Raw genomic sequence first — 72,089 nt, forward strand, 5'->3', positions numbered from 1 at the left:
TATGACAAATCACCATTCAATTTAATTGTATTTGATATATTCATAATATAATCTTAATGATTTAGTTTAAAAAATATGAAAATATGACACTTGTCATAATTTTATTGGGTAGGAACATTTGTAGGCATAAAAAGTAGGAATCAATTTAATTTCTCTATTTATATAGGATTTTTGTTGTCACCGTTTTCTTAAAACATAAATGAAATAGAAGAACTGGCATTCGTATTTGATAGACGAAAAATTAAGCTTCAAGATCATCAACAAGTACAATACTCGATCTATCTCACCATAAAAATAAAACACACAAAAAGACTCGGAAAACATTAATTTAACTCCACCATTTCAACATTATCGCCTCAAGTCCTGGCACCACGTCCTTCCTTGGCACCTCCATGAACTTGAACCTCTGGTCCAATTTCATGAGCCTTGTCCTGTATGGTCTGGCCCACCTCCTTCGTCTTCTGTCCTGTGTACTCCACCATGTCTTGAACCCGCCTCTTCGCATAGTCGATCTGCTCCGGCACTGTCGACCCCGTCACCTGCCTCAGACTGTTCACCAGAAAAGACAAAGAGCTCAGCCCCGTCAACCCAAACGTCCCGGATGTCAGAAATCCGGCTACCGCCAGCCCGATGGTGAGGACTGCCGGAACAATAATCGGGCTGAAGATGATGAAAATTGGGGTGGCGATAGCTAGACCGATCATAGTACCCACAAAGGTGATTCCTGCGAGGCCAAGTAGGATTCCACCCACCGGAAGGAGGGCCATGACGGCGAAGATTTTGCTCTTTGATGGACCTTCTTGATCAGTGAAAAACGACGATTTGTTGCCGCCGTGTTCGTATCGTGGGTGTTGGATGGTGTGGACTTGGACCTGGTGGGGATGACGATCGTTAGTAGCCATGGCCAACAAATCTAACAACCAAGAATCTAGATAGATCTAGAGAGAGAGAAGAATGTCGATGCGAGAGATGATGAGAGGTGGAGACGGTGGTGTTAATAAAGATGGATGGGTGGATTCATGGTGATGACACGTATGTGATGAGATGGAAGTAATAAGCCTGCATGAAGCACAAGTTTCAATTGCTTTTTGGATTCTTGAGGAGAAGAGCATATCCCCATGTGCCTTAATTTTCAAAAAATTTCCCACTTCCTATTTTTTTTCAATTAAGGGTTGCGTTCGTATTGTTACGGGTCAGAAAAGACGTAGGCCCCGTTTGATATATGTCTGACCGAGTCAAGTCAGACGTTTTTGGCTGACTCGGTCAGCTGAACTTGTTTGATAAACATATATGAGATGTCTGACTCGGTAAGATAGAGCTGAGTGGGAAAGACTCTGGATATCTGCTGACTAAAAAAGGAATAGATAATTTCCAAAAGAGCCCTTGCCCTAATACGTTCCATATTTCAGCGCCTCATCCCGTTTTTCTCTCTTTCAAGCGATCGACGAAGCTGTGCTCCCCATCGATCGACGATTTGCGCCTCTACAACTCTACAGATTTTCGCTTTTGCTGCTTCTTCTCATCAAGTATGATTCTCTCTTCTCAATTGCGTTTTTTTCTGCTTGAAGTTCCTATTTTTGCTGTTCAATTTGTTCTCTCTCTTCTCAATTGCGTTTTTTTTTTCTGCTTGAAGTTCCCATTTTGCTGTTCAATTCGACTATTTTTCTGCTCAAGTTCCGATTTTATTCCCGTTCAAGTTCCAATTTTGTTGTTGTTCAAGTTCCGATTTTTTGATGTTGAAGTTCCGATGCTCAAGAAAACGTAGAACCTCCTGCAAATAGTTTTGATATTGCCTTATTGTATCCAATTTGCTTTAATTGGTAATTAGAATATGAAGAATATATGACCTGTTTGCCTTTGAATGGATTGGAAAACGAATATATATATATATATATATATATAATTTTAATTTTTTTTATTAATATTACATTTATAAATAATTTTAATTTTTTTTTATTAATAGTATATTTAATAAAAAGATTTTTGAGCATCGGAGAAAAATGGTCATTTTGCATCATTCAGCAAATTCAGTCATATATACAATCAAACAACATAGTTTCTTACTCGGTCAAAATTTATTACTCAGACAGGTCTTTCTCAGTCAGCACTTTCTCATTCAGGAACTATCAAACGGGACCGTAGTTTTTTTTCCTAGTTTAGTTTATATTTGTTTGTGGGTACAATAAGACGATATATATTATTGGGGTGTTTGGATAAAAATATTTTTAGCTTATTGCTTATTATGGTGGGAATAAACAGTTTTTTAAAAAGTGTTTGGATTTTCTTATTGTGATGAGAATAAACAATAAGCAATAAATATTTTTAAGTATTTGGCAAACAAAACAGAGTATATGAGTAAAATGACCAAAAAATGCTTCCTCTTATATGTTAACATATTTATCTTATTAAAACAACTTTTTTTAAATAATAATAATAATAATTTTCTTATTCATAAGAGCTAAAAAACAATTATCATGCTACTACATATTTTTTTATTAAAACAATTAATTTTTTAAATAATAATAATAATAATTTTCTTATTCACAAGAACTAAAAAAAACAATTATCATGCTACTACATATTTTTCTTATTAAAACAAAACATTTTTTTTTAATAATAATAATAATTTTCTTATTCATAAGAACTAAAAAAAAAACAATTATCATGCTACTACATATTTTTCTTATAAAAACAAAACAACTTTTTTAAATAATAATAATAATAATATATTAGACCACAAATTTCATTCCAAAACCATATTATCCAAAATATTACACAAAATAGTTTCATGCTACTACATTAAACCATAAAATGAAAATACTACAGGGTTTCAAAACAAATCATACGCCATTACGTGCACAAGTGTTTGACCTTGTGAAAATCTGTCCTGCAATCATATCGCGTACTGCACTATATACATATCCTCAGTTCTACGTTGTGTACTTGATACCTCGTCATGTGGCTCAATACCATTATTGGATCCTTCATCATTGTGCGAAATATAAGATTCTTCTTGCGCTATTTGAAATGTTGCATCACCACTACCGCTCAATCTAATGTAATTGTGAATCGCCATTGAAGCTAGCACAATTTTAACTTGGGTCTCGAAGTCGAAATTTACATGCATATCTCTTAGTAACACCCGTCGAGCCATCCAGACTCCAAAAGTTCGTTCAATTGTATTGCGAAGTGACGAATGATAATAGTTAATTTTTTCTTTGAAGCCTTTTGGTTCCCGCAAGGCAAAAGTCTGTCAACGTCGAAAATCAGGAATATGATAATGGATGTTTGAACCTTTATAGGAAGCAATATAACCTTTTGTATTAGGATATCCAACGTCTACAAGGTAATACTTACCTATACAAGTACAAATAAAGCATATGATTGTTATTCATTTATACTGTTTGAAAATATAAAACTTCTGTTAATAAGTAATGATACTAACCATCGGTTGGAAGTGGAAACTTTACTTCACATCTCCTTCGCACTTCATTGAAAATTCTCGTATCATGTGCAGTTCCCTCCCATCCAGCCCACGCAAAGGTAAAGCACATGTTGAAATCACATGTTGCCATAATATTTTGAGCAACGCAATTCTTTCGCCCAATAAATTTGATTTGTTCATGTTGTGGAACAGAAGCCTTCACGTGTGTTCCATCGATGACACCAATGCAATCCTACAATTTCAAAAAATATAATAAGTTACCAATTATTTTTACAATTACACAAATTATTTTTCTTTCAAACTTTCTTTTCTTGTCACGTCTGGGAGTTAATTTCTTTCCCCTCCTATTCATACTAGAACTATCCATTGTGATAAAAGGATCAACATCATCAAATAAGCGGACTTTGTCGGTATCGTCTTTTCTATTCGTAATATCCACAAACTGTACATCATTCAGAGTGCTATTGTCTCCAAATTCGCAAGGTACCTTAGCCTTGTCTCCAATAGCTACAATATCCCGAAATAAAGCCTCATAATATGTCTGATATACATCCAAATTCTTATCCTTAAACTTAACAAACTCTTTATCTTCCTATATGTACAAATTGAGAATGTCATGAAAAACACAATACAAATAATATATTATTAGACAAAAATTTTAATTATTACCTTTAATTTATCATCCCACCATTCCTTTGATGCTGAGATTGTATTTTTCACGGGATCAATTGAAATTCCCATTTCTAGTCTTGTTAAACGGTCGTAATATTTGAACTCTTTCCGCATAATGTCTCATTTGTTTTTCATTTGATTTTTGTCCAATTCTTTACCCGTTCGTTCCAAAAGCCTCTTACATATTTTTTGGCACATGGGCGGTTTGAAATAAGTACTCGCTCTATTCCCGTTTTTTAGCTCGGTCATACATTCCTCAAGAAAAATCTTGAATGTATGAGGATCCCAATTAAACCTATTTGTAACTTTCACTTTGGTTGTATCAAAATCCATATCATGAACATTGACAGTGTCCATTACCTATATTAAATCATGATAAGGAATGAAGAAACTGTTTAAATTTCAACCTACCGTTGAGTCAATATAAGCAGCGGAATTTATGAATACAAATAACAATCAATACCATCAATAATAACACATAACAACAACAATAATCGATGAAGAAAATCAAGAATAATCACAGGGGCATGTTATGATCAACCATCACAGGTTAATGATAGTTTCTGGAGCAAAAAAACACACACACACACACAAACATGTTACATCACCGATAAAAAAAACAATCGTGTAGCAGGTAACGGTTGAAGAAGAGAAAAAAAAAAGAGGAAACAAAAACATAGATGTGCAACAAAGGATTTATGACAGTTTCTAGAGCAAAAAAAAAAGCAATCAAAGGTTGCAGGGAAAGAACAAAAACACAATTGTGTGTTTGCATCACCAATAAAAAAAGGCATACCTGATTGTAGGGGGCAATAGCAGCAGAAAAAAAAAAAGCAAACAACATACTCATTGCAGGGGGCGATAGTAGCAGAAAAAAGAAGAAGAAGCAAATAGCATGCCTGATTGACGATGGCTTCCAGGGACGATGGCCAAGGGAGAAAAGGAATAGCGATCGGCAGCAAGGTGAAGCAAACTATCGGATTTTGAAGGGTTTATGGGTTTTATGTATAGTTTATTGAAGAGTAGTTAGGTAATTTTGAAATCAATAAAAATAAGCAATAAGCAATAAACATTGCTCGCATAGCTTATTAAAATCAGCTTATTTTGCTTATTCCTACCACAATAAACTGATTTTGAAGCATCCTATCCAAACATTTAAATTAGCTTATTGTGGTGAGAATAAGCAATAAGCTAACTAGCAGTCATTTTTTCCCTATCCAAACACCCCATATATATATATATATATATATATATATATATATATATATATATATATATATTTACTATCTTATAAAAGAAATCTAACTATTTCTAAAAATAGATTGATTATAATAATAATATTTTTTAAGACGTCCAAATGATGAAGCTGATAGTACAAGTAACCATTAATAAAATAATATTAAATTTTAACCACATTTTAAATTCAAATATTTATCATCAAATCTCCTTATATTTCTCAGCAATTTGATATGGTTCCCTCAAATCCCGGATTCATTCAAATTTTGAACTCTTTTAGATATCCTTAAATTTAGCATATTGATTCAAATATCCCTCCAATCGCATATACATCTTTGTTCCCTCCTCTGCTATAAAGCCCACCGTCCAGGAACAAAAAATGACTTAATCTCCCAAATAACACCATAGTTTGATTATTTTGTCTTCGATATGTACTTTCTTTTGTAACATAACATTTTTGTAGATGAAACATATCACCGAAAGAATTTACACGCCCTGCCGCTTTGCGCGGGTACACTGCTAGTATATATATATATATATATATATATATATATATATATATATATATTATACTTTATAAACATATTTGGTCAAATGCTGAATTTTAAATCATACAAACTTTATTGCAATATTTACAATATTTTATGCATTACCAAATCATAAATCTTAGTTTGGTCAACATCCTTTTCAAGTCAATATAAGAATGACTATTTATCCCTACTAGCAAGTTGTTTTGACCTGACTCTTTCCTTATCTCGACATTTCCCTATATCTCGCAGTTTCTGTTCACAGATGTTGGATATATATCGTCACCATTTGCCTTGTTCATCATGACCAACGTTTTAAGTTTTGAATCCATCTTTCAGTCTTCAACCGCCACTGCACCATATCCCTTCTATTCGATTTATAGTTCCCGTATCCACATTAGAAAACCCTTATTCTACACCATTTGCCTCATTAACCGACCTCCTCCGCCGGTATCTTCTGCAATCCCTACCTCAGAGTGGTGCTTCCTTCTCCTCTCAACTCCACCACCATTGCACCACCAATAAACCATCGATCATCTAAAAACCTATAGACCACCATCTCCAACACCACTCAACCCTCTTTGAAAACCCTAGACTCGACATTTACTGTCGTCTCCTCTAACCAGCTCCTACTTTCTCCCCCCTAAACACCCTAACCCTAATCTCAGCCACCATCAATAAAGACTGTTGTTATTCTTCTTCACCACCACATATGTCGTTCTTATATTCACAAACAAATGTCACATTGAGTTGTCACAATTTTGGATTTGGAACTATGCCATCATGGCGATGCCCTCAAGGTAAGCTTTTACACGAGCTTTCTATCACACTTATTCTCGCTCACTTGCTCTATTCACTCGTCAACCTAACATTAACTATCCTAGCCACAGATGATGATTTTACTTCATATCTAGATATGAAATTCAGATATAGTTTTGTACGTTTGGAGTTGTTGAATTAAGCACTTAATGGAAGTTTTGCATGGCAGCTGCGTACGTTGGGCGTACGTGCTAAGTATGTTGGGCGTACTCAACTGAGTTGACTTTCATTGACCGTTGACTTTTGACCTAGTTTGATCTTAGGGGCATTGTGAATTTTTGTTATGAAGCCTAAGGAATGGGTCTCTCCCTTGTGTCCTACTTGACTTACGACTTCCAACAACGTTAGGTTCATTTATAGCCGCTAACAGTGGCGGACGCAGACTATTTTAGTAGGGGTGTCCCTCATACTTCAAGCGGGTGCACCTAATAGAAAAATAATAAAAAAAAAAGATTTTTTTTTACTCTACGAGCCGGAAATTGAGCAGTGACACGGGACCCCCAATTCTCCACATAGGTCCGCCACTGGCCGCTAATAATGGGATGTGGACGATACATCGTGAAGTAAGAATTAAAAACACCACTATTGAACATCTCCATACCTGGATTAAGTGTTGTAGAGAAAACAAAAGGAAATAAAAACACAACAAGAAAACTTGGAGATAGCGTTTCACATGGGTCAACCTCCACATATCCCATAACGTACGATTACTAGTGTAACATCCTCAAAATGAACTTATAGCCATTTTGGAAAAAAATGAATCTTGGGGTCTAACCGATAAATACTGAAAGTTTGTCGTCCAAAAGTTACAAAGACCACCAAAACTTTTGACCCTTTTTTAACGTGTCTCCGAGTTTTCTTCACCTTGTAATCTCGTCTTCCCTGTTCTTCATAATCTATCGACATTACCTGAATCTCAACAAATTTGGATACTGCGCCAACCAATTTTTAAATCTAAACTCCCTTCCAGACAGAAAACACCTACAGACGATTGACCACCGTCATCTCCTCCCCATCGTTCCCGTCGTTCTTCTTACGTCGTTGCTCACTAACTCCGTCTCTGGTTGGATTTTGTTCGTAAGCTTTCGGCTTTTCACTGGGAGATCATTCAGGTACCATAAACCTTAAATTTACAATTCCTAAATCTGAAAAAACCTATCATAACAAAGAACCCCCAAATGTTTAAAACCCTAGAGAAAGAATTTTTTTTATTAAGTCTTGTAAATTGGACCACTAAGTCATATATAGCGAGATCAATGTTGACCTAGTTAGCCATTGTAAAGAAGTTTATAGTGCTAATTGCACCAATCTGAAAGTAATTTGGAGCTTAAAGCTAGACAATCTACTTGTAATCCACCGGGTATGTTATATCCTATGTTTATCCGACTCAATCCTTCTCATGTCTCTCATTATTAATTAAAGATTCCTTTGTCCGAGAGAATAGCTCAGTTTATAAGCACCTGAAAGAACTCACAGTTCACATTGTACTTTTAACCTATGCTAAAATCTGTGAACCAATGTGTGGATAGATGCTTAATAACGTTTGGCTTTGATCAAACACTCATAAAGCTCATGCTTATGACTCTTGATGTGTATGTTTACATTCTTGCCAGCCACCAGGATAGAAGGATGTGGTAGGGTTGCAATAAGTTAATCTACCATGGCAGGACTAGAGGAATTGAAAAAGAAACTGGTACCACTATTCGATGCAGAAAAGGGCTTCTCTTCAGGATCAACCATGGATCCTTCTGATTCATACATGGTAATATAACAATTAGAGGTAAAATTCTAAATCAGATCACATCAACTTAACCGATTTTGTATTTTCTTCCATGAAGCTATCAGATGGTGGAACTGTCAACCTACTCAGTCGATCTTATGGAGTATACAACATTAATGAACTTGGATTACAAAAGTGCACATCAAGAGTAACAAACGATGTAGATGAAAGAGAAAGGACTTATAGATGTGCTTCACATGAAATGAGAATATTTGGAGCCATAGGCAGTGGTGCAAGCAGTGTAGTTCAAAGAGCTATTCATATCCCAACTCACAGAATCATTGCATTAAAGAAGATCAACATTTTTGAAAAGGTCTGTATTTCTGTAACTCTGTATTTGTATTTCATCACATGTAGTATGGAAATTCAATTCCATCACTACACTCACCTCCAACATTCTTTTTTCATATCAGGAGAAAAGACAACAGCTTCTTACTGAGATAAGAACATTATGTGAAGCACCATGTTATCAAGGTCTTGTGGAATTTTATGGAGCTTTTTACACTCCTGACTCTGGGCAAATAAGCATTGCTCTAGAGTACATGGATGGAGGTTCATTAGCTGATGTTATAAAAAGACAAAGATGTATACCAGAAGCTGTTCTTTCTCTAATGGTTCAAAAACTTTTGCAGGTAAATATTCTTACTTGTTATCCTAAGATTCATACCTCTTGTTATTAATATATTTATTATTCTTCAGGGACTAAGCTATCTGCATGGAGTTAGATACTTAGTCCACAGAGACATAAAGCCTGCAAATTTGCTTGTGAATCTCAAGGGAGAACCAAAAATTACAGACTTTGGGATAAGTGCTGGCTTAGAGAATTCCATGGCAATGGTAAGTGTTTTTTTTTTTTTTTTAACCTCATTTTGTATCAAATACAACATGAAGCTAACGAATATTAATAAATGTGGTTGTAATATTCCTAGATCCTTTTTTCAGTGTGCTACATTTGTGGGAACTGTGACCTACATGTCACCTGAAAGAATCAGAAATGAAAGTTATTCATATCCAGCTGATATCTGGAGCCTTGGTCTTGCTCTTTTTGAATGTGGCACTGGTGAATTTCCTTATACAGCAAATGAAGGACCTGTTAATCTTATGTTACAGGTAATTTTGTCAACTGCAGTATATTGGTTCTTTCTTTTATTCTTGCTCATATATTTATATATATGTATAAATTTTTATTTCCCACATCTTAATAGATCCTGGAAGATCCATCTCCATCACCCCCAAAAGACATTTTTTCTCCAGAGTTCTGCTCATTTATTGAGGCTTGTCTACAGAAAGATGCTGATGCAAGACCAACTGCAGAGCAAGTAAGAAAAAAGAGCCATTTATTAAATAAGCATAATTATTCAAAGACCTTATACATTTATACTTTTATGCAGCTTCTTTCACATCCATTTATCACAAAATACGAGAATGCCAAAGTCGACTTAGCAGCATTTGTTCGTAGCATTTTTGATCCAACACAAAGAATGAAAGATTTAGCAGATGTAAAATGACAATCTTACCCCTACTTTATGTTTTTACTAGATTTTGGATTATATTGATGTTTGAATTTTGTTTCATCAGATGCTAGCAGTACATTACTATTTGCTTTTTGATGGGTCAGATGAACTCTGGCAATCTGCAAAGAGCTTCTACAACGAATCATCAACTTTCAGGTTCATCTGATTTGAGACTTGTATTATTTTGTCTAATAATTTATAATAAATATATTATGTTGATTTTCTATTTTCAGTTTCTCGGGGAAAGAATCTACTGGGCCTGATGATATTTTTAAAACCTTATCAAATATTCGGAGTACATTAGCTGGTGAATGGCCTTCTGAAAAGCTCGTGCATGTTGTTGAAAAGCTACAGTGTAGGGCCCACGGTGAAGATGGAGTTGCAATTCGTGTTTCGGGATCATTTATTGTTGGAAACCAGTTTCTTATATGTGGAGATGGCATACAAGCAGAAGATGTGCCAGATTTTAAAGATTTGAATATCGACATACCTAGTAAAAGAATGGGAACTTTTCAAGAACAGTTTATTATGGAACCTGGAAATATCATTGGTCGATACTCCGTTGCCAAACAAGAGCTTTACATCATCCAATAAAAAAAAAAAAGGTCTTTTTCTGTTATAGTAGGAGTTGGAGTGGTTGAATGACTTGAATCTATATGTATGTACAAAGTGTTTATGATTTATTTGTTCCATACTAGGTAGGAGTAACTCTGTTTTTGTGTAATGTTAATTGTAGTAAGTTAGTATCAATATGGGAAATGTACCAATATACTTATGTTTCTTTATCTATAACAAATTAACAACGTACTTATATATATATTTTTTTGCTGATAATGGCAAGATGCAACTCCTAATAGGAACATATTTACATTTGTTTACACATAAATAGCGTGGTTATATTATAATTAATTCCTTGCCCATGATGGTGACATATTTATGTTTTTTAGCAATGATTGCAATATGTGATAAATATTAGATATTATGGGTATAACATGTCAGTATGTTGTTAATTAAGGCTATAAAATGTAAGTATTCTGCTAATGTTGTTGTGAGGCGGTCTACTTTTGGATATACTTAACGTGGTATATAATGTATTTAGATATAAACAAAATTAGAGTTACCAGATTTTGAAGATAAATATTATTAGTACACATCCAAAAAGATCGGATAGAAGTATAAATGCATAATCTAAAAACATATGTTGATTTTTATCTAAATCTCACATTTAAATACACACATGGTAGATAATCATATTGAACAAAATCAATGTTATCGTATGTTTTATAACAGATATATCTGAAAGGATCAGATAGAAACATAATTTAAAATATATTTTGATTTTTATTTCAGTTCCAGATAAAAACGATTAGATATCATGGATTAAAATAAACGTAGAGTTTTTCGTTGCAAACTAAGTATTGATTGTTGAAATTAACAAAAAAAAAAAAAACACACACTATTCTTTTAAGTGAATGATTTTATCATATTGTAAATTGAAATGAAACTATATATCTAATAATTAAAGTCTTTTATTTTAACATATTTTGCATTTTGTATTTAATAATAGAGGTCGGAAATGAATAAACTAAACTATTAGAATGAGATAAGAGAAATCATTTGTTCTATCGAATGAAATAAAACAAAATCAATCATTTCTTGATTGTCTCTATTTTGTTGGTTTTCATTATGTGGACACTTGGTTTTTATTTTACGTGAATTCTCCTGTGATACAAACATTTTTAAAAAAAATTAATCAGATAAAAAACATATTTTTCGAAACTTGATTTATTTTATTTGGTTTTGTTTACAGATAATGTTTTTTACAAGAAACTTGTTTCTGTTTTTATTTACAAATTTAATTGAATGCGGGTGTTTATTAATATTATATCAAACAATATACTTGAATGATAAATTATATAACACGATCAGTAACGATGATATACAAATATTTAATATGTAAATTTAGATTATCATGCTGTCAACTTATCTTTTATATTTTTATCTCAACAAACAAAATAACCTTATTTGCGTTTTTTAAATTTTAAAAATAAAAGGCATTAATCTCATGATTCATAATGACATAATCTGTAATGAAAAAATTGCAGAGAAATCGTTAAAAAATTGGGCCAACAAGCAGAAATTCTGGGAATCTTTTGGGCCCCCGGTCTGCCACCATCTGACTCGGTAATCATGCCTTAACCCACCGTCAGTTCACGCACCACTACCGGTGCAACACCAAGTAAATACCAACTCCGCAGAAGGGTAATACTGGAAATTTCAAAAGCGCGGGAAAGAGAGCCGTTGTAAAAATAATGGCGCCAAAATTCCCAAAATTTAACTCGATTTTTCTCCGTATTTATCACATTTTATTGTTTGCCGCCTCCATTCAAAGCTCCATTATTCAAGCCCCTCTTTCTCATTCCTCTATATTCTCTATTTCATTTGATTTTTCGCTCGTTTTTTTTTTCTTCTTCACATCCTCTGATCAACGAACCTGCTTTTGATCGTAGAAAGCTCCGTTTTCCGACTTCAAGTTATGGGTTTCTCGAAAAAGCATCAAGTAGATGGAGATATAATGGAAGGAAAGACATGGGTGATTTCTGGAATCACCATGTGTGCTCCCTTGAGATCTGTATCGACTAATAAAGAGAATGGAGAGACTGATGAAGGCTCAAACTCGGGTTCAACGACTCCGACATCAAAGGAATCGAGGTTGCCGGAGAAGTTACGATGTCCGCCACCACTAGCACCAAAGAAGCGTCGGCCGGTATCCAAGTGCCAGAAGAATGGTGATATTCAGTTTTTCACTTCACCGGAGTTGGATTCCTTTTTCGAAAATTTTGCAAATGCTGAGAGAGCCAAATACAAATTCCGTTCGTAATTTCTAGGTTTGCTATGAATATTTTTATTTTCTGTTTTGATTTCAATAGTTTGGGACAGATTTGGTTCATAACCATGTACAGATTATATGTATATGAGCATTAATAAAGTTGGAATTTCATATGAGATTGATTATCTTTGTTAATTTGGTTTTGATGATCAATGTTTTCGCCTTTTCTCTTCCTGAAATAAATTCAACAATTTCTGTTTGAGTTATTTAGAAAGAATTACATCGTTCATTTTAGAATTCATCTCAACATTTGGCTCTCATGGGGATTCGGTTCAGGTTCAGATATGTGTTTTGAAAATTTTTATCTAGTTATTATTGTTTGAAATCGTAATAGTTTGTTTTTAGTTTTTGGATATTTTTTTTTTTTGAATTTAAAATAAATTAATAAACTTTAGAGCATAAAGATAAAAGCACTAGTACTAATAATTAAAAGGTGAATTGTATTGATTTTTTCTCTTTTAGTCTAACCTAATCTTTGTTTGGGACGAATGACTATTATTGTTAAATACAAGAATTTTCCCTAGCTTCATATATTTTTAATTCTAATGCAATATGCATTCTTTAATTTCTTTGGAAATATATCAAAATCAGTTTCTTATAAGCTAAGTAGAATTAAAAAAACACTCAAAAAATAATTATCACATAATCATTATTTAAACAAGTTAACAAACATTCAAACACCATAAATTTTAAATAGCAAGTAGAGATCCTAGATCACAATTAACGTTATTAAGATAAGGCCGATAATTGCTTAGAAGAGAATCTTACATATTTTAGATAACCCTGTATACTTCTACACTATCTTTTCAAGTTTTTTGAGAAAAGGGAAAAAGGCAAACAAAGGAAAATAATGAAAATGATTATTTTATCCGTGTGATCCAGTTGAGAAAAAAAGTAACAATCTTTTATGTTTTTGAAATGGAATTAAATATAGGAAAACTGATAATTCTTTAGCTTTGCCCTTTTATGTGTGTATATATTAGAGGGTGTTTGATTTAGCTTTTCAAAGCCAAAAGTACTTTTTGGAAAAGAAAAAAAAGCAAAAGATGTTTGGCAAACTAGTTTTAGAAGCTACTTTTGAAGTTTTTACATAAGAAAAATGAACTTTTTGGAAAAGTCAGGAAATCCTGACTTTTTGTAACTTTTCCAAAAAGAACTTTTGGGTTTGAAAAGCTAAGTCAAACACCCTCTTAGTATGAATGTAAAAATCATACACAAATATATTAAACCTTTCATAGTTTCATGACAATCTCAAATAACATTCATTCAAGCAAAACCACTTCATCCACATGGCCGGATACTTAGGTTATACAAAGTACAAACACTGCTAAAATTGTTTGACGACATAGATAAGTAATATTTTTAGACACTAACTCTATGCAAATCACTTTGCGAATTATCAATAATTTTTTTTTTCTAAAACCATTTCTCACGAATTTAGCAAAGAATGTCATGTCACCTAACTTAAAAAACCTTAGACTCGACTTAACATAAGCATTTCTTTAACAGGTTTTTGGCACTATAACACAATCACGTTTGACGAATTTACACATCTAATCACTTAAGTATTTTTTGTGCTCAATTAGTCTTTAAAGTAAGAAATTACCTTCTAAACAAAGAAACGAGTGATATTTTAACCGGTTTAAAGGTAAATGTTAACTTGGTTTGATCTATATCGCCACAATAGGCCACCTCATCACACTAAATCGAACCTATTTGTGTCAAAGAATGAATATGGATGGGCCCACCCCTTATCCCATCTCACCCTTTTGCCCTTCTTCTCTAACTTTCTTTTCTGGTTTCTCCCTTTCTTCTTCACAAAGCAGGTGCCTCCTTTACACTACATATTTGTATTTGATCAACCAAGTTACACTTGAAAGCAGACATATTTTAAAGAAATATATGATTTAAGGGTTTTGCTTTACGGTTTGGAGGTAAAAAATTGCATATATTTGCAGGTTTCCAGTGAAGGCATCTCTCTCTCTCTCATACACACACACACATAATGGTCTCGTTTATGGTGTCGTTGCGTCCGATGAAGACGCAGTGGTGGTGGATGTCGATGATATACTTCAACATGCTTATAGATCTCCATTGTTTGACATATCTTCGTGCAACTATGTCTTTGTTATGTTCATCGATCCGTCCTCTATTACGTTTACCGTTCATGGTGGCAATTCGTTGAATCCGCCAATTTCCCGTCGTTTCACTCTCTGTACACTCTTACTTCTGCTACCCATACCTCCTTAGGTCAGAATTCGACACTCCATCTATCTTCCTTTGATCCGATCTATTCTCAATGGATTGTTGTTACTCCAACACCCTATCTATGTAGCATCTGCCTCTGCCATCCATCGTTCACCGCCCATGATTTACCCATTTAGTGCGTTTCAGTCACCAGCATGAAATCGATGATAATGATCATGGTGATTTAAGGACAATGGCGTATCCAAAGATGAAAAAATTCCTCATCGATCGCTAATCAGTTCAACAAGCCTGGATGTGTTCGTGGAAAGGATAGATTGGGATTGAAGCATAATCTCATATGGTACACAAATTAATCTGATTTCATGTTTTATCTTAACCGATCTGATCATCATCTTTGTTAATTTGAAATGTACTCTTGGCTGGTTGGGTTGTTTCATTCTCAGACACCTTCACCACAACTGGTTGGGTTTGGTCGCCAGAGCATCGCCGACATCCAGAGAAAGAAAAAGTGAATGGAAGAAGAAAGTAACTAGAGTTGGCTGCATTGATCAAGGATCTGAAGCCAATTTTTTTTTTTTAATCTAATTTACTTAAATGCAAAGTGCTACATACGTGGACTACAAAAACACTTTTATTAAATTTATTTAAATGCCTCATCAGGGATGGAACCCGTTGTTCCAGTTTCCAGCTCCATAATGGTGTAATTGATATGTGATTTCTTACTTTAAGGACTAATTGAGCACAAAAAATACTTGAGTGACTAGATGTGTAAATTCGTCAAACGTGATTGTGCTACAGTATCAAAAACTCTTCTTTAACACGTGAAAAGAAAAATTGCTATAACAAAATTGGTCAAGACGTCTAGATTTCATGTTCCATTCCTATAAGACCCTTGTTATTTTTTACACATAAAACGATCAAACAACTTTTAATTTGGACCAAATTCTACTTTCTTAAGCTCCACCAAAAGTAATATCTAATGGTTTGGATCATCATCATTCTCGTTATATTACGTCATTTGGTTAAACATCCAACTATGTAATTGTTATTCTTCTTGATGTAATAATTACGTTGTTCAATAAAACTCACAAACTTTACATAAGTAATTTAAAATACATATTAATAAAGACATTTAATCGAAAATTTTGTTGGAGAAAATAAAAATAATGTTACGAAGATGTTGATTTTATGGACGCAATAAAGCTAATAGACACGAGACTTAATTGGATAAGTATATATTATTAAATCTTAAATGTATGTTTTCACTTAATTATGTTGTTCATCATTGCCAATTTTTTTGCCATCTGAGCTTTCTTTGCTTGACGACGAAGGAATTTCAAGTGTTCGTGTTGCACTTCGACACTTTCTTTTGCTATTAAATTGTGTTGCTCAAACTTTTCTTTCATTTCCGCCAACTCGGCTTCGTCCGCATTTTGTTGAGCGCGTTTCGCTTTGTCACGTCCGACCGGTTGAGGGGGGGGGGGATCTCTTTGATGTTGTCAGGGCTCGGGGGATGTCATTTGTGTCGGTGTTGAGGTTGATGTTAGATTGTGCGTCGGAAACGTCAAATGAACTAGAATTACGGGATCTCTTTGATAGTGCATCCGAAGATGTTTGCGTTTTAACCAATTTTGGATATTTTCTCACAATCTCCCATATTTTTTCATACTCGAAAGTGTGCCCCATTTCGACATGATATTGCTCCCTCGCAGCTTTGAACAAATCAAAATCATTCGCACCATTTTGCTTTTGTGAAGAAAGTCTTGTGAAAATCTCATTAAACTTGATCCACCTAGGATTGATTGAAGTCCACTTGCTACTAAGCATATTGGCATTGCGATATGACTTTTCTTCAAAATCGCGTAAAATTTTCCGAGCATGACTTCCCGAAAACCAACTCACCTCATATCACTTCCTACAGTTGGATTTTTTGAAGTCCCACACCACGCCAACGTGTACTTCTCCCCCGGTGTCCACCATATTAGAGCTTCTTCAGTTCTTATTCACTTTCCGTGATCGCTTTCCTTTTCTTTTTCCCTTTACTTCTACATTTCCGACTACCTCCTGCTTGTGTTTCAGGAATTGTATCTTGCATTGGTTGTGTGGTTGTTTGTGGCATGAAAAACAAATATATTGAATATATTTTGTTAAATGTTTGAGTTTTGTTGCATGTAGGACAATGTAGGAAATTGCATTGGGAGAGGGGGGGGGGGGGGGGGGGGGGTTGAGGTGAGATTGAAATAGTTTATTAAAAATGGTATTGTGGTTGGTTTTGAAAGTCAAGGAGGTCCCTATAGCCTTCGTATTGCGCGAACCACATCAGAGCGAATGTGTTTGTGTTTGGTGGAGGGGTGTTCGGGTTTTGCTCCATAGCTTAGTTGAAAGAAAATGTGGTTAATTTTTATGTAAATAGAATGAGAAATAGAAGAATGGTGTAGTAACTTTTTTTTTTTGTGTGTGTGTGCATATATATATATATATATATATATATATATATATATATATATATATATATGTATGTATTTTATAATCCCCCCTTAATGCGTAGCTGGGGCGGTGTTCAAGGCATTATAATGCCATTGAGGCCATGCCACATCGGCAATAACGACCCTCCATGACCCTATACTGAATGGTCGAACAAAAAAGAGGTTGAGTAAGGTGAGGAAACCATATTAAAGACAAAACTATATGATTGGTCCATGTGGTGTTTAAAAACTTTGGATAGGGTCCAAAAAGTTTCCAACTTGTATGGAAGGTCCAAAATCAATAGTTTTCTGTGTTTTTGGTCCCCTAATACACTTGAAAAGTCGATTTTACCCTTTTCATTTCTTTTTTCGATTTTCTTTATTTATTTTGGTATTTAAATAATTAAAAAAATCTTACCCAACCCTCTCCACAAGTACTCTCTCTCTCTCTCTCTCCCCAATTTGAAGTAGATTTGAAGCTAAAATAATGATTGACAGAACAAGTCGCGTTTTATCATGGAATAAGCAGCAAAATTCGTTTGGGGTCGTTTTTAGGAATCCAAGAATGCTTTTTTTTTTGTGCTCATGGGGTTTCCAATAGATCTAGTAGCTTGACATCAACTTATTCAATTTAATCTCAATGGCTTTAATCACAAAGAAGATGGATTTAGGATAAGACTTAAAAACTGCATCAAGTTATTGAACAAAAAAGATGCTTCAATTAAGAAACTCAATAGCATAATCACCCAACTTGTTGCAGATGATCTTGAAGTTTCAAGTTTGAGAGAAATAGTCAAATCGCTAGAAAAAAAAGTCAACGAATCAAAATCTAACTAGAAGAAAGTGAATTCAACAAACGAATTGATTCAAGAATGTGTAAGATAAATGGAAAGCATGATAGAGTCGTTAAAGATAACATTTACATAGCAGAAACTAGGGTTGAAACAACCGAATGGAAGGTGGATCAATTGACCAACTCAAACATTGAATTAACTAACGAATTAGGGTTTATGAAAGGAAGCTATGAAAGCAACTTGAAGAAGATGACTATACTTGAAAAACAATCAAGAGAACTCGAGCTTCAGTTACAATATACAAACGCGTCTACTGAAACTGGTCGGGAACAACAAAACATGTTGTATTTAGAACTAGAGAAAATTGGGTAAAGGAGGACGTCCTTGAGCAATCGACCAGGAAGAAGAGAGTAATTTGAACCCAAGAATGTAGAATGATTTTGTAGTACGCGTAAAAATGTGAGAAAACCAAAAGAAAAATAAACAAAATTAAGGATTTTGTGAATTTTGAATTTGCATCGTATTAACTACATCCGGGTTTGATTATGGATTTTAGGGTTTTGGGGGGAGGGATATATATATATATATATATATATATATATATATATATATATATATATATATATATATATATATATATATATATATATATATATATATATATATATATAAAGAGAGAGAGGGTGGGTGGGGGATAATTTTATTTTTATTTGTAAAGTAAAATAGTATTAAAATAATTATAAAAATACAAAAAATAAAATAAAAATGTATAATCATCTTTTCAAGTTTTTTTAAACAAAAAACACAGAAATTACTTGATTTTGGACATTTTATACAAATTGAAAACTTTTTAGATATTATCTTATAGTTTTTTTGCAAACTAAAAGAACGAATTTTACAGTTTATACATAATTTTGTATGCTTTTACTCTCATTTAATTTTCTCAAAGTATGGTATCAATTTATTTTTATTATTTTTTTAATATTCTTGGACATAATTATGTAATAGAATAAAACATAAACGAAGCGTTAGAGTAGTTAGTCCCTTGAGAGTGGTAGTTAATAATAGTCATCTTTCAGGGCCATTTAAACAAATTGGTCCTATGGTCTAGTGGTTAGGACATTGGACTCTGAATCCAGTAACCCGAGTTCAAATCTCGGTAGGACCTTTTTAGTTAGTTTTTTTCAGCACATTACAAATTTCCAATAGCACGGTCGCTGATTAACGGATCCCCATCGATTGGAGCACTGCGTCAAAGATAGATACCATCTGCGGGTCGGATTGTCCTTCCGGACCTGTATAGTTCCAATCGATTCACTTCCTCTCCGTTTTTTAGAAAAGCAACTCGGAAATAGTAATAGATAAGATAGATCTTTTCCAATAAACGACCACAAAGGGTCCTATGGTCTAGTGGTTAGGACATTGGACTCTGAATCCAGTAACCCGAGTTCAAATCTCGGTAGGACCTTTGTTTTTTTAAACACAACGTTAATTTTTTTGGTAAATCCAAAAAAATCCAACGGAGAAACATAAAAGGTTGCGTCCAACTTATACACCATCTCATTGTTTTTTCACTCTCATTTTATTTTTCAATACCTAAATGACACTTCACTTTTTTACAAGTTAAATTGAAATACTATAATTTAATAAAAAGAAAACGCTCATAATAGCTATTTCTTTCCCATAAAATAGCAAAATAAAAAATGTAAATTTTAGACATCATTTTTACAGATGATGTCATTTGCTAAAGATGTTGAGATCCAGTTCCCACGACATAACCAATGGAGGCTATGACGTGGCGATTGGGAGATGCCCAACTACTTTGTTGTTTTTCTTCCACGTCGTGGAAAATAGGAGGCCATGACGTGGTGATCTGCTATAGTGGACTTTGACCGTTGATTATTGACTTTTAATCAATTTTATTTTTAGTCAAACTTGGAAAGGTGTTGAGCTATAGCCTGGGATTTAGCTTGTGATTGGTTTAGGAGGATTGTATAGCTGATTCGGTAGGGTTATGAGTAGGGGATTTCGACTCTTCATTCAAGTGAGTCTTTTCATTATACTCGTGGGTCGAATACATCAATTACATTCCACTGTATTGTGTATGTAGGATGCATGTTGTCTTTGTGACTCTTGCTGATCTGCTGTTATATTGTATGCATGGAGCTGATCTGGGCTCGCAGTCATCATGGACTTAGAATTATAGACCTGGGGTTGACACAGACCCGAGGTTGTTATACACTCAATACAACTATGTGTTGTCATATATGTTGTATGTGGTATTTTGGGGAACTAAGGTTTGTGCTTACACTTGTAGATGTAATATTTTGCAGATTTTTATCGGATTGCGAAGGCGGGACTGTACACATACATCAACAACTTTATAATTCGAGATTCTACATCGTCTTCTTTATAACTCTGATTTCTGAATAATAGTTTATGAAAAAATGATTTGATCGGAATGTACTTTTTTAAATAGGAGTTTATTTTATTTTAAAAATGAAAATTTTATTTTGAAATTTGGGACGTTACACCATGTATATATTATACTAAAAAGTTGGATGTTGGTAAGTAATACATGTTTAGCTCCAAAGTAGGCTAGTTGGTGAAAGTATGAAAAAACCCAACTTCAAACCTTAATAACTCTTTCATATGAACTCTATTTGAGCTGAACTTTTTTTCATTGTGTTCCATGTAGCAAAGACTATCCATAGACATACCACACTTCATTTTATGAACTCATTTTGAAATGCGTTGAGATGACTCAAATTAGGTGAACTAAAAGAAATATGATATCAAATTAAGTGAACATACAACAATTATAGCAAAGAAGTAAAAAAAAAAAAAATTCATGGTGACATTACAATTCAATGCAGAAACGACAATTTGATGGTTGTATGACAAAATGTTTGTTTTTGTAGTCAAAGTGACATGATAATTCACTATTGAAATGATAATTCACTAGTTATATGACAAAGTGTATTTTTTCGTAGTCAAAATGATATGACATTTCACTTCTGAAATGACAATTAACCGGTGAAATGACAATTCAGTGGTGACATACTCCACCAACCCATTATATGTATAGTTCATAAATTGGCTTCAAGAAGCTTATCGTGGCTAAGGAGTATCTTCGATTAAATATACCAAATGACATGCTGTGATTGTGGAAGTGAAACGATTATAAAGACCTTGAGGACTAGTACTAACCATGGTAGATAATTTTATACTTGTCTAAAAATGGTAGCAAGGTTTCACTTTTCCCTATAGTTATATTTTTAGCGATATCAAATTGTCATTACTTAGCCATAATATGATATTTTTTTTAATTACACAGGTACCACAGTAAAAGTTTGGGTTGATGATGAAATTGTCATAATAATTCGTTGAAAAATTATTAGTTGTTTAGGTTGGTAACACAGCTTGCAAATCATACTAGGAAGTTGAAGATATGATTGGTTAGTAGTTGGGTTACGTTCTTGGCCAAAATTATTTACAATTTGTAACCTTTAATGATATTATTGTCTTTTAAATGTGATAAGGAAAATATCATAACCCTTCGAGTGTCACGAATGACAAATTGCTGATGATGATGAGTAATCTATGTGGCGGTTCTTTAATTAAATGTTATCTTTTATGTAAGTTATGTTATGTAATGATATTAATGTGATGTGTGATATTAATGTGATGTGACCCTTTATGGAAGTAATGAAAAACATGTGTTTTGCAAATATTTAATAACACAAAGAAGAACTTAAGGGAAATACAAAATTAAAAGTCTTCCCAATAAATAACAATATAACGGAAGTTCCTATGAAAATTTATTCAAGTCATATTTTGGGAAAAAACTATGATTTATGAAGTACAATTTTTAAAAGTTGCAGTCAAAATGACAAGACAACATATGAAAAAAATTATGACTTCGCCTTTTGCATGTGACATCATCATTTACAGGTAGCGTTATCATTCGCATGTCAAAGGAATATTTGTTGGATTAGGTATCTAAGCTCATAACTATAATTGATATGTACTTGAATTGATAGTAGCGATGTCATTTTGGGTTGCCTTCAAACCTGATAATTGAATAGGATAACTGTTAGAGAGAGAAAAATGATTTATTAATTTATTACTTGGTTAATAAATTAATTAGAAATAAAAATAAATGATTTATTAATGTATTATGGAAATTAGATATTAATTAGAAATCTTAATGTTTAATTAATATTTAATCAAAAATTAATTTGGAATTAATTTTGGGATTAAAGAAATTAATAGAAACTATAGGGACTCAAGGTGATAATGTTTAATAGTTGAACATTGGGTAATTCTAGAACCTCTATACGGTAGGGGGAACGAAATCTACATGCTCATAGGGTTTCCTTAGGGTCTAAGGTTGCCTTGGATGCCTTAGGGAGGAAGTTAAGGGATTAGAGTTATCTTGGATACACCTGCTGTAACGCCCGTAGATCCGAGCTAGTCAATTTAAATATAATAGGGGTCGAAATTGACTTTTTGACAAAAGATTATTTAAAATAAATAATCTTAACCAAGTTGTAGAATACGTCTCAAGGGTTCCAGGTACATATAAAGAACGCCGAAATCTGAGTTATAATGATGAAGTTACGGTCCGTCGAAGTTTTACGGCAAAACCGACACGACATCGGGAGATGTCAATAGTGAATTTACGATGGATGAATTTTTAGCCTTAGAAATCTAAACAAAATTTGTATTATACGTTAAACCGAGAACATACAAAAAAAATGCTCAAATCTAACTTCGTATGAGAAAGTTATAAATTTTCTAAGATTTGATTTAGTAGTGCACAACCCGAAACTTGAATTTTAGATCGAGCGGTTTTTGGCCTACGCGACCTAAATGAGAGTTGAAGATCTCATTAATAGAAAATCAACGGTAAAAAGACAAACGAAAACAGAGTCCGTATGTAGAAGTTATGAATTTTACGCGGACATTTAACAGTATAATTTTCCCGTATTGTTAAATTTAAGATCAGTCAAGAATTAACCGACGGAGTCAAAATGAAAGTTGTAGATCTTATTTTTACCTACACGTGGAAATAAAGAACGTCAAAAATGGAGCTTGTATGTGAAAGTTACGAATTTTAGAAGTCGGAAGTGTGTTGTGCGAAAATGGATGACGTGACACAATCTTGGCCATTGCTTTCTCCCAAGTCTTGCCACCAGATGGTGACATGTGGCACCAAGTTCAGCCATATGTCACCATATAAATAGAACCTCTCCCATCCTCATTTTCTTCACACTTTTCCCGTTCATTCTTCTCTTTACTCTCTCTCTCTCTCTCTAGAATCTCTCTCTAGCCCCGAAACCCCCCGAAAAGCCCAGGGAACCACCCTATCATGAGGCGGAAGCCCCGGAGTGCTCGACGACTCCGAGAAGAAGAGCTTTTTGGCTCGGGAACACTGCTCCAAGTAAAACCCGACTTTTTATAAAACCCGTTGTATGTGAGATACGCCTACACTATTTTTAATATAGCTTTTATTTAATTATAGCAACGTTAACATGAACTTATAATAAGTACTTGGGCTATTATTATGGGTTATATAAGTATTGTTTAACACTTATATAATAGTAATAATAGCTAGATTATTAATTAGTATCGGCGAATAATATACTAAACTCTAGTGGTAATAATACTAGGTTTCATCGAAGGAAATTATTTTTAAGAAACGAAGTGCTGTCTGAGTTCGGAATCACCACCTTTTCAAGTGAGTGCATGGTCCCTTTCATCTTACACATATATACGAAGTATTTAATATAAATTACATGCTATGTGTTCATATTGTCTGAATACTTGTTGTCTATGTTGGGTGAAATATTTTTATACACGTTTTAAATGATTTAAACTGTATATGTATTTTATATCTACAAAATGTGTTGGGTAAAACATGGGTAGATGTAATAGTTGTTGTGTGACCAAATAAAATAATGAGAGGTCTCGATATAGATGTTATTGATGGTCTAGTCATCTAGCGGAGTATAGTTGACGACCACAGACTATTCTAGACAGTCCAGTAGAACGCTAGCAGGCTCGCAACCTGTATGTGTTTATTTGAACTGTGTGCTCACCATCAATACTCCATCCCCCACATGGTTGCTTTATTTAACATGAATTGTTGAGGAACCCCCGAAGCATGTGTTTTCACCCTGATGGAAGTTCTTAGACTAGGTCCCTTGTGTTAGATGTTTTAGGGACGTATAGTGAGAATAACGGGAACGGGTAATCGGGTTTGTTTGGTTTGATAAAGTTAATAACCTTATTTATTGTGGGTTGAAAACCCTATGTACTCACCAGGTTTCCCAACCTGGCCAACTCAGTTTATTTATATCACAGGTGTTGATATGAAGTCAAATTACACTGAGAGATTAAGGAGATATAAATCAATAGTGATAATGAATGTAAGTTTTGTTTATGCTTATGTTTCTGTATTGACGATGACATCCCAAATGTTTTCAAATAAATAAAAATAATTTTTCTTCGGAAATGTTTTGATAACGTATTTATCATGTTTTACTGGGAACAAATTCCACAACATTTTTATTAAAAGAGGTACTCTGATTTTTATAAAGCATAAACAAAATCGGTCTTTTCTGGCTGTGAAAATGGGGATGTCACACCTGCCTTATCCAATATCTTCCTAACACCTATATAAACCCTACTAAAGGTTGAATTTCGGCTAACCCTTGATTCTAATTGCTTTTGGCCGAGAATTTGATCTACCATTCTCTCTTTAAAGCATTCCTTGGTTGTTTGGTTGGTTTGTGAGCCATTAGAGGCACGACACTTGTGGTGCTTGGTACCGATGGTCTTTCAAGCAAGGAATCAATATTGTTTACAATAACAATCTTAAAGGTATGTATTATAACCCTTTATTATGTGAATTTTGATTATAATACATAGAACCTAGGTTTTATTCTTTGTCTTGAAGTTTGCATGTTCAATTAAAGAAAACCTATATCCAAAACAATTAGGGTTGCATACACATACATGATTGTATGTTTTTCTCAAAACTCATCAATATTTTCATAGTCAAACCCCAAAACTGATAGTTTTTATGTAAAACAAATAAACTAGAAAATAATTCCTAAGTTCACATACAACATACTTTGGATCTATGTTTTAACTATTGAACATATAACTTTGAATTGCCAAACAAGAACCCAAAGGGAAGAGGCTATTTTCGAAAATAACAAATTAGGGTTTTTAGATTCACATACCTTTTAATTGTTAAAGTAAACAACTGATATTCCTTAGATCTTGATCTTCTTGGAAGCCTAGCACCATAATTGTCGTGCCTCTAATGGAATCACACCCAAGAGCTAGCAATAAGGAAAATATGAAGAGAAAGAGAGAGAGAGAGAGAGAGAGAGAGAGAGAGAGAGAGAGAGAGAGAGAGGAAAGGGTATGCAATTTTGGCCTAGGGTTTCTCCAGGAGTAATGGTGGCTGAAATTTAGAGCTTAGAGGCTCCTTAAATAGTCAAGGTAACTTAGCCCCAAAACTAGGGCTTAAGGGATAACCCTAGGGTTTCCCTACTTAGGGCCTAAGCAAGTCCAGAAGCCTTATCCAAGGCCCTTGGACGAAATCATTAGGGTTTCTCCTAAGAATTTCATCCACATCCTCCAAGAAGGATCTAGAATGTTCCTTACAACTATTTAATAATTGCAAATTAGTCCCAATACTTTATAATTAATACGATTAACCCCAAAGATAATTCTAGTTAATTTCTGGTTAACTATTAATTAAATATTATGATTTCTAATTAAAATATTATTTTTTCATAACGTATTAATAAATCATTTATATTAATTTATTAATCCTATAATAAATTAATTAAATATTATGATTTCCAATTATAGTTACAGACTTAAACACCTAATCCAATAGTCTCCCACTTGGATAAGTCTGTAACTATAATTGCTAGTATGACTTCCAAATTGACCAACAAATTATAGCTTCCAATGAGCTCTACCCGAATTTCCCTGATAGCAACTGACCATGCTCAAAGTAAAGGCTACATCAGGGCGAGTATATGTCATAGCATACATGATTGATCTGACACCGAAAGCATAAGGTACACAAATCATGTCAACTATTTCCTCATCTATACTGGGCATTGAGTCTTACTCAATTTGGTATTGCTCTTGATAGGTAGCTGTCCCTTCTCAGAATTTTCCTTAATAAACCTCTTTAGTACATTATCCAAGTATGTAGTATGACGAAGTCCAATTAGTCTTTTGTTTCTATCTCTCAATATTCTAACCCCAAGAATATAGACAGCTTTTCCAAGGCCTTTCATGGAAAAACACTTTCCAAGCCAATACTTAACATTTTTCAAGGTTGGATACGTCGTTACCAATGAGGAATATGTCATCGACATATAACACCAGAAAAGTTACTATACTCCCGCTAGCCTTGATATACACGCATGGCTCTCTTCACTCTTAGATGTAACGCCTGTGTTTCTGGGCTTGCCATGTTTAGCAATGTAATGGTTTAGGTTAACCTTTGTAACCCGTTTTGAAATAATAGAAGTGTATTATTTGAGTATTATGTGTTTTGTGCTTAATTGCTTAATTATGTGATTTGATTAATTAAGAATAAAAATAAGCGTCAAAATTTAAGTGTAAAATAAACTTGATATCTTTATATAATGTTGTAGTAGTTGAAACAAGGTTTCCAGTGATATAAAGAATGCCGAAATCCGAGTTATAACGAGGAAGTTATGACCTGTCGAAGTTTCGCGACAGAACCGGCAACGCTGGATAACGTAAAAAGTGAGATTTACGTTAAAGCGATAATTAGCCTTAGTGATCTAAACGAGAATCGAAGATCTCGTTGTTAGTATCAAAGCGATAAAAAGTTAGGCGAGAATGGACGTCAAACGAAGAAGTTATGTATTTATAACGAAAATTTCTATCCAGGCCTATTAAAAATAAATAATAAAAATAAACTCAAAATTAGCCGATGGAGTCTAAACTAAAGTTGTAGAGCGTAGTCTCACCTTTCCGTGGATATAAAGAACGTCGAAAACGGAGTTCGTATGAAGAAGATATGAATTTCCGAAGTTTGATAAATAATTTGTATTTATTTTTAAATCAAAAATCCGGCATTATCCGAAGGCGGAGTCAGCAGTCCGATCCGACTTACGCGCCGCGTAAGTGAATACGCCCCGCGTACTCCGAAGAGTGTCGACACTTCGGATGACGCATGCGCTTACGTTTCTGAGGCACGTACGCCCCGCGTACGAGAGGCTTCCAGCCTCCTATAAATAGGATGCGAGGGTTCCGGGTTCCATTGCTATTTTCCTCTCGTTTTTGTGCCGAAGCTCTGCGTTTTTACCCCCAAAGCCATCCCGAAGCCCCGGTAATATTCCCGAGTCCCGAAGCGAGTCCCGAGATCCCGAAGATCCCGAGAAGTGCGGTTTCCGAGCCGAAGCTCTGCCCGCGAGAAGTTCGATTTTTGTGTAGATCTTCCAGATCTGCTGAGGATTACTACTTCTGCAAGCCGTAGTGCTGTCCGATCATCTTCTGATCAAGTGAGTGTATACTACCTTTCATAAACGCAATAATAATACAAGTATGGTTCGAGGGTATTAAGTTTATTGTCGTTTATACGTGTGAATGCGTTGTTACTTTCTCATAACGTATAACTATGAAGTATTTTATACGAGATACGTGTTATGTGTATATTTTGTTGTTATGTGTGTGAATGTATATTCACTTTCTTCTATCTTACAGATATGATTATTTCTATATGAAATACGTGTTATGTGTGTGTGCCTCATCTGTTATATGGAAAATGTATTGATCAAGCATGCTATACAGGTTTTGAAAATATGTATGAAAATGTATGTTTTTATCTACTAATATGTTGGGTAGAACATGGGTAGATAGTTGGTGTGTAATAAACAGATGAGAGGCCTCGTTGTTGTTTTGATCCAGTCATCTAGCGGAATTTAGATGACGACCACGGACTTTTCTAGATAGTCCAGTGGAACGCTAGCAGGCTCATAACCTGTAGGTGTTAATGAACTTGGGTGTTCATTCGCTGTATTCCATCCTCCTCATGGTTGCCTTATTTGACTTATATTGCTGAGGAAACCCCGCAGCATGTGTTGTCACCCCGATGAAAATATTCTTAGATTAGGTCCCTTGTGTTAGTTATGTTAGGGACATAAAGTGAGAATAACGGGAATGGGTAACTGGGTTATCGTTGGTTGATAATAATTAATTTAATTATTTATTGTGGGTTGAAAACCCTATATGCTCACCAGGCTCCCAAGCCTGACCCACTCAGTTTTATTTGTATTACAGGAAGTGGCGCAAGGGCGTAAGATGGATGAACCATCAAGTTGTTTTGTTTACAAGTCTGTATATGTTTATATTTGTTATATGACTTGTAATGTATTCGTTTATGCATATTGGTCTGTATCGGAACATGACACCCCGAGTTTTGATTATAATGAAAATACATTTCTTTTATGAAATGCTTCGGTAAACATTGTTTTATCATGTTTTGTTTTTGGGAACAAATTCCGCAACTCTTTCAAATCAAAAGGATTTACTCTGAAAATATTTAAAAGCATAAATGAAAATCGGTCTTTTTTGGCCGAGATTTTGGGGATGTCACAGTTGGTATCAGAGCATTAGTTTAAGCGAACTAGGAATTTGTAGGATTTCTAGACTTAAACTTAGAATGCTAAGTGGAATTTTGAGATGTGTGTCTGTTATGCTTTAGACACGAGCACTAGTTTATTTTAGGGAAGTTGCCTAAAATGCTTTATGTGCTAAATGTTATATGTTGCCATATATGATATTATTTGTTCGGATCTATGGTCTGTTGCCGACCGGATCTAGAAACCTTATGTGTGTAGGATTCTAAGCGTACGTCTACGATATTAGAACTAGCATGTAAACGTTTCGGAGTGATAAGGATGATTTGAATATCTATCGTGAATAAGGATCTAATTTCACCTTATACGGTGTGTAGATCAAAAATGGTGAGAACAAGAAGTGGAGTTGGAAATGCTGATGAAAACAGGAATCAACCACCAGTGATTCAACAAAGACCTGTTGTAGCAGCAGCACCTGAGCCAATAACCATGGCTGGTGTGCAATTAATGATTCAGACGATGTTGGATCGTCAGATGGATGAAACTAGACGGTTGCTTCAGCAAAATCGTGAAGAACTGTCGATTCGTGTGGAAGAGCCTGAACTGAATGAAGGGCACTCGGAAGGTGGAAACTTTAGTGGGTCTGTTGGTCAAGCCAACCCACCGATAGTTAGACAAGACAACCGTGATGGAAGGAATGATGGAATGGGATGCAAGTACAAGGACTTTCTAACTTGCAAACCATCGACCTTCAATGGAAAGGAGGATCCGATTGGGGTTATGGATTGGATCTCCGAAATGGAGCTAGCCTTCATGACGTGTGGCTGCAGAGGTAAGTTGCAAACCATCTATGCCGTGCGTCAATTCCGAGGTGGAGCCGTTCGTTGGTGGAACACTCTAGGGAAAACTTTGAGCCCTAATGAGCCACTGCAATTGTCATGGGCAGAGTTCTTGGTGCGGTTTAAGCGCAAGTTCTGCTCGGCTCAAAATCTGTTGGACTTGGAGAACAAGTTCCTGACATTGACTAAGGGCAGTATGTCAGTTGATGAATACACCAATAACTTCACCGATAAGATGGAGTTTGCCTTGCGTATCGTTCCAGACGAGCTGACTAAGGTGGATCGGTATGCGAAGGGACTTCCATGGGAGTATGAGGTGCCAGTACGTCAGGCACATACTTTAGAGGCAGCTATCTGGGCTGCCAAGTCTGTTGAGAACATGATAAAGGGGAGAACCACCAACAAGGTTGAGGTTGGTGAGAAAAGAAAGTTTGAGGGAACATCTGGTTCCGGTAAGAAAAGTAAATTTTTGAAATCTGATTCGAAAAGGTTTGGTGGGGGAAAAGGAGGAGAAGCGAAGTGGTGTGATAAGTGTAAGAAAAAGCACTTTGGGAAATGTAGTGAGGATGTGACCTGCTACAAGTGTGGAAAGGTTGGACATTTTGCCAATGAATGTACGAACAATAAAAGGATGTGTTTTGGTTGTAATGAAGAGGGGCACATTTTGAAAGACTGTACGAAGAAGAAGGAGGCAGCTAAGCCCAACATTCCACCAAAGCTGAAGGCGAGAGCATTCCAGATGACACTGGAAGCTGCTAAGGATGAAGCTGATATCGCTTCAGGTACCTTTCTCGTTAACAATTTTCCTGCCCAATTTTTATTTGATTCTGGAGCCAACTACTCCTTTATATCGCATGAATTTGGTAGAAAACTAGCTTCGCCTGTTGATAGACTAGATAATGCTTTATTAGTCGAAGTTGCTAGTGGCAAGTTTGTACCTGTTAGCCATCGTATGAAAAACATCTTAATCGACCTTAATGGGAATAAGTTATGCGAGGAATTATTGCCTATCGAACTTAACGGTTTCGACATCGTGTTGGGAATGGATTGGCTCAGCGCCAATGATGCCGAAATTTTATGTAAGAAGAAGATTGTTAAAGTAAACCCGCCTGGAAAAGATTCGTTTATGGTGTATGGGGACAAACGCCGAGTGAATTCTGGAATCATTTCCCTAATGAAAGCCAGAAAGTGTTTGACCAAGGGATGTACATCATATTTAGCATTCGTGATTGATGCTAAGAAGGAGAAGAAGGTGATGCAGAGTATTCCTGTGGTGTGTGATTATCCGGAAGTATTTCCCGAAGATCTTCCTAGATTACCACCTGATAGACAAGTAGAGTTCAGAATAGACTTGCTACCAGGAACCACGCCAATAGCAAAAGCACCTTATTGATTAGCACCAACGGAGATGAAGGAGCTGATGATGCAACTTCAAGAGTTATTGGACAAAGGTTTCATTAGACCTAGTTCATCGCCCTGGGGAGCTCCGGTGTTATTCGTGAAGAAGAAAGATGGAAGTATGAGAATGTGCATTGATTACAGAGAGCTGAACAAGGCAACAATAAAGAATAGATATCCGTTACCAAGGATTGATGACCTATTTGATCAATTGCAAGGTTCGAGCTATTTCTCGAAGATCGATCTAAGGTCAGGATATCATCAGCTGAAAGTAAGAGAGCAGGATATAGAGAAGACTGCATTCAGAACTAGATATGGACACTACAAGTTCTTGGTTATGTCGTTTGGACTAACCAATGCTCCGACAGCATTCATGGATTTAATGAATAGGGTTTGTAATCCGTTCCTTGATAAATCCGTGATAGTGTTCATCGACGACATTCTGGTTTACTCAAAAAGCCAGGAGGAGCATGGCAGACACTTGCGAGAAGTGTTAGAAGTCTTGAAGAAGGAGAAGTTGTATGCTAAGTTCTCCAAGTGTGATTTTTGGATTCGTGAAGTCCAATTCTTGGGTCACGTGGTCAACCAAGAAGGGATAATGGTTGATCCAACAAAGATTGAAGCTGTAATGAAGTGGGAACAACCGAAAAGTCCCACGGAGATCCGAAGCTTTTTAGGATTAGCCGGATATTACCGAAGGTTTATCCAAGGCTTTTCTTCGATCGCTAGTCCGTTGACAGCTTTGACCCTCAAAGGAGCTACTTATGCTTGGAGTGAGAAGCATAAAGAAGCATTCGAGAAGCTAAAGAAGAAGCTATGCGAGGAACCGATACTTTCTCTACCCGATGGAGTTGAAGACTTTGCTGTTTATAGCGATGCGTCTGGGGTTGGATTGGGGTGTGTTTTGACCCAAAGAGAAAAGGTGATAGCATATGCGTCTCGACAACTGAAGGAGCATGAAAAGAATTACCCGACTCATGATTTGGAGTTGGCAGCGGTAGTTTTCGCTCTGAAAATATGGAGGCATTACCTCTATGGCACGAAGTGCAAACTTTTCACTGATCATAAGAGTCTCCAATATCTCTTTAATCAGAAGGAATTGAATATGAGGCAACGACGCTGACTGGAATTACTCAAGGACTACGACTGTGAGATACTTTACCATCCCGGTAAGGCTAATGTTGTTGCTGATGCTCTCAGTCGGAAAGTCAATCTTGAAAGGAAAAGGCCAAGAGTGTTGAGAATTGAAGTTGTCTCGACCATTGTGGAAATTATAAAGAAAGCTCAAGAGGAAGCTTCTGAAAAGAATGACCGAAAGGAGGAACGTTTGGGCAAAACGTTGGTGTTCAGTGTAAATAGTCATGGACTGAAGGTGTTCCAAGATCGGATTTGGATACCTAAGACAGGAGGAATCAGAGATCTTCTGATGGAAGAAGCTCACAAGACCATGTACTCGATTCATCCCGGTAGCACTAAAATGTATAGGGACCTGAAACCCTTCTACTGGTGGCCGACGATGAAGCTTGATGTTGCAAAGTATGTGGCTGAGTGTGTGACTTGTGCGAGAGTCAAGACACAACATCAGAAACCGTACGGGAGTTTAGAACCTTTACCTGTGCCTATAGGTAAGTGGGAAGACATTGCTATGGATTTTGTTACTAAACTACCCAGAACAAAGAATGGTCACGACATGATTTGGGTGGTCGTTGATCGATTCACTAAGAGTGCGCATTTCATAGCAGCCAGGGAGAAATGGTCTATGGAAAAGCTTGCGAATTCTTATGTGAAGGAAATTGTGAGACTTCACGGTGTTCCGCTAAAAATTGTGTCGGATCATGATAGTCGTTTCACCTCAAGGTTTTGGAAATGTCTACAAGAGGAAATGGGTACCAAGTTATGTTTAAGTACAGCTTACCATCCGCAGACCGATGGTCAGAGTGAACGAACGATACAAACACTTGAAGATATGCTGAGAGCATGTACCTTGGAATTCCTAGGTAATTGGGATGAACATTTACCGTTGGTAGAATTTTCCTATAACAATAGTTTTCACTCGAGCATTAAGATGGCACCTTACCAAGCTTTGTATGGAAAAAAGTGTCGTACGCCGTCTTGTTGGCTTGAGGCTGGGGAAAAGCAGTTTATGGGACCGGAGATGGTTCATCAGACTGCTGAAAAGTTGAAAATAATTAGGGAAAGAATGTTAGCAGCTCAAGATCGTCAAAAGAGCTATGCTGACAAGAAGCGGAGACCGATAACTTTTGAGGTTGGGGATTCGGTTTTGCTTAAAGTCTCGCCGTGGAAGGGACTTATAAGATTTGGTAAAAGGGGAAAGTTGAGTCCAAGGTTTATTGGACCGTTTAAAGTTCTTCATAGGATTGGGAACCAAGCTTACAAGCTCGAATTACCCGAAGAACTGAATGGAATTCACAACACTTTTCATGTGTGTTATTTGAGGAAGTTCACGGGAGAAGTTCCCGATATAATTCCAATTTCCGAATTGAGAATTGATGAGAACAAAAGGTTGATTGAAGAACCAGAGGCAATTGTTGACCGAAAGACTAAGAAGTTGCGACGCAAGATGGTCGAGTTAGTGCTTGTCCGATGGAAACACACGAATGGGCCGAATCTCACCTGGGAGACGGAGAGTGACATGAGGAGTCGCTATCCGTATTTGTTTGTTGATGTGTGATTCCGGGGACGGAATCATTCTAAGATGGAGAGAATTGTAACGCCTATGTTTCTGGGCTTTCCATGTTTAGCAATGTAATGGTTTAGGTTAACCTTTGTAACCCGTTTTGAAATAATAGAAGAGTATTATTTGAGTATTATGTGTTTTGTGCTTAATTGCTTAATTATGTGATTTGATTAATTAAGAATAAAAATAAGCGTCAAAATTTAAGTGTAAAATAAACTTGATATCTTTAGATAATGTTGTAGTAGTTGAAACAAGGTTTCCGGTGATATAAAGAATGCCGAAATCCGAGTTATAACGAGGAAGTTATGACCTGTCGAAATTTCGCGACAGAACCGGCAACGCTGGATAACGTAAAAAGTGAGATTTACGTTAAAGCGATATTTAGCCTTAGTGATCTAAACGAGAATCGAAGATCTCGTTGTTAGTATCAAAGCGATAAAAAGTTAGGCGAGAACGGTCGTCAAACGAAGAAGTTATGAATTTATAACGAAAATTTCTGTCCCGGCCTATTAAAAATAAATAGTAAAAGTAAACTCAAAATTAGCCGACGGAGTCTGAACGAAAGTTGTAGAGCGTAGTCTCACCTTTCCGTGGATATAAAGAACGTCGAAAACGGAATTCGTATGAAGAAGATATGAATTTCCGAAGTTTGATAAATAATTTGTATTTATTTTTAAATCAAAAATCCGGCATTATCCGAAGGGGGAGTCAGCAGTCCGATCCGACTTACGCGCCGCGTAAGTGAGTACGCCCTGCGTACTCCGAAGAGTGTCGACACTTCAGATGACGCATGCGCTTACGTTTCTGAGGCACGTACGCCCCGCGTACGCACGTACGCCCCGCGTACGAGAGGCTTCCAGCCTCCTATAAATAAGATGCGAGGGTTCCGGGTTCCATTGCTATTTTCCTCTCGTTTTTGTGCTGAAGCTCTGCGTTTTTACCCCCGAAGCCATCCCGAAGCCCCGGTAATATTCCCGAGTCCCGAAGCGAGTCCCGAGATCCCGAAGATCCCGAGAAGTGCGTTTTCCGAGCCGAAGCTCTGCCCGCGAGAAGTTCGATTTTTGTGTAGATCTTCCAGATCTGCTGAGGATTACTACTTCTGCAAGCTGTAGTGCTTTCCGATCATCTTCTGATCAAGTGAGTGTATACTACCTTTCATAAATGCAATAATAATACAAGTATGGTTCGAGGGTATTAAGTTTATTGTCGTTTATACGTGTGAATGCGTTGTTACTTTCTCATAACGTATAACTATGAAGTATTTTATACAAGATACGTGTTATGTGTATATTTTGTTGTTATGTGTGTGAATGTATATTCACTTTCTTCTATCTTATAGATATGATTATTTCTATATGAATTACGTGTTATGTGTGTGTGCCTCATCTGTTATATGGAAAATGTATTGATCAAGCATGCTATACAGGTTTTGAAAATATGTATGAAAATGTATGTTTTTATCTACTAATATGTTGGGTAGAACGTGGGTAGATAGTTGGTGTGTAATAAATAGATGAAAGGCCTCGTTGTTGTTTTGATCCAGTCATCTAGCGGAATTTAGATGACGACCACGGACTTTTCTAGATAGTCCAGTGGAACGCTAGCAGGCTCATAACCTGTAGGTGTTAATGAACTTGGGTGTTCATTCGCTGTATTCCATCCCCCTCATGGTTGCCTTATTTGACTTATATTGCTGAGGAAACCCCGCAGCATGTGTTGTCACCCCGATGAAAATATTCTTAGATTAGGTCCCTTGTGTTAGTTATGTTAGGGACATAAAGTGAGAATAACGGGAATGGGTAACTGGGTTATCGTTGGTTGATAATAATTAATTTAATTATTTATTGTGGGTTGAAAACCCTATATGCTCACCAGGCTCCCAAGCCTGACCCACTCAGTTTTATTTGTATTACAGGAAGTGGCGCAAGGGCGTAAGATGGATGAACTATCAAGTTGTTTTGTTTACAAGTCTGTATATGTTTATATTTGTTATATGACTTGTAATGTATTCGTTTATGCATATTGGTCTATATCGGAACATGACACCCCGAGTTTTGATTATAATGAAAATACATTTCTTTTATGAAATGCTTCGGTAAACATTGTTTTATCATGTTTTGTTTTTGGGAACAAATTCCGCAACTCTTTCAAATCAAAAGGATTTACTCTGAAAATATTTAAAAGCATAAATGAAAATCGGTCTTTTCTGGCCGAGATTTTGGGGATGTCACACTAGAGAAACCAAACTCTTTGACTTTCTCATAGAAGCAAAGATTCTAGCTGCAAGATGCTTGTTTCTATCGATAAATGGATTTCTCAAGCTTGCACACTCTATTACGAAAGCTTGTTCACTTCGTTGGCCGAGGAAAATATGGTAGTTCACGGTGGCAACTGTGGAGGGGGCGGCGGCTGGAGAGACAAGGGTGGAAAGGTGGCGGCTAAAATGGTAGAAGTAGGGTTAGGGTTTTGGAGATGCAACAAGAGGGCGGAATGCACGTTCTTAACCCCGACTCCATATAAAACTTCATCGTAATTAACATATTTGGGCCCTCCTTTTCTAAAACTACAATCAAACTCCATATTTTACCCTTTTAGCCCTTGCTTCCAATAATCTATTCAATACAAGTCCAACTGATATAATTTAGACTGTAAATTTGCGAACTTATATCATTTAACTCCCAAGACTAACACTAATAAATTATTATTGATTCAGGGCTTCAATAAAATTATATATATATATATATATATATATATATATATATATATATTTACATCTCGTAGGTTAGGGATTATTATTTATTTACTTATTTTATTTAATTTCAAATGGGGCGTTACAATTTCTTTTTGAAAATTCAAACAAATCCTCAGATTGAGTTCATATACACCCAAGAGTATGTACAAATCCCTCAAACCAAGGCTCTGATACCAACTTGTAACATCCCAAAACTAATGACATAAAATTTTCGTTTTTAGATTAAAATGATAGTCAATACATGTCGTTTCCAAAAAACCAAGGTAATCAAGTTTTATCAAAACATTAACAAATCAGAGTAATTTAGAATATGTGGGAACCATGTGGTGTGTGCTCTACAATCATCTCGAGCTCTTCCATTTGAAAACCGAAGTACCTGAAACGTAAACTAAAATTGTTAGCATAAATCTTAGTGAGTTCCCCAAGTTACCACATACCATACATACCCAAATAAACACATAACGGGCCCTACCCCTCATCGAACCCCGTCCGGCATTGGGCCTTGCCCGATAATAGATCGGGCCCCGCCCAACATACATATAAAATGTATAAACATATCAAGACATAACATATGATATAATCACAAAGATACATAACATACATAGTGGTCATCAGGCCGCGCCCGACATCGGGTCGTACCCGATAATCATAAAAACATATACTGATAACTAGCATACAACATACTCATCAGGCCCCGCCCTGTATCGGACTCCGCCAGGCATCGAGCTCTACTCGGTAATCATAAACACATAACACAAGCAAGAGTCATGAAGACAACAAGCATACTAAGCGTAAAAAACCATGGGCCGACATTGGTGCCTTCGACCCGCTAAGTGGGGAAACTCACCTCGCACTTCTGAATTCCGCGGATAAATCTCTAACTGCTGGCCGACCGATCCTCGAGCTATTAATATAAAAACAAAACCCAATCATCAACTGGAATCAAAACTATAACCTTAATCCATACTTAGGGTAAAATATCATTCTACCCTTTATCTAGCTTGGCCCAAGGCTCATGCCCGAACCTTCAATCTATAAAAAAAAAAAACTAAAACCAAATGATCACTCAAGGCCCATACTTGGCCTAATTTTCCAAGTTAGGCCCAAACCCCTTACATGGGCCTTACCCTAAAGCCCAAACATTTTGCATGGTCAACCCCAACCAAACTCTTAGTCAAAGTCAAAGTTAACAGCCTATGTTGACCAAACATGTCGTGTTGCCCCTTGGACATGCCATGTTCTGACATCATCCAAACAATCGGGAAAATCCCACCCAACACACCATGTTTGCCCGAGTTTCAATAGCTCAACCAATAAACACTTAATCCTTGAAGATATAACCCCAAAACATACATCTGACCTCCTTGAGCAAGAAAACCACGTAAAGTTGCCAACTTTATGTTTATGCATGCCTAAAAGAATCACTTAAGCTTAAAAAAGAATTGAATGCATGCATGGGACCAATTCTTCTCAAAAATCTTGTACCTTTAAGCTTAAGGGGTCCAAGGCAACTCATATCTGGAATGAAAAATCCCAAAACGACTTCTCATACTCTTCAACCCAAAAGGGGCCCAAAACATAACAAACCCAAAATAAGGAGATCTAATAATCTACAAATCAAGGTATGAACTTGATACCTCAAAGAGACTAGAAGAAGTGGAGAGATTTTGGATCTATGACCTTCCTTCCAAGCTAAGCACCTTCAATCTTCAAACCTTCCTTTAGAAATGAGCAACATAACCATAGGAATCCACTCAAGGCTCAAGAACACACCAAGAAAACTTAAGGGGAGAATTAGGGTTTTAGTGACAATGGAGGTTGGCAAAGAGGCCAACCAAGAGGACTTAAGGTCTTCAAATAGGGTGCAACACCCTAAAATTAGGGTTTCCTTCCCAGCTGCCAACACGTCGTGTTAAAATACCACAACACGCCATGTTGGTTCATTAATCTACGCATTTCTTAAAATCTTGACACATCATGTTGGTTCCTCCAACACGTCGTGTCCAACCCAAAGAGGGGCTTTACTCCCAACAATTCTCTTCAAGATTTCAGGTGTTACAGAGGGAAAGGACTTTGGAGCCATATTTTCCTTCCAAAATTTCCTCCAAAATTGGGTGGATTTGGGAAGAAAGTGAAGGAAGTAAAATTTTAAGTTTTATTTTATTTTATTTTCCTAACTAGGGAACACAAAAACTTAAAATTATCCTTTCATTTCCTTCGAACTCGGGAACACGTAATAATGAATATTTTCCTTCCCCTCCCTTTCTTTCTGTCAAAAGTTTCATTCCTTTTCCTTTATTGAATTTACAAAAAACCCAGTAACAAGGCGTTAAGAAGCCTTAAGAATGTTGCTCCAGCCTTCATGGAACCCTAATCTAATTTGTAGGTTACCATGCACAACCCAACCATTGAGCCCAAACCACCTTCTAGCCCAAACCACCTTCTAGCCTACGAGTAATCACTAATCCATCACCTTTTGGGCTTTCATGATCCATGCATGGATCAGAAAGTTGAACCATTTTCCTTTACTTTTTGCTATTTTTTAATTTAAATTCTATCTTATTTAGATAAAATTGCAAAAATGGTCCCAATGGTTGGCCAAATTTTGCAGTTTCGGTCCAAAAAGTTTTGGTGGTGCACCAGGTGTGACAACCTGAAATTTCTATCGTGTACAATAGATTAATTCAATCAAAGTTAGACTCATTTTGATATCTTTTAGCACTGTTTAGGGTATATTTGAGTGTTCTAAACCTAGTACAATCAAGGTAGGAGCCTAAAAATGGGATAACACGATGCATATCAAGCAAACTCGGGCCAAACACTCCAATACATGGAGTGTGCGGCCACACATAGGTGTGTGCAGCCGCACACCCATTCCAGCCATACACCCCCACCTATATATATGACCCTTAGTCATTTTTGAACAATTTTTCCACTCCTTAAAAGCTGGAACACGTTTCTCTCTCAAGTACCATCCAAATCTTCATCTTGATCTTCATAAAAGTAAGTAATTCTTCCTTTTGATTAGTTAATGCATGAATTTAACTAGCCTTCCCCTCTACTTTGATCGCTGAAAACATCCATTTTAGTCAAGAACACCAAGAACACACACTAGTTTTGGGACCATAATCACCCTTTCAAGCCTCTATAATGTTTATACACTTATCATAACTTGTTTTATGCCAAGAACACTTGAAGATATACATGAAAAATGCCATTTCTCATGATCTTCAGGTGTATACGGCCGCACACACCATGTGCAGCCATACACACCCTTTTTAGGTCATATAATGACAATGAACTCCATATAAGGCTAGAGCATGAAGTAAGAAACCTTCCTAGATGAGTCATAAGGCCTTAAAGTACGTTTTGGCACACTTCATGGGGAGTGTGCGACCGCACACACACCCTGGCCGCACACACACATGCGGTGTATTTTGACCATACACTCCCTTGTATAGCCATGTACCCCTTATATACAATCATATATGGTTGTAACACTTGAATATAAGTGTTTACTAGTCCCTAAGGTGGTCCTAATTCAATAATTAGTTGTTACAAGCACTATATGTATACATATATATATATATATATATATATATATATATATCATTATATGGTTAATAGGATTCGTTTGTGCTCAAGTCCGCAATTGACACTCAACATCCTAAACTGATCTTACAGTCGCATCACTCACTACAAGTGAGTTAATACCCCTTAACTAACCTTTTAAATGATTTTAAATGCTTTTATGGGGGGGGGGGGGGGGGGGAATACAAGTTGAAACATTATAGTTATTATATCAATCACATGTGATTAATAACTATCAAACAAATGGATTTACTATGCTTTTAACTGTTTTATCAAACAAACTACTTCAAACTGCTTATCAAACTCTTCTACATGTTAAACTCTTTATCAAATTCACTTTTAGATATCAAACCTTTTCTTTTACATCTTTCAAACTTATATATTGTCAAAACCATGTCGAATACGTATATAGTTATATAAGTAAGGTTTGAAGGACTTAGGACTAATAACTCACTTTCTCTCTTGTTCCTTGTTTGGTTGTAGACTTAGAGTACCCTGTTGTTTGTCTGAGTGTCGTTGGATCCTTAGTTATATAATATGTATATGTGTATAGATATAAAGGCTTTTACCTCAATTCAATACATTCAGTCATACAAACAATTCTTCTAGTAAACTATAATAGGTATAGTTTAGGGATATACTACTGATTACTTCTAGTTCAATGAAGCATACAAAGAGTCAGTTCATTCATGAGTCAATACTTACTATTATGAGAAACTGTACAACTATACTATGATGAGAAACTAATAGAACTTACTATTTTGAGAAACTATACAAAACTACTATGAAGAGAAATAGATAGAGAATACTATAACGAGAAACAATACATACAATACATCTAGTACATACAATACATATACAATTATACTATAACATAAATGTGAACCACTATTTCGGAGCATGTCATCACTGCCATGGCTCGATTTGTATCCAGAATCTCCTGGAGGGAGAGCATGAATTTGCATATAGATTTATACTGGATTGACTATCCTACACCTTGTTGCTAGCTACAGTAGGACATGCAGGTCTTCGGGTGCCAAATGTCATTACTTCTGACGTCTTTCATCGTCGTGTTTTTATTCGATAGTATGGTACAATCAAATCACATTATACCTTGATAAAAATCCGATTTAATGTACTTAGTACAACAATAGTTACTATAATACAACACTACAATACTACATTATTTTTCCATTGCATTCACTTTGTGATATTCTCACATAATTGGAAATGTATAAACTATATTTTGTTAATGATAGTCACACTTGTGAAAATTACACTCTTTTACAAGAAACGAACATACAAAACAGTCAGGCCTTGGTAGAAGACTACTTTTAGAAGAAAATATAATATTTTTTAGGAGATTCAAACATTTACAAACATTTACAAACTCATACTTCAAACACTGTTACAAATATTTGATACAAACAATGACACTAAAATGCTTATGAACTCAACAACTTTAAAGCTGATAAACTCTTTCAAAATAACTTGTATTCTCATGTCATCAGTAGACAGATACCAATGCCAGCTTTTGAGAAGATGGAGCACATTCAAAACTCATCTTTTATTTTGATTCATATTTTTAGTGTCTTATAAACTATACAAAACACTTGTATTAAAATACATTATTAATGCAATGGATGATGTTGTTTACTTGTTTACTATTATTTTGTGTTGTGATACTGTACATGACGTCCTCCACCCCATAACGTTTTCCGCCGTTCCGATTTTAGGGTGTGACACCAGGGGTCCAAAATTGGATCTTTTATCGGTTTTGGTCCCTATACACTTAAAAAGACAATTATGCCTTTATAATTTATATTTTTCATTTTTTTAATTACTAAATTACATAAATTAATTATAACATGGTCCCTTCATCTCCAACTCCACCCTCTATCAGTGTTGTTTTGAACTACCTTCGGCAACCGACATTCTCGTCGGAGTTCACCCAAATCACCACCACCACCTCTGCCATAGATCTCAAATTCCCCATCCACACCGTCCTCTCTCCTCCTGTTTTGTTGGAATCAAACCCCTTAAAATCACCACAACTACCTGCCACATCACCTGTAATCATCGTAGAAGCTCACCACCATTAAAACCACCATTAATCATCTAACTTGCTACAGCAAAAAACGAGATCCTTATGCCACCGGATTACAACGATACTGGAAACAAAAACCTTCATTGCATCCGCAGCCTCCATCGCCATCTGTTAAGCCTCACACACCACCATAAACCTCCACCATTCCACTGAAAACACTCCTTCCACCATCAAGCTTCACCCCAGTTGAAAACCACAACATAGCAACACCTCATCTAGCCTCCTACAAACGACATCGGTGGGGTTATGGACCGAATTGATCAGATCAAAGCAGACATGTGAGAGAGAGGGAAGGGGAAAATGGTGATGGGGTTGGTGGCTACAGGTGAAGATTGGCAGCAATGGAGGTCAAAAACTTATGGGTTTTAACAGGATTTGGCGGAGGTAGTGTGCAGCAGTAATTAGATCGATTCTCATATTGTTGAGCCACAACCTCCTTCGGTCTCGTAGATGCTAATGGAAGACGGAGGTAACATGGAGTTTTTTTTTTTGGATTTTCCATGGCAGATCAAGTGGTGGTGTCTGACGGAAACGAAAAGAAAGAGAGAGATATTGATCGGAGACGGGGAAGAGAGAAAGAGGGTAAATGGGTTAGTAAGGGGGTGATATTTTTTTAATTAAAATTAATTAGAAAAAAAAAATTAATAAATGGCATAATCATCATTTCAGGTTGGCTATGAACCAAAATCATACAAAAATGTCAACCATAGGAACCAAAACCACATAAGCAATACGAAATTGGACCACCGATGCATCATCAAATTTTTTTGGACCAAAACCCGAAAACCGTAGAATTTTGCCAACCATTGGAACCATTTTTGCAATTTTGTATCTTATTTATCAATGAGATGGCCAACATAGCCAATAAAGAATGGCTAATAAACCCTCCTTGCATCGACAATAAAAGACAATCCATAACTTAAAAGTTTGGTGCCAAAACTTAAAAATACACAAATACACGCTCAATGTGTAAAACAAGGGAGGTTTTAGAAAAGCAAGAAAAAATAGGGAGGCGATGTGTAAATTTATATAAACAGCTTCGTCTTTGCGTCTTTGCCTATTGGCTTTGCTTGTGAAGTTCTTTACAGAGAGAGAGAGAGAGAAAGAGGGGGGAAAGAACAAGAGCAGCAACCACATTCTTTATTCCTCTCACAATTTCCCCCAAATTGCTCTAACTGAAATACATTCTGGGTTCGAATCCTTTTCTTCTTTCGATCAAATCTAAACAAACTTACCCTCAAGGTACAAAGATCAGTCGTCTAATTTCACATTCTTTATGAAGTTATGAATCTTTAATCAGGTGCGTATTCTTATCTCATTATGTTCACTGATATGAGGATCTTGAACGGATGATTTCAACCGTCGCTTTTAAGTTTATTTTATCAGTATTGCATGAACTTGTTGATTTTCTTTTCCGAGCGATTCTTTGTTTGTTGTTGATAATCATAAATCTTTGAATATGGTTTGATTTTCAAGTGTTATCGTACAGAACTGTGATTGAACTGATCACTTGTAGAATAAAACGATAATGTACCTGAAATGTTCGTTAAGCTTATAATATTCTTCCCCAACCTTGTAATTTTGTTGAGTTTACGCAGAAATGATGATTAAATTCATATTCAAGAAAGTTGCAGATTATCGTGCCTAACTCGATCATGATTGAATCGGTGTAGATGGATTCGATTATCGACGGAGTTCGTTCTTTGCCACCCAGCCATAACTCTGCAACCATGTCAACCTTCAATCCGCGTTCAAGAAGCCGACCTCCTCATCCGCGCTCTGCAAAACAATCAAACCGAGAAATATCTCCATCTTCATCCCATTTCTTACCAGATATTTCCACAATGTCTGTTGCAAGTTCTTATAAAACCTCCAAGGATTACATCGAAAGGGAAGCCATACCATCTACCCACTCAAAACCTAATTCTGCACCCGATAAACGGAAAACAGATGTTCAATCGGCGAGAGATTACTTCCATAACCACATCCTAGAGGTGGAAGCTAAATTCGGAAGCAAACAGCCCATCAATCCACCAATCGGCATGAACACAGATCGTGGTCATGGTCATGGTCATGGTCCTGGTCCTGGTCATGTTCCTAGCGCAAGCCCACAAAACAGTTTCTATTCCGTCACACAGTTTTCAGAAGCCAAAGAAAGCTTCACCAGCACAGAGGTGAGCGAGTTTGCAAGCACAATCGGTAAGGATGACGAAAGTGGTCAAATCAGTGTTCAAACTAGCGATTATCTTGAAAGCAACAAGACAAGCAGTATATACAGAGAAAGCACTGGAAGCGATCTAAGCGATGATAGTACCTCAAGCAGTTTCAATAGCGCCATTTTCAAACCCCACAAACAAAACGACACAAGATGGGAAGCAATTCAAATCGTAAGATCCAGAAACGAAACTGGTATGATAGAAATCAGAAACTTTAGACATCTAAAGAGACTGGGATGTGGAGACATCGGAAGTGTTTATCTTTCTGAGTTGATCGGGACACAGAACTACTTCGCCATGAAAGTGATGGACAAAACTGCCCTCGCAAGCAGGAATAAGCTCTTGAGGGCACAAACGGAAAAGGAAATCCTTCAATCTCTTGATCACCCGTTTCTCCCCACTTTATATGCACATTTTGACACCGAAAAGTTGTCATGTTTAGTCATGGAGTATTGTCCTGGTGGCGATTTGCATGCTCTCCGCCAAAAACAACCTGGAAAGTTCTTCCCGGAGCACGCAGTCAGGTTAGCAATTGATCTCCTTCTCCATTTTTGAATTTGACTTCAAATCCTTCATGGTTAAAATCTTCCATATTTATGTAGGTTTTATGTAGCAGAAGTGCTCCTTGCTTTGGAGTATCTGCATATGCTTGGGATCATTTACAGAGACCTTAAACCAGAGAATGTGTTGGTGAGGGAAGATGGTCACATAATGCTCTCGGATTTCGATCTCTCTTTGAGATGTGTTGTGAACCCAAAACTGGTTAGATCCATGAGAACCACCACCACCGCTGTGGAACCGAAAACATCCGATTCCCGTGATCAGCCTGCCTGTATCGAACCATCTTGCATGGTTCAGCCATCCTGTATGCAACCCTCCTGTTTCAGTCCCCGTTTCATGAGCAAACCCAAGAAAGAAAAGAGATCGAAACCAAAAACAGAGATTTACAACCAAGCGATTCCATTACCTGAGCTGATTGCAGAGCCGACAAATGCCCGGTCGATGTCGTTTGTTGGGACCCACGAGTATCTGGCACCGGAGATCATCAAGGGTGAAGGGCATGGGAGTGCTGTGGATTGGTGGACTTTTGGGATTTTTCTATACGAGCTTTTGTTTGGTAAAACTCCGTTCAAAGGGGCGAGTAATCGGGCGACGTTGTTCAATGTGGTGGGGCATCCGTTGAGGTTTCCAGAAACGCCGTCGGTTAGCTTTGCAGCGAGGGATTTGATTAGGGGGTTATTGGTGAAAGAACCGCAGCATCGGCTTGCTTACCGGAGAGGGGCGACGGAGATTAAACAGCACCCGTTTTTCCAGAGTGTGAATTGGGCGTTGATCCGTTGTGCCACTCCGCCGGATATTCCGATTCCGTCGCCGGAGAGAGTAGAGGTAAAGCCTACTGGTAGCTACTTAGAGATTGATTTCTTTTAGGTCTCAATTGTGTAATGTGTAATGTGTTAGTGTAAAGAACCTCATGGAAATATGCATCTTGTCACTTGTGTGTGTTGTAGTCGAGTACTCAAGTCTATGTATATGTGGTTGGATGGAGCCATGGAGGCTTGTGCCATTAGGTGCACACAACCCCATAAAAAGTTTTTTTTTTTTTTCAAAGAAAAACTCTTGAAATCAGATTTGTGAGAAACGGACCGGTTTGAACCGGAAAGGAAATAAATAAACCGTGTATAAACGTTTTTGTTTTTAGATCACAGCACATATCATTCTTTTATTTAGGTAGAAACTTGTCCTAATATTGGTAGTTTTGAGGTTCAAGTTAATGCAAAATGAAAGAAATAGTAGAATTGTATCTTTGTTATGACCAATTTTCCATGAAAAAGAGTAATATCTACAATGTTCTAGAAGTGTTCTCTACGCAATTGTTTCAAATAAAATTGAGGACAATACCAATGAGTAGTTTGGAAGGAATACGTTGAAACTGTAGAATCTTGGTAAGAAATATAATATCTGCAACATGAGCAATGATAGGAAATGGCATCACACCCATCTTAATGTTCGTCTTATGATGAAGTACAAGATTGGAAGCTAAACAAGAAGTACCAAGATTATTGAAACACAAGGTGAGGGATGAATTAATGGTAACCTAAACTCATAAAGCAGAGAAATACGCCAACAAAGTTTAGTTGTAAACTGAGCTAAAACACAAGACAATGGTTTAGCAACTGACTAAGCAACAATAAACAAGATTGCAAACTAAGAAACAAACTGTAACCACTAGTAGACAATTGATTAGCAGGACAACCAACTCAATCGACATCAGAAAAAAGCAAAGAGAAGCTAAACGATTTTTGCTTCCCCGATCCTTGCATGCTCCTCCCTGTGAGAGGTCCGAAGTATGTGCTTTAACTCTGCACCAATGGCAACCAGTAGGCGACTAAGGAAATTATGATGTTGTTTGTGTTTTGAAAATGTTAAGTGTATTTAGTTTTTTCCTACAAAATTTTGTTTTTTACAATTTGCAATCTATATGAACATATCATTCTTTTTTAAACTCAAAAGAATGTTTTATTGATTGTATATTTATAATAGTGAAACTAAATTCATACATCTAACACAACAAAGTTTTACGAAATAATTCATTTTAGCATTAACGGGGCAACAATTCGATATCGTAAATGAGTCACATATTCTCAGTCTACTCCATTATCACGTGGTTAAATATCTTCCTCCTCATTATCATCTTGTACATGATTATTTTGAAGTGGCACATTCACTTGATCGTATTGAGAATTAACTAATCACTAAAACCCTATTTTTGTATATAATTATGAAGCGCTAAACATACAATGATACTGCTTCTTTGTATAGCCAACGAAAATTGAATCATTATATATATATATATATATATATATATATATATATATATATATATATATATATATATATATATATATATATATATATATATCAAGGTTGTTAAGAACAGGATCCTACCTAAGATCGTTTTTGGGTTTGCAAGATCGGTATCGTAAGATCCCACAAAATAAAATATAATTTTAATTTATAATTTTTAATAATGAAAAATATTTCAAACATTCAATTTTTCGTTTAAAAGTTATAAAAACTTTAAAATATTAGTCATAAGCTACAATACAAAATTATAATTGGTAAATTGGTAAAGGGTAAAAGACATAAAATGATAAAAAAAAAATTCATTTGCATAAAAAAAATCAAAGGAAGGTAGGATCGGATCGGATCTCGATCCTACGATCTTACAATCTTACCTATGATCCTACCCCAAATACGATCATTTTACGATGCAGATCGTTTTTCATACCTAAATCGTACGATCCTACAATCAGGATTGCGATGTTGACAACCATTATATATATATATATATATATATATATATATATATATATATATATATATATATATATATATATATATATATATATAAGTCATGTTATTTTTCATAAAATGTCATTTAGGTCATCGAGAATTCAATATATATATATATATAAGTCATGTTATTTTTCATAAAATGTCATTTAGGTCATCGAGAATTCAAGTCATTTAAGTTATATTTTGCCACCATTAACTAATATTTCAGTTAAATTTCCATCAAAATTATATAAAAGTTGATTTTATAATTGAATTGTTAAATGATTAAAATCAACGTCAATATAAAAGTTTTTATCTTATGCAACTTCAATTATTTTTTAGTCAAAATAAGTTAGATGAGGTAAGATGATACTTCAATAGTTTGTAACTTTATATAAATAATATAATTAACAAAATAAGTTAACCGTATTAAATTGCTCATATTATAATGATATATTGATAAAACATTTAAATAGAATAAGCAAATAATTAAAACAATCAAAATAGACTAAGATGTTGTCTTCTTGTTGAGCTGAAGAAAATCTATATATTACTTTGTTCTACTCTCTTCCATAGCCCAAAAAATATTTTAGAATTTATTTTAATAAAATATTATAAACTTAAAAAAAAATGTATTTTGATGGTATTTAATATGTAAATAGATTTGTATTTGAAATGATTTAAAACTAAATTTATTAGAAAAATGTATTTGGTTAATACAATTTACAATGAAACTAAATTTCATTCTTTTTAGAATTTTATTGAGTTATAATAGGTTTTAAAAGTATTTATGCTAATTACATAATTATCTTTTTATTTTTCTTACAGAGGTTATAATAATAAAATAAGAATAAATAGTAATAAAAGTATTAGATTATAGTTTTATTAATTAGTTATTAAATCAATAAATAAAAATATCGTATAATATTAAAAGAAAATATTAATAACAATACTAAAAAAATATTACATTACACAAATTGAAAATAAAATTGAGAGCGAGAGATTTATATAATGCAACGAAAGTAGTTTTTTCATGCTTTAGTATTTAATTTTTTTTTCAAACCCAACCAATGAATTTATAATGTAACATCTCGAATTCCATGTATTTTTCGTTTATACCCTTGATATGATAATTGTTTGCATTTTGGTCCTAAATGGCATTTTGTAAATTTGGGGACTGCATGCATACGTTGGGCGTACATATTTATAGGGTTTGAACCATATTTAAACCTCATTATAGCCTCAAAACCATTTCATTCATTAGCCTCCATCCTCCAACTCGGCCTTAGCTAACACTAATATCTTGAAAGAAGCAATCTTGACCTTGCGTGTGCATTTTGGTGTTCTTGAAGGAGGAAGCATGAAGAGGAAACCATCTTAGAATAGTGGAGCACTTTGGATCCAAAATCACATCATCATTTGACACCATTGGTGGTAAAAAGCTTTGATCTTGATGAAGTTTTACTTAGATCTTGTTTAGCCATGGATTGTGTTCTTTTTGGTCCCATAAGCTTGGTAGTATGAGTAGGGGTTACTCTAATTGATATGAGTTGTCCTTTCAGATGTTTTGGAGTGTTTAGAAGCCCTCGTTGATCATGTAGGTAATGTGGGATGTCATAATTTCTTTTTGGTAGTGAGGGTATCTATATGGTTTGATGTTAACAAGTTTAGCATTTGGTACTAGTGGAATGTGGTGTCATGGTCTCTTGGAGGGGGTAAACCAGGGGGGGTCAAAGAGTGGTTTGAATTTCTTGAGTAGTTATTCGATTGTAACTTCCTAAAAATACCACCCAAAAATTTTTGTTTGAAAACTTTACTAAACCATAATATCACATATCAAAAGATAAAAAAACACCATGAATCATGTATCTCAAAATGTCATAATAAATTTATCCAATCGAAACTAGTGTCAAGATCATATCAAAATATCAGAGTCTGTCTCCCAGGATAAGTTGTGGTGTGTGTCATGCCATCAACCCGAGCCCTTCCCTCCTAGAATAAACTGTGGTGTGTGACATGCCATCAACTCGAGCCCTTCCTTTTGCTAGCTAAAGTACCTGAAATCAAAACTGAAACTGTAAGCACAAAGCTTAATGAGCTCCCCCAAACTACCACATACCATACAATTACATATAAAGCAACTACTGGGCCTTGCCCACTGCATCAGACCGAAATCCGGAAACTGCATCAGACCGAAGTCCGGAACTAACCAGGGCCTTGCCCTCTACATCGGACTGAAGTCCAGAACTGACTGAACATAGCATAACATAATCATTACTACTAGCATAAACACATATATTGCATACTGCATCGGACCGAAGTTCGGAACACATAACACAAAGACATGCTTGAATCAAAAAGACATCAAGCACACTGAACTACTGCATTGGACCGAAGTCCGGAACTACTGCTAACTAAACGGGCCGACATTGTGGCCGTAGACCAGTTCCTACTAGAAGGAAACTCACCTCATAACGCAGGTTGTTGAGATGCTAATTCTGAAATTGTCTGACTGCTGCTCCGGAACTCCCCGGCTACAAATCCCATAAACACTAAATAAAATACTGATAACTAATCTCATGGTAAAATGACTATTTTACCCCTGGTCAAAGTTAACATCCTAATCAAAGTCAACTTCCTGGTCAAAGTCAACTTTTAGTTGACCGGACTCACCGAGTTGGGCCGCCAACTTGTCGAATCCCTATCATCCATTCTAATCCTCTACCCGTTTCTACTCGTCGAGTTTGGTAAAAACTCGACGAGTTCTTCTTCGATGCTAACATCGAGTATAACGTAATCTGACTCGCCGAGTTAGTTCTCCTTCATCATATGAACACGTCCAGTCTGTGACTCGCTGAGTTGTATGAACAACTCGTCGAGTCTGATATTCATTCACTCATCCAACTCGTAACACTAAAAGGGGAAATAATTAGGGATTACGAACCAACTCGTCGAGTCCTAAGGACGGATCAATGAGTCTCATGCATGCCATTACTATACAATCGATTCTAGTCGATTCCAGTGCATCCAATTCATAAATTTGGGCTTCTAGGGCTGGTTTTAGACGGAAAGTTTCCAACTTTACGTGCCTGCACAAGTGAATGGGGCTTAAACACCAAAATCATCCAACAATAAGCACGGATGGTTTGGAACAAGGTTATATTTGCATAAATGTAGCTAGATTGAGCTCCTAGAGTTCAATAACATCCATATCTATGGTTTCCATCCTAAGGAGAGTTCAATTCTCGAGTTTGAATCATATAACGTTCCAAGAGAAACATAAATAAGCATAAAATAGGGTTTAATGGAAGAATAAGCAAGGTGATAACTTTATTACCAGAATATGTAGCAAATGGAAGCTAGATTTTGGATCTCCTTTCTCTTTTATTGGTCTTCTTTCCTTCCTTGTCTTCTATAACTTCCAAACTAGCACACAACACCAAAGCTCAACAATGGGGACTAGGGTTTACATAGAAATCCTCTAGAGGTGCTGGAGGCTGGGTTAGGAGGTTATAATGACGTTTAAATAGGGTACACACCCTGGGCTTTAAAGTTTCATCCAGTCTGGCGGACTCGTCGAGTCGTCCACTAAAAACGCATGCAAATCCCGCCTCTACTCGACGAGTCGAGCTAATGACTCGTTGAGTACCTCTTAAGAAAGGAGAATACTATATTTAAAATACATACTAGAAATGGGGCGTTACATCGATGGTAGGGTTAGTGTGTGGTTGTCGAGTAGTTGGTGTAGGATTTGTTGGCTAGTGATGAAAGATCAGGGTGTGGAGTGAGGCAATGGAGTTTTTTCTGATGAGAGTATGTAATGAGCTTAGTGACACTGGTGTAAAGAGTGGTTCTCCTCACAATGTGCATATTTTTTCCATCAATCATGAAAGAGATTTGAGGAATCTAGAAATCAGTAACTAAAGGACCTAACGAACTTAGCCAAGCTACGCCCAAGATGATGTCAGCTCCTGCCATAGGAAGCATAGATATTGGTACCATGAAGGTTGTATTGTTGAGTTCTATAGGTATATTGGGTAAAACCTATTGCACTCTAGATGTTGACCATTTCCAACCATAACAGGAAATAGTGTGATAAAGTTGGGCTCATTATTGATGAGAGAGGCGATTCTTGGTTGAATTATGTAACGGGTGCTTCCACAATCTATGAGAGTTGTGACTGGGTGACCTTTGATGTAATCGGTAACACAAAGTGTACGAGGTGATTGTAACCCAAAGAAGGTTGCATCTGATCTAGAAAGGAAGTGAGGGGGTGTAGGGATGTGGGTTTGCTCTGTATAGAGTTCTGAGATGGTAGGAGGACCGGTATTGGCATTGGTGGTTTCAAATAATTCTTCATTGTCGGCTATCAATAGGAACTCTGGTGGGTTACAAATGTGACCTGGGTGTAATTTGGATGAGCCTCTGAAGCATAGACCTTCAGTGCATCTCTTTTGAATTGCTTCAGGGGAGAGTTTGGTAAATGGAAGTGGTGAAGTTGTTTTTGATGGTTGTGGTTGGTGTTGATTATATGAAGGAAGTGGTAGTTTTCGCGTATGGAATATGAGATGTAACAAGGGTGCGTGTAGTGGGGTTGTATCGACTTCGAGTGGAGGCTAACTTCTCTTCAATGAGTTTAGCTAATCCATATGTTTATTGAAGAGTTTTTGGGTGGTGTATTGCAATATCATACTGGATATCAGAACGTAATAGTAAGATAAAACAGTTTTGGAGGGTAGAGGGAGCAACGAGAAGGCTGACGATGTGGTTGCAAATTTTTTCGAATTCTGCTTGGTAAGCAGCTACAATGGAGACTTGGTGCAACTTGAAGATGGTATCTTGATGGTTATCATATATAGAGGGTCTGAAACGGATTTCAATAACTCTTGTAAATTCTAGCCATGTGCCTAAAAGATTGTTGTTGTGAAGATATGGAACGCCCGTAGATCCGGGCTAGTCACTTTAGAGACAATGGGTGTCAAAAATGACTTTTTGATAGAATATTATTTAGAATACATAATCTTAACCAAGTTATAGTATATGTCACAAAGGTTCTGTACATATAAAGAACGCCAAAATCTAAGTTATAATGAAGAAGTTATGACCCGTCGAAGTTTTACGGCAAAACCGGCGCAACACTGGGAATCCTAAAAAATGAATTTACGACAAAATACTTTCTAGCCTTAACGATCTAGATGAAAGGCGTAGTATATGTTAATCTGAGAGCGTGCATAAAAAGAACGTTCAAATTTGACTTCGTATGAGGAAGTTATGATTTTTCTAAGATTTAGCATAGCAGTGCACAACCCGAAATTCGAATTTTAGATCGGTCGATTTTCAGCCAAAATAATCTAAACGAGAAATGAAGATATCGTTAATAGGAGTTAAACGATAAAAAGACAGAACAAAACGGAGCTCGTATGCAAAAGATATGGACGAAGCTTAGTCTCCAATCTTCATGCGCGGCGAATTCAATACAATTTTGTAATTTCAATATAGAATGAGAATTAGCCAATGGTGTCTAAATGAAAGTTGTAGTAATCGTAAATACCAACACGTGGATATAAATAACGTCGAAAACGAAGCTCGTATGCAAAATATATGGACGAAGCTTAGTCTTTACTTTTCGAGTGCGGCGAATTCGAATATAGTTTTGTAAATCTAAGATACAATGAGAATTAGCCGACATGGTCTAAATGAAAGTTGTAGTACTCGTACATACCAACGCGTGGATATAAATAACGTAGAAAAATGAGCTCGTACGCGGAAGATACAGAAGAAGCTTAGAGACTACTCTACGATAAAATTCCTATAAATAAAGGATGAATCATTCATATTTTCTTCACACCATAACATATATTTCTCTCTAGCCTCCTTAAACCCCTCCCAAGTCTAGGGAACCTCCCTAGCACGAGAAGGAAGCCCTGGAGCGCCCGACGGCTCCGAGAAGAAAAGCTTTCGGCTCGGAAACGCTGCTCCAGCGAAGCCCGGTATTTTAATAAAAACCCGCTGTAAGTGAGCTACGCCTACACTATTTCTAATATAGCTTTTATTTAAAGATAATAATGTTATTAGGATATAATAATAATAATAATAATAATAATAATAATAATAATAATGCTAAGACTAATAATTAGTCATGGTAAATATTAGACTAAAATCTAGTGGTAATAATACTAGGTTTCGTTGAAGGAAATTATATTGTTAAGAAGGGAAGCGCTGTCCGAGTTTGGAATCATCACTTTAACAAATGAATGCATAGTTACTTTCATCTTACACATAGATATGAAGTATTTTATATAAATTACGTGCCATGTATGCATATTATCTGAATACTTGCTGTCTATGCTGGATGAATGATTTTATACATGTTTTAAATGATTTAAACTATATATTTATTTTATATCTACAAATATGTTGGGATAAAACATGGGTAGATGAAATGGTTGTTGTGTGATGAAATAAAATGATGAGAGATAGGTGATGATAATTAGGTGAGGATAGATAGGTGATGATGAATCGATGATGTAGGATGGAAGATACTATAACCTCGTCCGACAATTTGGAAATGTAGTCATCTACCAGAGTATAGATGGCGACCACAGACTATTATAGACAACCCCGTGGAAACACTAGCAGACTCATAACCTATAGGTGATGAATTACGAGTTCAGGCGATGTTGTAACTACGTATTCATGCGATGTTACTCTGACCCCTTACTATGAATTACGAGTTCAGACGATGTTGTAACTACGTATTCATGCGATGATACCCTAACCCTTGTTGGACACGTATTGAGGGAGTAATCCTTGAATCAATAATGTCTACGCGATGTAGGCGATGATCCTTAGGGGGAGTCCTTGGGAACAAACATATAAGGAAATGTGATGTAAGGAGATGAGAGGTAAATATGATGTAGGAGACGACCCTTAGGATAAATCTTTAGGGAAGGTACTTGGGAATAAAGAAGATAATGGGGATGGGTAATTGGGTTAATTGTTTGATGATTAAACATAATAATTATATTATTGTGGGTTGAAAACCCTATGTAACCTGACCCACTCAGTTTACGTGTATCACAGATGACGATGTGAAGTTACATTACACTGAGAGATTAAGGAGATATAAATCACTAGTGTAAATGAATGTAAGTTCTGTTTATGCTTATGTTTCTGTATTGACAATGACATCCCAAATGTTTTAAAATGAATAAAAATAAATTTCTTCGGAAATGCTCTGATAATGAACTTATCATGTTTTTCTAGGAACAAATTCCGCAACACTTTTATTGAAAGAGATACTCTGATTTTTATAAAGCATAAAAAAAATCGGTCTTTTCTGGTCGTGAAAATGAGGATGTCACAAGATACTTGTACCAGCTCAAAGGTTCTCCTGTGAAGTAAAATACGACTAGGCTGATCCGTTGGTTTTGTGGTATGTTGTAATAAGTGAAGTAGGTTTCTGCTTGAAAAATCCAATCAAGTGGATTGGAGCCATCGAAGTTGTGTGATTGTATTTTTTGTGGTCGTGGTTGATGATTAGGTGGTGGCTTGAGGTTCATTAGTTTCTAGTTTGGGTGGAATGTCGATTGCAGCATCTTTCCGGGGAAGCATAGTGGGGAGATAGGGAATGAAAGCACCAAATGATAGGAATCGTATTCGAGGTGGTGAACCTCCAAGAACTTAAAGAATGAAACAACTACTGGAGCAATTTTTTGAATATCCAGTAAACCAAAAAGTACAATACTTAAATACTAGCTAAAGGAATGAAAAATGTAGCTAACTGTCAACGTGGGTTACTTTTGGAAGTGGAACCCAATTATTTAGGAATATATGCAAAAACAAGAGAATTAGAAGTATTCAATGCTAATTGTTCTGACTTGGTAAAGTCACATGCTTATTCAAGGAATCTTGCCTGTCTTTTGATGATTCGTTTGGGTCTGGTTCAAGTCTGAGCTTGTGGTATTTGGGTTGCTTCGTGGTCTGGTAACTGTTGGGTTGTATCAATTATTGTTCCACACTTAATAAAGAAAGTACATTACTATTCCAAATTAAATAAAGAAACTACAATACCATTTCATTCAATTCAAACAAACTACTTTACCATGCAAACTTAAATAACAAAACTTTTTCATTATATTTCTTAAAACTTTTTCAACCTCTTGACTTGGGATTTTGGGATTCTGTTGTGAGTTTTTGTAACAATGAAACATTTGGGCTTCTGTTTTGGTTAAATTTATTTATTTATATATTTATTTATAATTTTTTTTATTTTGATTTTTTCCATATTCTCCTTCAATAGTTGGACTTGATGGATGAACCAATTTGAAATATTCACAATTTTGACCGTGATCCTAGAAAGAAAGTAAGCCTAATTCACTGAAATGTCTTAAAAAAATATTTACCATAAAATTCGGACAACCCCAAAACCTTCACTTGGGTTATCCCAAATTCTTGGGGGATTTTAATCGCACACCTATAAGAACTTATAATAACCTAAACTCCATGATATGACTGATACACAGTGTCTAACGTTCAAAATCAAAATTTATTGGATAATTTACACAGTATCTAACGTTGAAAATCAAAATTTATTGGATAATTTACATATACACAGTGTCTAATGTTCAAAATCAAAATTTATTGGGTAATTTACGGGAGATTTTAATCGCACACCACCCGTTCTTGAGACTGAAATGGACAAATGTCACCACATCTACATCTTCTTCTTCATGTACCAAGAAGGCCCTTTGAAGCTTGAATTTGTTGATAAAGTTGCCATTCTCCCGACAAAAAAAGACAAAAAAAGCATCAGCTATTTCCCCTTTCTTTTTCGCAAAATCTAGCAAATCTCACTTTACTTATCATTTAATTATGTGTTATGTTACAAAAGGCTTACAGTCCACGACTTGACAAAGACGTCCCTTTCCCAAATAATCAAAGATTAAAGTCTCGTTGCTTGACAATAAAAAATTCCAACTATAAACAAAACTTAAAAATGGTTTTTATGTCATTTTGCCAAGAAAATTTACACCCCATTCTCTTCTCTCCAAACCTTTGTTCTTATAGATTATATAATCATCAACTGAGAAAACATCTTAGTTACTACCTTACAACAAATGAGATGAGAAGGCAAACGGTTGTTGCCGCCAAGCCTTTTTGTATTGACGACTACATCTAGGACATTGATATCATGATCCGTTGTACATATTGTTGTAGTTAGATCGTTTCATCTTTGCCTGTAAGGATTTCTGAATTTTAATTGCTTGCTTCGGATGCAGTAAGCTTCTAAGTCGAGTAAGATTGGCCTGAGAATTAATCGCCGTCTCTGATTGATATCACTGGGCATATATTGTTTCACAGCAAACGAAGAATCCAAAATAGCACCGTGAAACTACTATGAAACGGGAGATTTTCAATTTTTCGGAACACAAAAATAGAAACCGAAATGAAAAAAAGTGTTCAGATATCAGTCAGCTTCAAGGGCATTTAGGTCTGTACACTGGTTTTATATTTTAACGACCTATGTAAGCAACTAAAACTTAATCGATTGTATCCGATCAAGGTACTAATTTTTGGAATTTCAACTTGTTCGCATGAAAACGAGGGAACTTGTTCTTGATCTTTTTAGATTATGTGGCAGTTATAGTTCAGCCATACAATTGCATTCTCTCGCCATCAAGACTGGGTTTGTTCAAGATAGTTTTATTGCCGCCAAGTTGAGTAACTGCTATATCAAATACTCATCGCTTGAAGCCACACGCAAGCTGTTTGATGAAACGCTTCAACCAACTGTGTATATATGGAATTCCCTCCTGAAATGTTACTGTATGAAGAAGTCATATGTAGAAACTCTTCAGCTCTTTCGTGATATGTTGTCTGTTGAAATACCTGACCAGGCTACCATATCAATTGCTTTAAAGGCGTGTTCTGGATTGTTAGAGCTCAGGTATGGAAGAACGCTTCATGGGTTTGTTAAAAAGAACTATGAGATGGATTCAGATTTATTTGTGGGGTCTGCTCTGATTGACATGTATACAAAAAGTGGACGTTTGGATGAAGTTTTAAGAGTTTTCAAGGAATATCCAGATCCAGATACTGTTATGTGGACTCACATTATTACTGGATACCAGCAGAATGGCGACTCATATTTGGCACTAGGCTTCTTTTCACGAATGTTAATGGAGGGGCATGTAATTCCTGACTCAGTAACACTTGTTAGTGTTCTTTCTGCCTATGCACAGTTACCAGACCTTATGGCTGCAAGCTGTGTTCATGGATTTGTGATTAAGAAGGGGTTTGAAAATGTTCTTTCAGTTTGTAATGCTTTACTAAATGTTTACTCAAAATCTGGTTCTGTAGTTTCTGCAGCTACTTTATTTAGGAATATGGAGGAAAGAGATGCCATTTCTTGGGCTTCTATGGTTTCTTGTTATGCTCATAACAAAGCTGCTGATGACGCATTAAATCTTTTCAATGAAATGATGTGTAAAAGGGTTGAACCCAATCTGGTATCTGTTATAAGTGCTCTTCAAGCATGTGAAGCCATGTGTAACTTAGAAGAAGGAAAGAAGATCCATGAAGTTGCTGTAAGAAAAGGGTTTGAGTTAGATGTGTTTGTTTCTACAGCTCTAATTGACATGTACATGTTCTGTTCTTCCCCTGATGAAGCCATGGAACTCTTTGAAAGGATGCCTAAGAAAGATGTAGTTTCTTGGATAGCTTTGTTAAATGGATGCGTCCAAAATGGACTTTCATATAAGTCAATGGAGATTTTTGTTAACATGTTGTCTATCAAAATCCAACCAGATGCTATTCTTATGGTGAAAATCCTCACATCTTGTTCAGAATCAGGAGTTCTTCAACAGGGTATGTGCCTTCATGGATATGTCATCAAACATGGCTTTGAACATCATTCCTTTGTTGGAGCTTCACTCATTGAATCTTACTCTAAATGTGGTAGTTTGAATAACGCCATTAAAGTATTCAAAGCTATAGATGATAAAGATGTTGTGATTTGGAGCACAATGATTGCAGGTTATGGAATTCATGGGAAGGGGAGGGAAGCTCTTGACTTATTCAATTCCATGGTCAAGATTTCAAGAATCAAACCAAACAACGTGACATTCGTTTCAGTTTTATCTGCATGCAGCCATGCAGGGTTGGTTAAAGAAGGTATGGAAGTCTTCAATATCATGGTGAATGAGTATCAACTAACACCTGAATTAAATCATTATGCAATAATGGTTGATCTATTTGGGCGTATGGGGGAACTTGATAAGGCAATTGAAGTTATTAATGATATGCAAGTAGCAGTTGGGCCTCAGGTATGGGGTGCTTTGATTGGTGCATGTAGGATTCATCATAACACAAAATTGGGAATGATTGCAGCAAGTAAATTGTTTGGTTATGATTCGAGTCATGTGGGGTACTTGATTCTGTTATCAAATATGCATGCTGTGAATAAGGATTGGGATAATGTATTGAAACTTAGATCAATGATTAAAAGAAATAACTTGACTAAGGTAAATGGTGAAAGTGCAATTGAGGTAAAGAGTGAGGTTCACAGGTTTACTGTGGATGATAGATTTCATCCTCTGGGGGAGACTATTCGTGGGTTGCTTAGGTCATTGGAAGTGATGATGAGGGAAGAAGGTTATAACTTATAACTTATAATATAACTACTTTCATAAACTGTTGTTTTCTATGCAAGAGGATGAACACGTTTTTATCTGTTTTGTGAGGCGTATAGGGATAAGATACGAGGTTGTTTTTGTGTCATTGTGTAAGCTGTTTTCTTTTTTCAAATGTATTGTGGTGTTTGTCTAAATGTTTTTTCCCTTCAATTTGATGATAAAGAGAGTAAGTTCTTGTTTGGAACTTTGATCTTGAAGATCTAAAATTGAAAGCTTTATGATCGGTGGAGCAAATGATAGATACGATATGAAAGGAAATCACAAACGCACTTTATCAATTTGAGCAACCAATTTTGATTTTTACTGTTTTCAACTAGCGTTACACTAATATTGACTGTAAAATTGGAACTTTCAAATTACAAAAGCATTGATTAATTAAAGGATGCTAACCAGTGTTTTACGGGCTAAAGTCAACCCATGGTTTCATAAGATTATTACAAACATTTTATTGCGGTATATTTCAGCTAATCCCTTCACTTAGAATGTTTGAGAATTAGTACTTCCTTTATTTTTGTGACAGCAAAAAGTAAAGCAACAATTGAAACAGGAAAATATAACGGCGAGCTCCAGATGTCTCATTTATTCAAATTTTGTTAAATTGATTGGTTATTGCATTGATGATGATTAAACTGTTATGTTAATATACATATTTAAGGGACGTCACGTTTAGGAACAGTTCCGGATTCCCGGTCATCTGTCCTCACACGCGTAGGTCATTCGATACCGGGATTCTTCTCCACACTTGCATCCACCACCTGACACCTGTTAATGTGCACCACCGGTCGCTTCCAATCAGATGGAGACTCATGTTCCACCGCCTCAATCAGTTTTAAACAACACAAATTCTATTTTCCAATACCGGAACCTCTTCTTTTTGTTCTTTGTTTTTATTTCGCCCTCTCTCTAATTTTTCAGTTTTGATATCCCACTTTGATGTTTCCGGGTTTTCCGGTTCTAGACCTACTTTACCCGGAACCGGTTCCTACATACCGGTCCGGTTTTCGGTTCTTCAAAATCCCATTAACCGGTTCCGGGTTTTCCGGATCCGGATTCATCCGATCCGGGTTTGGACCCACTTTCATCCATGTTATGGTTTGTCATGTTTTGTATTGAGTTTTTGTAAGTTTAGTTTTGTTTATGAATAAAGGTTTGGGCTGCATCGAGGAAGTCAAAAGAAAGAGAAGAATGGTGAGGTATGTGGTGGAAGCAGTGAATTGAAGACAGAACCAGCTATATCTGGCTTTGGTTTGAATTTCTTTGACATAAAACGCTATCATTTTGGCCTCTGTTTTGTCAATCTATTTTGATAAGGTCGTTGATTTTTCCGAACACCAAGGACAAAATGAGGAATAAGCCTAATTTCTTCTTTGTGTTTCTCTTTCTACTAAACCCTAGTCAAGACAAACAATCTCTTGTGCATATAAAGCTATTGGAGGAGAAGTTACCATGGCAAAAACATTGCAAAAAACCTTTTGCTTTACCATTCAAGGTTTTATTCACGTTACGTATGCCCACCTCCAATTGAAATATCAACACATTATGTATTTGAAATCAAATTCTTTATCCCTAATATTCAGGCATACACATTCTTTATCCCTAAAAGTTAATGTGATGTTATGTTTTTTTAGAAATTTGATGTGATTATTGCAGTTATTGTGTCACGTATTTTATCAATTTGTAGATGATTTCAATATGGTATCCCCACTTTTAAGAAAATAAGTTGATGTGATTATTGCGGTTATTGTGTCACGTATTTAAATTATTTAACCTAATTAACCAATTTATAATTATCATTAGAAAGACACTATAATTTATTATTTTAAACTATTATAAAATATTTTTTTTGTTTGTTTAAGTTAAACTACATTTTATATTTAAGTTGACTCTATAATGCTATATAAAAATTAATAATTTAAGTATTTTAAACAAATTGTTCCAAAATTATATCTTTAAAATAATAATGATTTATATCCAACAATATATTAAAACTAATAAATTAAATATAATATGTTAAAAGTTAAAAAATATAATTTTATAAGTATAAGTAAATATATTATTTTAATATTGAAATTTAGTTTATATATGATTATACTTTATGTTTGATATTTATTTAACCTTATTAACCAACTTATAAGTATTATTAGAAAGAAATTGAAAAATAAGATTTTCAAATTGATATGGTGAAATAAAAAATACATGAGAGTTTCAAATTAATGTGATGAAATAGAAAATACTTAATTTATAAGTATATATAGATGTTCGGACTCTGATTCACAGGACATATAATTATCAATTGTATCGTTAACGAAGCTATAATTTTAAGAAACTTTAAAAAAATTATCTCCCATTTAACCGTTGCTTTTTTTATTTAGTTTCTTTCTTCGAAGATATAGTCTTTTATATTTTATTTTATGGTGTTAAAGCTTAATAACTTTAATTAAATGATAATGGATATGGATTTTAAAATTATTATCTAAATTACAAGAAAAAATAGGATTATGTGTAGGTGCTTGAAGAAGGAACCTTCAGTCGGTTAACCTGCAATATATTGCTTGCTTAAATGAAGCCTACCTGTGCTCATGAAGAACCTCAAATTGTACACATAATTTTATCTTATTATTTTGTTTCTTTTTATTTTAGTATTTATTACTGGTTTTATCTGTCATACCAAAATCAAGCACAATAACAAAACCAACCTCAATTCCAAAACTAACCATAATTGCAAAGACAACTCCAGTTTCAAAACCAACCACAAATGAACTTCTCATCCCAAATGATACATGAGTTCAATCCATTTAATGATCTTCCCGACTCCCCAATCAACCACCAGTACACATGATTTTATCTTATTCTTTTGTTTCTTTTTATTTTAGTACTTATTACTGGTTTTATCTGTCATACCAAAATCAAGCACAATAACAAAACCAATATCAATTCCAAAACTAATCATAATTTCAAAGACAACTTCAGTTTCAAAACCAACCACAAATGAACTCATCATCCCAAATGATACATGAGTTTAATCCATTTGATCATCTTCCCGACTCCCCAATCAACCACCAAACCGAATTTCAAACTCAAGTGGAACCCAAAGTTGTCCCGGAAACGAAATCCGAGCCGGAAGAGAATCTACCACCAAAAAAAAAAAAAAAGTGGAAGGTCGCCTCCAAAGCAATGGACATCCGCCGAATAAAAGGTGTTAGCTCGTGCTAGGGTGGATGTTTCTGAAGATCCGGTGGTCGGAAACAACAAAGATTGTTCAACTTTCTTTCGAAAAATCATTCAACATTTTCTCAACGAGATGAAACTTGGTGATTACCGAAAAAAAAAACAAATTTATTCTAAGTGGCGAAATGTTAACAAAGTGATGAAACTTGGTCCTATACACGTTTCACCTACACCATTGAATATTAATTTTTATTAGTCTATGAATTACTTTACAAATGGTGTGATATTTATATTTAGAACAACATCATTTTGTGTGTTTCGGTTTGGTTTAGTTTTTTTCTTCTAGATACAGAGAAACCAAAGCGAACTAAAAAAAGTTGGTTTTTTTCTATAAACAAAAACCAAACCATCAATTTTTCAAATGGTTTGGTTTTTTCGATTTTGATTTTTTGTATTTTGTTTTGGTTTCAGTTTTTTTTGTACATCCCTAGTTGGTAAGCCAAAAAATAGCAAAATTACTTAGACGATGTTTGGTATACTAGCTTTTAAGCAAACAGTTAGCTAAAAAAAACATGTTGATAACTGAAAAACTAATTGTTAACCGAAATGTTAACTGCTGGATTATAAGGTAATTGATAAAACAATATATTTACTATATTTAATTAATGGTATATTTCAAAAGTTTAAAAATAAAACTCATGAAAAGCTAGTATTAATAGTTTTTTAAAAAGATAACTTATAAGCAATTGTTTTGTTTGTCGAACAAGACAACACATAAAAGCTTAAAAAATAATCGAACTGTAGCATGCCAAACACATGTTTAGACTAGTTTTTTATGATTTTTTTTTTTTCAAATATACCACTAATTAATTATAAAAAATATATTTTCTCTAAATGTATTTTTATGTTATTTTATATATTCCAGTTAGCTTATCTGCTAATTTTTACAAAACACTATTTTTTTAATCTGCTAGGTTATAAACTTGCAACTGACAACTAGTTTTTTAGCTATCAGTTAGTTTTTCAGCGGACAACTAACTTTGAAAAGTTTTATTTACTTTATTTTTAAAAAATCATCATTTATTAATACAATAAAAAAACATTTTTACCAACTGATAAGCTTAATCGGTATACTTGGTATTAAAATTTGGATGACTTGTATTTTTAATAATTGTAGTTTAGAAAATTTAATTTATCATCATTATATTTCTATTTTAGTTTATTAGTTTATATTTATATTTCCTTTTATTTCTATTTTAGTTTATTAGTTTATATTTATATTTCATTTTATATAATTTTATATATTTTAAAATCTTTTATTATTTGTGTCAAACACTTTTATACAAATAAAAATTATAGAATTCAACCATCAATTACTCACCCTCCTACCAAATTCCAAACATATGGAATAAAAATGTCATGTAGTTGAAAAAGCATAGTAATTAAGAGGCTAACATTTTTTGTAAATGCTTGATGCAAACGAAAGAAAAATAGTTGGAAGCAAAACCAAGATGTCACTTGACAAAGGAAAAAGAAAGAGAGGTGTGAGAAGAAGGCACGTAATCTGTAATCCAGAACCACCATAGTTCAGAGTTGATGGTGATTTTAATAAATAGTAAATGAAATAAATTTGTTTCAATACTTAATAATAATAAAGATATTTTCATAAGTATCTCATAAAAATAAAATTTTGTAGACACACATAAATATATAGACGTCAAAATATCAATCAATATAAGGGACGACGTATATTAAATCTTGAACCACGTGTCACATAGCCTAGAATTTCCCAGTTTACGCCATCGCTTTTGCCCTTTTCTCACCTAATTTTTTTTAATGACTTCAAATAATTCAAACTATTTTGTCTGACAAAAACTCCCAATTCCCTTCCTCTATCTCTGCCGATCACCCCCAAATAATGCCTAAAACCTTCAGTATACTCCCTTAACTTCAACCACCCATCTGCCTTCTTCTTTCATTTAATCTCTTTTCACCTCTTCAAGTCGCCATTAATATACTCTGATTCTCGGAACAAAGCTCTGCATCAGGTCTCTGGTGTTTGCTTTTTTTAATTTCTTACAATCTCATTTAGATTCCCTAGTTTCGCATATGATCTTAGGCTTGTGTATGACTCCTACATTGAAGCTCAATCATCTTTCCACTAGACTTCGATAGTTGCAGTTGATCCCTTTTTTGCGGGTCTAACTTCAAAATGCAGTCTTGAAAATATTTTTTGTGTTTAATCCTGTACGAGAATTCGGAGATACAATGGGATCTGGAAACGGATTTTACTCGACTAATGAGGAGTTTCATTTGGAAGCAAAGTGGTTAATTGATCCGAAACTTCTTTTTGTCGGTCCAAAGATCGGTGAAGGTGCACATGCCAAAGTCTATGAGGGCAAGTAAGTCGACTTCATCTTCATTTTCTTTTCATTGAAGAAACCACAGTTAGCTTGCAATCAATTAAGAAGATGCATATCATGTCCTTCAGTTCGAGGCATCTGACTTTGTTGTTATTGATTTTGTGCATTTTACCAGGTATAAAAACATGAATGTTGCAATAAAAATTGTAAACAAAGGCGATACACCTGACAGCATTGCAAAAATCCAAGGCCGATTTGTGAGAGAAGTTGCAATGTTATCTAAAGTGCAACACAAGAACTTAGTGAAGGTAGTATGCTCTATAATGCATATTGAATATCAAAATCCTATATAAATGTCCATTTTTTTTTTTGTAATCACAGTTTATCGGAGCATGTAAAGAACCAGTGATGGTGGTAGTAACTGAGCTTCTTAGTGGTGGAACATTAAGGAAATACATGGTGAATATGCGACCAAAGGGATTGGATAGAAAAGTTGCTATAGGTTTTGCACTTGATATAGCTCGTGCAATGGAGTGCTTACACTCACATGGGATCATTCATCGCGACTTAAAACCAGGTAAGTTTCCATTTCACTTCACTTGTTCCTATATAAAAACTAATGCAAATGTCATAAAATTTTCATTTCTTGTTATTTTCAGAAAACCTGCTGTTAACAGCCGACCACAAAATGGTAAAACTTGCTGATTTTGGTTTGGCCAGAGAAGAAACATTAACCGAAATGATGACTGCAGAAACCGGAACATATCGGTGGATGGCTCCAGAGGTGATAATTTCAAATGTTTCGATTTTATAAAAAAAAAAAAAAAAAATCCTACCTTCTCGTTGTTTTCTATATCGTGACTACTTATATATGTGGATAACTCCAAAACTAGACAAAAATTCGACTAATTTCTCGAACCAATCGCCACAAAGGGGTGTTTTGAGACCAAAGCTTTGGACTTCTTTTATAAGCTTAATTTATTTTATCCAAATCTCAACAAATTGATTTCTCTAAAAAACGGATATTTGTTATGTGATTGTAGCTTTACAGCACCGTAACACTGAGGCAGGGTGAGAAGAAACATTATAACCACAAAGTTGATGCTTACAGCTTTGCAATTGTGTTATGGGAGCTTATACATAATAAGTTACCATTTGAGGGGATGTCAAATCTCCAAGCAGCCTACGCTGCTGCTTTCAAGGTACACACACATCTTTTTTATTTAACTATTTTTTTTTTTTGGTTCTGAAAATAAAGAAGATTTTTATATATATATTGTTTTTACTTTTTATTAAACAGAATGTGAGGCCAAGTGCTGAGGATCTCCCAGAGGATTTGGCTTTAATTGTGACGTCGTGTTGGAAGGAAGATCCAAATGCGCGTCCAAATTTCAGTCAAATAATTCAGATGTTAAATCATTATTTGTCTGCCAATTTGCCACCTGAACCGGGGCCCACGGGTATTCCACCTCGGATTTTTGCTTCTCAAAATGCTGTTTTTTCACCGGATTCTCCTGGCACAAGTACATTAATTCAGAAAACAAATGAATCTAGTGAAGGAACACAAAAAACGACAATGGATAATAGCCCCCGAGGTGTTTTTTCGTGTTTTTATGGGTGTTGGTAATGGTGGAATGATGAAAGCTTGCTTAAAAGGAGCAAGGAAGATGGAGGAAAAGAGTAAAAAGTACATGAGTTTAATTAGTTGGAGGATTAGAGATTCTCTTATGATTTTGAACCATTGAATGTGGTTATTATTGTGAACTAACCAGTATTTATGTAAAAATGTGAAAAGAACATTATGCTTTGCAAGAATGAGCGGTTTTGTGCTAAAAATATGAGACCATTGTGAGTGGTTTTGGTGCATAATTGCTCATTTTTTTTGGGTGTGGTGCTCTTTTTGTAAATTTATAATAGGCATGGTTTGTTTATGGTAGAAAACAAATTTAGATGGTTTAAAGAGTCAATAAAGGGTTGATGATGATGTAAAATTAGAAATAATAATTATAAGGTCAATGGAGGGGCCGTTTGAACCCCACTGAATTATTAATGTACCAGTCTTTTCTTTATATAAATTAAATATATTAAGGTCGAAGAAGTGTATTATTTATAAACACGCCGACATCGGTTTGTTTTATAGAGTTTAAGTTTTACATTAATTTATAACAGATCAAAAAAAGTTAAACATTGAGCATTGGTGAAATTTTATAAAGTTGTGGTAACTTGGTCATCAAGATGATGGAAACCCATAAATTAGAAAACAAATTACAAATCAGTTTTTGAATCTAACTTTAAATTTGTGTGCAAAAACGAGATATGATCTAAATATGCTAAAAAGAAATTAATGTGCACGTAAAGTTATGCGCACGCACACATTCTTCCAAGTATTAAAACAATTGTTTATAGATATTAAATATAAGGAAATTAACTACATTAATAATGTAAATTTGTCCCTTGTTTATTCTATTTTATGGATATGGATGATTGGGAAGGCGAGCAATGGAGAAATGAAAAGCAATCAATTATGTTTTTAGCGGATGATATTAGTATTAACATTTTCAATTGGATTAAGAAGATGTCCAAATTTTGTAATATTGATTGGTCTTTATGGTGTGTCACCTTTATCGAACTTTTCTTGTATTTTACTTGAGCTCCTCACTTAAATCCCTTTTTGTGCTAATATATTTGATTGTCGTTCAAAAAAAATGTAAATTTAAAGGAAATAGCCAAAAGAAAAACAAGTACAAAGTTGGGTGTTTTAGGGATGAGCAGTTTGTTTCAAATCCTGATTTTGTACCGGAACCGGTATCAAACCTTACCAAATTTAAACGTATGGGATGGTATTCGGTGCTCTGAATACATGAAATTTGGTACCATCGGTACCGGTACTAGTACCGAAAACCGATATCATTCCCGGCACCGGTACCGGTGATGTTAATTCGGTTCGGTACTCGTGATTGATTTTAGATAAAATTCGATTTTCGGGAAATTGGGAACGGTACGGGTCAGTACCGGTTCCGTCCTATGCTCATCCCTAGGGTATTTGGGACCAACAAAATTTTTTCCCCGACAATACATTATAGACTGAATTTCCAGATTTTTGGCTAAAATTTTGGATTTCGAAAAAAAAAAAAAAAACACTAGAATTTTAAGAACAAATCCGAAATCTAATGAATATATTCTAAAATTTCAAGAAAAAAAAATGTATTTTTCCTAAAATCTAGCAAAAAGTCAAACAAACATGGTAAATTGAGAGTATTTATTATATAAGAGCTTAAAATGAGACTTCTTATTAAAAAACGGAGATATTAAACATTCAAAATAGATATTTCGGATATAAGTAGAGAAATTTGTTTGACTTGTTTTGTGAGAATGAAAAAAAATAAAAAATAAATCCAAAATAAAGCATTCAAGAAAAAATATTATTTTTTAAAAAACTAAAAAAGTACTTACTTTTATTAAAAAGCTAATTTATAGAGATCACTTTAGTTAATTTCCCTTAAATATATATAAATCTATTATGAAAGTGAAAATGTAAGATTTAGCATAAAGAATAGGCATAATATTTCGTTCAATTCATGTGTAAATGAATCGATTTTAGTTATTTTTTGATTTTGTAGGATGGATCCATCTATTTATACAATTTTTTAATAATTTAACTCTATCTCTTAATAATTATATCTTTTTCTTAATAATTATAATCAATCAGGTGAGTGCATAGCTATTTTCATGAACATGATTTAATACAAATATTTATTAAAGATATTAAATACCGGTTGACAATTTATCTGTGAATTATGTGCTTATTGTTTGAAATATGTGTTAGATGTATACTTGATGACATACGTTGTGCAAACCACATATGGTTTTATATGTATATATAATATTATTACGTGATAATAATAATAAGATAAAACTGCAAATTTGGTCCTTGTGGTTTACAAAAATCTTTGGATGTGGTCCAAAAAGTTTTCAGCTTGTACCGAAGGTCCAAAATCAAGGTTTTCATGGGTTTTTAGTCCATTCAGTCTTAGTTCGTTTGTTTAGAGCCGTTAAGGCCATCACGTGCCCTCCATGTGAGGGCATTTTGGTCATTTTGAGAGAAAGGAAGAAAAATCACAAGGAAAATGGTTGATCTCGAGTTATATTTATAGGCTGCTGGGTCTGGGATTACGCTGGGCGTAATTTCCAAGTACGTTGGCCGTACTCAGTACGCTGGGGGTAATTCGGTTACGTTGGGCGTACTTCGATGTCACTTCATGCGTCATTTGGTGGCACTCGAGTATTGGTCAGACAACTTGCACTCCTCTGAGTACGCTGGGCGTACTCAAATTACGCTCGGTGTAATTTGACTCGTCAAACTTCTAAGTTGCGTAACTTTCGCATACGAACCCCGTTTTCGACGTTCTTTATATCCACGCGTAGGTCAGACCATTCTCTACAACTTTCATTTAGACTCCGTCGGCAAATTTTGACTTCATTTTATTAGATTATTTTTAGTAGGCCGGGATAAGAAAACTTAGTTATAAATTCATAACTTCTTCATCCGACGTCCGCTTTCGCCTATCTTTTTATCGTTTTACTACAATTGACGAGATCTTCAATTCTCGTTTAGATTTTTTCGGCTAAAAACCGCTTGATCTCAAATCGAGTATTCGGGCTGCATACTGCTAAGCTGAAACTTAGAAAATCATAACTTCCTCATACGAAGTCAGATTTGGACGTTCTTTTTATGCACGCTCATGGTTTAACGAACTCTGCGACTTTTGTTTAGATTGCTAAGGCTAAATATCTCTCTAACGTAAATTCACTATTTACGTCGCGTTGTGTCGTGCCGGTTCTGTCGCAAAAACTTCGACAGGTCATAACTTCTTCGTTATAACTCGGATTTCGGCGTTCTTTATATGCACAGAAACCTTGTAACATATAATATAACTTAGTTAAGATTATTCATTCTAAAAAATCTTTCATCAAAAATCCATTTTTGACGCCTATCGTCTCTAAATTGTCTAGCACGGATCTACGGGCATTACAATAAGCTTACATCCTTTTCATCTATTTTGATTAGATCTCATGATCTTGGGAGTTTTAGGGTTTTACTCCCCTTCTCTTGTACCCATGAGCTAATTGAGACATGATCTGAGGTGGGAAACCTCAGATCTGAACCTTGTGAGGTCCTTGAAGACTAGATGGCCCAGCTTTAGTTATCTAAATGAGGGTTGATGAGCTAAATCCTTCATGAAGAGCATGTAATGGCGTTTTGAAGCAATAACATCATGCATGAACGTAAAGATCGAAACTTTACTTGATTATTGAGCCTTGAGATGATAGATATATGGTTTAGCGTGATAGATTTGGTTGAAATCGCCTGAATGAGAATGAGACTAGATAGACTCGTCGGGTCAATGAGCCGACTTGACGAGTCGGGTAGGGTTTTCCCGATCAAGCTGAATCGTGTACTAACTTGGCGAGTTGTGGGGTCAACTCGACGAGTTGAAATGAATCCTTGCGAAACTTCAGAGAAAGTGAGTGGACTCGATGAGTTACAAGGGTGGACTCGCTGAGTCGGGTCAAATATGGACTGTGGACTCGAGTTTGCCTCCAGTCGACTTTAGGGTTGGATCAACCATGTGGAATGGAGACCATGGAGGGGTAAATGGTCTTTTATCCACTTCAAGAGTTAGACAGATAAATAGAATAGCCTTGGGTATGTTTGATTATGAATAAGTATTGCTAAGAAATGTTTATCCTATGTGTTAGGCAGAAGCTAGGTCGAGATTCCTGAGTGCGAGGTTGTCGCCTGGTTGCTTTCAAGGTGAGTCTTCTCACTATACTTTACCTGGAATGGTAACTATGTGTGACCGGAAGGTCTTATGTGCTTGTATGAGCTATATGATTTGATATGATATGTATATGATGTTTGGGTTGGACCGGAAGGTCAAGCAGGATTGGACCGGAAGGTCAACAGGTTTAGGACAGGAAGGTCAGTATGGTAGGAACGGAAGGTCTACTAGGACTATGGGATCGAAAGATCCCATTGAGACACAACGACCAGAAGGTCTTGTAGCCTAAGGTGGCTAGTATGTGTATGTGGTATTTTGGGGAACTCACTACGCTTCGTGCTTACCGTGTTATGTGATGTGTGTTTCAGGTTTTCTCAGGATCGCGGGAAGGCACCAGCTTGATTGTACACAACAGAGATAGAGTTACGCTTCGAAGATCCTGGAATTTTAATTAAACCATTATCGAGTTGTGTCTTATAAATTAAATAAATGAGATTTTTGTGAAAAGTGTTCCGGGAATATTATGATTTTAAAATGAAAAAATTGTTCTAAAATTCACGGTGTTACACTTCCCAATCCAAGATAAGTTTTCTACTACAAGACGATCCACCTTTACTATGTTTCCAACCTTTAGACCTACTAAATTCAGGTGTTGGTGACTATTATAAGGTTAATGCTAACCCTAAATCACCCTCATCAACATCAATTTGGATTGGAGTTACCGCTTTATGAGCAACTGCAAGTGATGAGGGTCTAGGAGGATCCTGATTATCCATGTCTTTTAATATAACCCTTCTCAGACCATTTGGGGACATAAAACATGTAAGCAAGTTCGTTTGACCATGCTCTATGTACACTTTAATCACTTTGTTTATGGGTACCATATTGTGAGAGATTACGCAGATCATCATCATTACCTAATGCTCGTAGTCCAAAGTCAAATCCTTCATTAGGAAAACGGAAATGGTAATACATGATTTCAATACCATGATACCCTAATTCTCTCATCATCAAGTCTAGTTCACGCACATAAAAATTAATCAATGTCGACAACATCAAAGTACCTAACTTGCCCATTAATATACCTGATATTTGGAAACTTTGTGAAACTCCCTCTGTGATGAGGTTCAATAGAGAATATGT

At 35.4% G+C, this 72,089-nt stretch overlaps 5 protein-coding genes, 2 non-coding genes and 1 pseudogene across 8 annotated transcripts; 7 read left to right on the forward strand and 1 right to left on the reverse strand.

Annotated features, from left to right (window-relative positions):
* Positions 1-213: 213 nt before the first annotated feature.
* On the reverse strand, positions 214-1,006 carry LOC145029243 (oleosin-like). Its single transcript, XM_078977840.1, has one exon. It carries the CDS (start codon positions 900-902, stop codon positions 357-359), a length of 546 nt encoding a protein of 181 aa, XP_078833966.1. The 5' UTR covers positions 903-1,006; the 3' UTR covers positions 214-356.
* Positions 1,007-7,512: 6,506 nt separating this feature from the next.
* On the forward strand, positions 7,513-10,827 carry MKK3 (mitogen-activated protein kinase kinase 3). Its single transcript, XM_078981001.1, has 10 exons — positions 7,513-7,811; positions 8,313-8,461; positions 8,538-8,792; positions 8,893-9,111; positions 9,179-9,316; positions 9,422-9,589; positions 9,685-9,798; positions 9,871-9,978; positions 10,058-10,149; positions 10,227-10,827. The coding sequence occupies exons 2-10, from the start codon at positions 8,360-8,362 to the stop codon at positions 10,585-10,587; spliced, it is 1,557 nt and encodes a 518-aa protein (XP_078837127.1). The 5' UTR covers positions 7,513-7,811; positions 8,313-8,359; the 3' UTR covers positions 10,588-10,827.
* Positions 10,828-12,529: 1,702 nt separating this feature from the next.
* LOC145030276 (cyclin-dependent protein kinase inhibitor SMR6 pseudogene) lies at positions 12,530-12,874 on the forward strand (annotated as a pseudogene).
* A 6,572-nt stretch (positions 12,875-19,446) lies between these two features.
* On the forward strand, positions 19,447-19,518 carry TRNAQ-CUG (transfer RNA glutamine (anticodon CUG)). Its single transcript has one exon. It is a non-coding gene; the product is annotated as a tRNA-Gln (tRNA).
* Positions 19,519-19,746: 228 nt separating this feature from the next.
* TRNAQ-CUG (transfer RNA glutamine (anticodon CUG)) lies at positions 19,747-19,818 on the forward strand. Its single transcript has one exon. It is a non-coding gene; the product is annotated as a tRNA-Gln (tRNA).
* Positions 19,819-43,553: 23,735 nt separating this feature from the next.
* On the forward strand, positions 43,554-46,298 carry LOC145032253 (protein kinase PVPK-1-like). Of its 2 annotated transcripts, none has more exons than XM_078981003.1 (3): positions 43,554-43,684; positions 44,058-45,124; positions 45,203-46,298. In XM_078981003.1, the coding sequence occupies exons 2-3, from the start codon at positions 44,058-44,060 to the stop codon at positions 46,026-46,028; spliced, it is 1,893 nt and encodes a 630-aa protein (XP_078837129.1). In that variant the 5' UTR covers positions 43,554-43,684; the 3' UTR covers positions 46,029-46,298. The 2 variants fall into 2 exon arrangements, with proteins under 2 accessions (XP_078837129.1, XP_078837128.1); XM_078981002.1 differs by having other exon boundaries at positions 43,586-43,684; positions 43,983-45,124.
* Positions 46,299-56,969: 10,671 nt separating this feature from the next.
* Positions 56,970-59,811, forward strand: LOC145032254 (Tetratricopeptide repeat (TPR)-like superfamily protein). Its single transcript, XM_078981004.1, has one exon. It carries the CDS (start codon positions 57,533-57,535, stop codon positions 59,603-59,605), a length of 2,073 nt encoding a protein of 690 aa, XP_078837130.1. The 5' UTR covers positions 56,970-57,532; the 3' UTR covers positions 59,606-59,811.
* Positions 59,812-64,643: 4,832 nt separating this feature from the next.
* On the forward strand, positions 64,644-67,217 carry LOC145032255 (serine/threonine-protein kinase STY13-like). Its single transcript, XM_078981005.1, has 6 exons — positions 64,644-65,202; positions 65,339-65,471; positions 65,545-65,740; positions 65,823-65,947; positions 66,207-66,365; positions 66,464-67,217. The coding sequence occupies exons 1-6, from the start codon at positions 65,069-65,071 to the stop codon at positions 66,788-66,790; spliced, it is 1,074 nt and encodes a 357-aa protein (XP_078837131.1). The 5' UTR covers positions 64,644-65,068; the 3' UTR covers positions 66,791-67,217.
* Positions 67,218-72,089: the final 4,872 nt, after the last annotated feature.

The sequence above is a fragment of the Lactuca saligna genome, chromosome 2 (genome assembly GCF_052625555.1).
Source record: "Lactuca saligna cultivar CGN05327 chromosome 2, ASM5262555v1, whole genome shotgun sequence".
NCBI lineage: Eukaryota > Viridiplantae > Streptophyta > Magnoliopsida > Asterales > Asteraceae > Lactuca > Lactuca saligna.

Coding starts and splice junctions, on each gene's coding strand:
- LOC145029243 (XM_078977840.1), bottom strand. CDS start 902: ATGGCTACTAACGATCGTCATCCCCACCAGGTCCAAGTCCACACCATC.
- MKK3 (XM_078981001.1), top strand. CDS start 8,360: ATGGCAGGACTAGAGGAATTGAAAAAGAAACTGGTACCACTATTCGAT. Junction 8,462..8,537: donor ATCCTTCTGATTCATACATG/GTAATATAACAA, acceptor TCTTCCATGAAG/CTATCAGATGGTGGAACTGT. Junction 8,793..8,892: donor AGATCAACATTTTTGAAAAG/GTCTGTATTTCT, acceptor TTTTCATATCAG/GAGAAAAGACAACAGCTTCT.
- LOC145032255 (XM_078981005.1), top strand. CDS start 65,069: ATGGGATCTGGAAACGGATTTTACTCGACTAATGAGGAGTTTCATTTG. Junction 65,948..66,206: donor ATCGGTGGATGGCTCCAGAG/GTGATAATTTCA, acceptor ATGTGATTGTAG/CTTTACAGCACCGTAACACT. Junction 66,366..66,463: donor CCTACGCTGCTGCTTTCAAG/GTACACACACAT, acceptor TTTATTAAACAG/AATGTGAGGCCAAGTGCTGA.
- LOC145032253 (XM_078981003.1), top strand. CDS start 44,058: ATGGATTCGATTATCGACGGAGTTCGTTCTTTGCCACCCAGCCATAAC. Junction 45,125..45,202: donor TTCCCGGAGCACGCAGTCAG/GTTAGCAATTGA, acceptor ATATTTATGTAG/GTTTTATGTAGCAGAAGTGC.
- LOC145032254 (XM_078981004.1), top strand. CDS start 57,533: ATGAAAACGAGGGAACTTGTTCTTGATCTTTTTAGATTATGTGGCAGT.